This window comes from Drosophila eugracilis, unplaced genomic scaffold (genome assembly GCF_018153835.1).
Source record: "Drosophila eugracilis isolate 14026-0451.02 unplaced genomic scaffold, ASM1815383v1 contig_1197, whole genome shotgun sequence".
NCBI classification, from domain to species: Eukaryota; Metazoa; Arthropoda; class Insecta; order Diptera; family Drosophilidae; genus Drosophila; species Drosophila eugracilis.
In genome coordinates, this window is record NW_024571981.1 from 21,646 (window position 1) to 90,510 (window position 68,865).

Genomic DNA, 68,865 nt, shown 5'->3' on the forward strand with positions numbered 1-68,865 from the left:
GTTGATTTTATTGATTTTTTGTGTATACGAATATAACTGCGTTTTCGGTTAGGATCTCTATGCTGCCCTGCTGCAACTCTGAGATAGAGCCTAAAAACGCATTTGTTGGCAAATGGCAAAAATTGGACTAGGATAGGACCGAATGTTAAGCCACTTTGTGCAGACCATGCAAGCCCAATACCAATGGCAATACAAGAGGGGAAATGCAATAAAAACGAAAGCAGTGCGCACAAACAAACCGTGAAAACCGTGAAAACCGCAACCAACAAGCTTTCTCGCCTCTTCGCCCCCACTGGCTGTTCGCCTGGCAAATATTTACCTGTACAATCAAATTTAAAATAGCCAGAGCACACACATACATATAGCACACGTCAAGCGGCACGTTAAGGGCATTACAAGTTTAAATATTTTAGGCAATTAGTGGACAACACAGGGGTGTCGGTTCCGGCGACAAAGTGCAGTTTTCTGGGAAATGCTTGGCGGAAAAGAGACGAGCTGAGTGGTCACAATGGAGTAGTATTGCTCACAAAGTTGCTTCATTTGCCTGGGCTGGGCCGAGCACTCGAGACAAGGCGTAAACTTTGCCAATATATCAGATGCTTAAAAAACATAAACAAAACAATAACGCAAAGAGACCCAGTGCCAAGCCCTCCAAACAGTGGAGTGTAAATAGTAAAACAGTCTCAAATATAAGTTAGTTTGTAAATGTTAATACAAATATAATACAGCCAACTATGTAGTTTTGGATTTTAAACAATTTTATAATTAATTATTTAATTAATTATTTTAACATAAATATGTATCTATAAGAATTAAGTTTACCAAGGAATAAGCAAAAAAAAAGATTATTTCACCCAATTCAGTTTGTTTTCCCATAAATAACACCCACTGTTCCATGCTGGGGCAATGTATGACTTTTGTAACTTCTCCAAACACGCCTCTGCATATTTTCTCGCTCCGTTGTTGTACGCAAATGAATGGGTAACTCTTTCAACTTTGTCTGGGGCACACAATGTGCGAATGGAAAGTGTCTAATAATGCACGAGTTCTAGGTAGGTGTGCACTGCGTTTTTGCGTAATTAAATGAGAATGCAGGGGCCAAATGGAAACAGGAAATGGAAATGGAAATGAAAATGAAGTGAGTGTTAAGGCGACGCGTAAGCCATTAAGCGAACGCGAAGCCATCATGTAAATGTCTGTCCTTGCACTAATGGCTGGCACTTTAATTGAACTCCGGATAGCTGATAGTTAATGGGGCCGAAGGAACCGCACCCAGTTACCCAGTAGTGGTAATAGTAGTGCCCGTCACGAGATAGTTTGACCCACGTTATGGCAGTATGTGCACTATCATAACCTCTGTCAGCTCATTTGCAGCATTTGTTGCAGGCGATGGCTCGGAAGTGAACTGACATCGAGAAACAGATGAAGGGCAAGCGACGGGATCGAGGGGAGAAAGGAGAATTTTAGACGAGAGAATAGAGAAAAAGGGACAGGCCATTAGCCACAGAACGATGGCGACAACTCAACAACAAGTCGACAAAGCGTTGCGCATACGCCGCGTGTGCGGTGGGCAACTATTTCCAAGCTGTTGCACACTTTCGAGCTCACTAAGCAGCTACTCCTTATTGGCCCTGCCACTCCGCTCCATTGCCTCTCATACCACCAACCATGTGGCAGATATATCTGTATTGGAAAGTTAGCTTATTGTATCTGTTTAGCAGTTCTGCCAAGATAAATTATGTGATTTTCCTACTGAAAGTTACTATGAAACTGATACTGAAAACTTGTAAAATCATTACAAACTTTTATATGTAAAAAACTTTTTTATTCTCCTAACTAACCTTTGGAATAAACCCAAAGTCACAAGGTTAATTTACTTACCAACTCCCTCCAATTAATTAATTTTAAGTCCCTTAGATACCCAATCCTGCTAAATTCTTTCCTCGAAAATCCAACTGTCCTTTCAGCCACTGCTCTTTTACAATATGGAAAACAGTAAGCAGCTTTTGACAATTTGCTGAGTGGGTTGACTGCTCTTCTATGCTCTTAGATACAGCCAGTCAACGCCCCGCTGTTGTGGCTGCTGTTTGCATAAATACATTTAAATGGCCGTAGAGCAATATGTTACGTATACGCAATGTTGGCCCAAAGCTGCACCCATTGTGCAATGTTTTTGTGCTGTGGTTGCCGCCCTGCCATGCATATTTTTAAGCTGCTCGACTTTAATAATGGTTTTCGGTCAGTTGCCCTAGCCACAGGCTTGATGGTTTTGCGAAACCTTTTTCGGTTCTCCTCGTTGAGTTAAAATATATATACATATACCACTATGTATGTATGTATGTAGGTGTAGTAACCCAGCATGATTTTAATGAAGTGGCATGCGAAAGGGTAGTAGTGGTGGTGGCCAGTCCGGAAGTTTGGCATTACCTGCAGACTGTGGTGATGCAATGCAATGCAGCAGTTATTTACTGCACATAAACTTGAATAAATTCCGGAGAGCCTTGGAGTTTCTTTGAGTTCATTAGTGTTACTTGAACAATATGCAAATGAAGTGCAAGGATTCTAATGTAGAGGCAGAAAAATGCAACTCATTTTTAATATCCTGCGGCGGCAGATGTCGGCACACAGCAGCAGCAAAAAGGTGCCGGAAATTAAAACTCAATATTCGAGTGATTGTGTGCCGGGCAAAGGAGGAATTGTTTGAGGCATCGCCATTGCCATTGCCATTGCCACAGCGGCTGCCATTGCGGCCGCCACTTGCCACTGCCATTGACTATTTGACTTGGACCGCACAAAAGTGCGCAATTGAGGCGGCAAATCAAATGAAATCCAACGGAACGAATCGAAACGTGCACACAACTCTCAACTCTCGACTGGCAACTAAAACTCGAATTTAAACCGAGTTCCAAGCATCCCCGACTGCCGTTCAATGCGACCGGCTGCAGACGTGCAATTTTCGCAGACGCTCAACGAAATTGTTTGATTTTGGCCAAGTGCAGCTGCGTCTCTGGCATTTTGCTATCTTATGCCATTGCCGTTTGCTAAATGTTAATGCCATTTCAATTGCTCCCTCCCCTCCGATCCTTGGGGCTCTGTGGCCTTTCACCATTCTAGACCTGCTGCTGACATCCAACTTATTTTGCACCAATGATACCCTTTCTTTGAGAATACGCACTCAATACAAGGCAGCAAGGTTTAACCATTTCTGTTTTTGAGAAGGTTTCTTTAATATTTCAAAAGCAAAAACTTCTTCAACTTATAAATTTATCTGATAATTAAGTAGATTTAAGATAGTTCCCTTAGTCTTATAGTTCGAAAAATATGAAATATATATTACTGGAATCCGAATAAGTGTTGGGAAAGTGTCTCGCATATTTTTGATTGACAAACTTATATTTTGAAATATTATTGGTGAACATGGCCGCCCCCGTAGCTCAGGTGCAACAATTCTTCAGGGGCTACAAACAGAATTTTGCCGGTGCACTTCGTGATGCTTCCAAGCCCTGGACCAAAGTCTTCGATTCCCTGGAGGAGAAGACCGGCGTGGATAGGGTCAATATTTTCTTCATTGCCTCTGGCTTGTGCGCTCTCTACCTAGTCTTCGGCTATGGCGCCCAACTGCTGTGCAACATCATTGGAGTGCTATACCCCGCATATATCTCCATCCATGCCATCGAGTCTAGTACAAAGTATGACGACACCAAATGGCTGATCTACTGGGTCACATTTGGAATCTTTACTGTGATTGAATTCTTCTCCGGCCTGCTGACTTCCGTGATTCCCTTCTACTGGCTGTTGAAAAGTGTCTTCCTTGTCTGGTGCATGCTGCCCTTGGAACGGAACGGTTCCATCATCATCTACCACAAACTGGTGCAACCCTACTTTCTGAAGACCGCTGAAGTGCTTAAGCAAGACTAGAATTCCGATGTGGCGTACCTCAAACTCACCTCGCATTGGTTACGTTTTGCAATGACTTTTAAATCTGTTCTATATTTGTTGTTAATAAGAGCATAAGTGGTCGGTCGCTGAACGAGAAATCCCCGCTTGTTAAAAGTAAAACCAAAAACATATATTTTTGAGTCCAGGTTTAAAAAGCTATTAAGCCATTTCCCAACTTGATAAGAATAAACTATAAAACTTCATTAGGAATTTTCTATAACTCCATAAAGGAAACCACCATAGAAAAAATATCTTCCTTACGATCGAAGGAATTCAGAATTTTTATATCCCCCTTTTCAATCTCCTTAGAGTATTGCCAATGCAGCTTATAGAATATCTTATAATTCTCTTTCTATTACTTTTTTCTATTTCAAGGAGACAATTCAGAGGCTTGTGCAATGTGCATATCGCATATCTCGTTTGTGGGACACTTTTATATGTTTGCCGGGCACTTTGCGGCAGGGATATTCACCAGTTAGATACTCCAAGCCAGAGACCAGAGTCTCTTTTCGGGGCAAGGATTTGACTTTGGGGCCATGGCAAATTGCTTCATAATTTGCACATAAAGATTTCATAATCCTCCCAGCTACCATTTGCCAGGCAAATGTGTCCGATTCGAGTGATAATAAGAGCACTCTGTGATTGTTCAGCAAAATTTACCTGAAGCAACTATAATTCCGATTTCATATGAGCTATAGGCAAACAAGAGTTTAATTATGGGGAAATAGTTAAGTTTAAGTGTAGTCAAAGTCGAATAAATGTCTTAGAAACTTAAGTGCTAAGCTGCTATCTGGTTTATGTTTAGCAAAACAGATTTCTCTGAAAACTAAACTCATAGAGCTGTGTTGCAAGAACATAGTTTAATATTGATTATAGGAGTCTGGGCAAGACTGTGAAACATTTTAAGGGGCGCATTAAAAAATGGTTTTCGATTAGAATGACGCTCACGTCCAATGCCGGCGCTCTGATTGATTGACTGACTAAATGGCTTGAATGGCTGATTGATTGACTCACCCTTACACACGTACGCACTTGCACAGTATTCGCACAGGATTCGGTCGGTAAACTGAACTTGGCAATCATTGCGATACTCTTTTTCTCCCCTTTTTTTGCTATCTAAATGTTTGCTTAACGAATCAATGTGTTTAAATATTAAATTGCTTTATCTTTTAGTTTGTTGCAAGTCCAATAAAAAGTGCATCCTAGTAGGATTAGAGGGAATATAAACAGATTAAGCATCAGATTACATTACTATCAGCTTTGTAAATATTAAATCAACATGTTTTACATTTTCAGTGAAGGTATTGAAATTGTTTTGAATTCCTAAAAGCTTTAAATCCCTTTTGCAAAGTGTATTTACCTCCATCGTAATTTTCCCGGAACCTTCAATTGCTTTCCCATTGAGCTTTCATGTGCTGCGTATGTGATTTGTTTTACTCCGAATTGCATAAAACATTCGCAATTGCGTGGCCCGTGCTCCGGATGGGAAGCGAGTTAAGGCTTATTTATATTCACTTCAGACACGCCCCCGCGGCAGTAACAGCCCACACACACACACACATCCAATACCCCGCCCCTTAAGAGCGTAATCCAATAATGCACCACATAGACAGCAGCTACAAATTAGCCAGCTTTCGGTAGGTTTACATATCAAACGCCGTCGGCCATCATAACCGCAACGGATTAAGGACCAAGGAAGTGGGAGTCAAGTGGGCTCGTATGCATATCGCAAACTTGATTAAGAAACGTGGTCATAACTGGCGGTGGTGGTGGTGGGTGGTTGTGTCAGTGTCAGCCCTGTATAAATAAATCAGGCATATTGCCGCCATCGGCGTAGACAATGTCATCATGCTGATGCATCTGTCACTCCAAAGAGGCAGTGCCTCGTTTTATTGACATCAAGGGATTGGAGGTGTTCTCCGGCAGTGCTGACAGCTTGATGGTTCTTTTGTTTTATGAAAGAATAAGTTACTTAAAGTTATAATAACATTAAAAAATGTTTTTAGGTATATAAATGTGGAGATCAGTATTCTAAGTTTGAAGCTAATTTAAGGCAATTTATCATGTTTTTTGTCATTAAAAATATAATGAGTACCATCGCTAGCACTAATACTTAAAAATATATATAATTATCCTTAATAACCAATCTAGTTACAAAATGTGGCCATTTTAAGATGACATAACTATGTCAGACATGAAGGGATCCCATTGTTATTTGCCTTTGCACTTTCGGTTGCATGTTAACATCATGTTAACCGACAGTTTTGGCGAGGACAAGCCATTTAGCCACCCCTCAACCCCTGATCCCTGACCCAGTGACTGCAGGACGTGCTGGTGCCGATTGCTGACGCGTTGATTGCTTTGAAGGCAAATGCGATGGCAGGCAACTAATTAAAAAGTTATACGAGAACTTGCACACGCCTTTAACTTTGGCCAAAGTAATTAAAGTTCGCGCAGAACCAAATATGTGTGTGTGTGTGGCGTATATATGTGTGTGTGTGTGTATGGGTATGTCTGTGGCAGTCGACTCAGCCCAACTCAGCTAAACTCAACTCAGCTCAACTTTGGCGCATTTACATTTCACACCTGCGCTTGTAAATTCGCCACAAAAACCCGACCACGCAAAAAAGTTAACACACAAAGTTAAGAAAAGCGCTTAACGTACGAAAAAATGATGTACACAATTTTTTGTACTGCAGAAGCCTAAGGCACAAAATGAAGCTTTAATTTAGCTTACTGTGTGAATTATTAACCATTAAGAGCAGCAAGCAAAGAGGTGAAAAACTAATTAATTTGTTAATGGAATAAATTAATACCATAAAATGGGATATATAAAAAACTTATGGATAGTTACAAAAGCCTCGTTGAAAAGCATACGTTTTAAATTGGCATAAATATTAAGGTTATTAAAGTGAAACACCAAAATCAAAAGCAAATTAACTCAATTTTCAGATAATTACAGGTAGAGGCTCTAATTAGAAATCCCAAAATGTTATTAAATCCAACTACAGATTCGCATTGTTAACTCAAAGGAACTCAACATAAATGAGCAAATCCTTTCAATATTGCCCAAATATGGTTTGTGGCATTTATGCATAGTAGAGTGTGAAATTGATATGGCTTGGATTTCAATCTTCAATAAGAGAATTCGCAAATCATTAGTTCTGGTTGTATTCTATAATAATTGACTGATAATTACTCAACCAGAGTTGCGTATAATAGCATGATTATATCGTATTATTTGGCAAATTCAGTGTTATCCACCCGAGGCTATGAAGGCACCGAAAAGGTCATAACAGGACAAATGCTTTGGCATTATCAATGAAGGCGCACCCAAAGGAGACTTTCAAATGGAATTAATTAATTTTTAGTTTGGGCATAAGAGCATTAGACAGTATAGAGAAAACAATGAAAAGTTCTTAATAATAAGCTTCATTGGTAAATCCTGATAATGTATCTATAAGTTCAATGTCCAGCCAAAAAATATCAATACGTCAACGAGGATAATAATGCAACCTCCTTGTTTGTCCTTCCATGTACTTACGTCTTTGTTTGACAATTAATTTGACTTGCCATTGTCCACAGTCTAGACAACTATGAGCTTACATAGCGCTCAATTTGCGGTGCAATGAACTCTGACGGGCCACTTTGGCTAGTAATTACTGTAATCAGGCATGGTAATGGCGTTAAGCAGGACTTTGACATCGCGACGCGCCACAGGGAAGCCAATGGGCCAAGTTGCCCAAAGGCAGCTCATTAGCCGTAGGATGAAAGTTGCCTTCTCTAACTAGCTGAAACATCAAAGCGGCCTAATAATTTGGCAAGATTACAGCCATTACGTAACTTGAACTTGGCTGGAATTTTATGATTTAATATATTTCTACGTTTCAGCATTTTAATTGATAAATTTTAAAGGGAAACCCAGTAATCCATCTAAAGCCTTTTGAAAAGGCATTGCATTTATTCATTAATTTTATTTTAAAGACATTTTTGTTTCAGTTTAGGGATTTAAATTGGTTATTGTTTTTGGATTGCCATTTAGGAAGCAAATATTTATTACGCATTGCTATTATATGTACTTTTCACATTTTACGTAAAGATACCAAAAAGCATATGAAACCATTGTCTTAAAAATGTATCTATAAGCAGCTTAAATTCAGAAATTCATTGTTCGTTTTGCTGTTTGTCATATAAATAAAAGAAGAATTATGTCTGTTTTTTGTTGTCATAATTTCTTTGAGTGCTGGCCTCACACTCGGACTGCAGAGCAGCTCTCTACGGAATTGGTTGAGCGCGAGAGGAAGCTGCGACGGTCCACACTGCGTATGATTAACAATTTAAGCGTGTGCATATTTCACAGCGGGCGCACGCATTCGGGTAAAGTGAAAATTGCATGCATAGACAATGGGTTTGGCGGGTCGTCTAGGGGGAACTTCCCTTTAAAGCGGATGACATGACAATGCTTTAAGTGCACTCCATAACACCATCACCAGTATTCCCTTTCCGCAAGATTGCTTCTTTTTTGGCACCAACTGCGTCACTGTTGCAGCAGGCTTACAAAGCACCGGGCATTAAGCAGGCGACATCTGCATGCCCGGCGACACAAAAAAGCCGAGAGATGGTGTCCAGATTGGAAGGACTATAGCAACTAGGACCTGGGAGCAGGACATCTCCTCACGTTGTGCACCGAGCGATTTGAAGTGAGTTGTCACCCTCTGGCTGGGCAAACAATGCGCTTCGCCCAAGCAAGGGACCCGCACCAATTGTCCTTCAAAGAGCGAAGAATGTTCAGGACATGCAGGACATGGCAGAAGGCCGCCTAATAGCCGGTGACTGACTGCTCCGCCATTGTCCAACTGCTGCAACAAGCACTTCAATCACAAGCCCATGGAACACTTCACCAATCGATGGGTCATCATGTGGGCCTACCCCCCATCTTCTAAAAATTCAAAAAGGTATGCCTTGCCCACTGTTGGACACATTAAACGCATTTGCTGTCCTGTGGAGAGTCGGTTATTGATGGAACAAGGGTCCAAATGTCCATTCCTTCTGGTTGTGGCAACATGGTCTTGGCAAATGGCAAGAGTTTGGCCGACAATTTGCAAAGGCAAAACATTTTTGCTGTTATTAACTTGGCTGCAACTTCGTTGTTCTGGCAACAAGGTGCAAATGATTTCATTTCCGAAAGTGGTTGGTGGAATATTAGGGAGTACAGTTTTAAGTAGAAGAGAAAACTCAAAACAAGAGCATTACTACCTACTAAGGCATCATCAAGAATAATCACTCGTTTTAATTAATCATTAGAAATGTGGCACTGAAAAAAATATCTCATAAGTACTGAATGCCATTGTGTTTTATTAACAATACTGATGTCTTTGGGTGTGATATTTTTGATAAACACACGGATTACGGATTATTTATTATCCTGATAATTCATTTAAAATTACGTTCAGTATATGATTTATCATTTCAGATTCATTAATCCTGATTTATTATTCAATTTAAAATGCTCCTGCCACCGTGTAGTTAGGTGCTTTGAACCCCTCGAGTTCTCGACACAGACTCACTGGCTAACAGTTGACCTTCCGCAGGCGGGGAATCCATTAACAGATCAGAGCCGTCTCCTTGAGCACCTCGAGTGGATTTCAATACAGACTGGGGTCCCCATGTTAAGTAGCCAGTTCATTAGACCAATGGCAAACACATACACTTTGCATAATGGCCGAGATTAAGTGAGGCGTGGGACCTGGCAATGCATTAGAGATTCAAACATAATGCCACTAATTGCATATCTTGACGTTTCATATTTGATTCAGGGAGAAAGCGTACAGGCCTGAAGTTTGATTGATTTTACTGGTCGTGTTCTTTAGATGATAGCCATAGCCCAACCTACTAGTTCAAGTCACGCAGCGTAGACTCATTACAAAGTCACGATGGAAACTGGGCCAAGTTGGACTTATGGACTTACCCAGAGCACAACAACTATCACAGGAGAAGAGGCAGCAGTGGGGCAATAGCAGAGCAAAAGTAATTTTATTATCAAATCCAACTTTAACAACTGCAGCAAACCTTGGCTCCATCGCCTCTACCTCTGCATCTTTCCTCCGGGTAGGGCCCGGGCCAACTTGTTATTTGGCTTGTAAGTTACAAAGTCTTGTTCGTGTCCTCGGGGTAATAAAACAAAACTTTGTGTTGAAAATGAAAATGTACAACGCACAAACGAACAAACGAATGCAATGCCATAGGAAAAACCTTCAGTTTCCTTGCCTTTCGTTTCCTGGCCATTCGTCGGCCATTTGGCCATTCTGTGAGTGCAAATGACAAGCGGGCCAAAGGATTAGAGTGAAATGTAAATTTCATTTGCCGGCTCCTCTTTTTTCTTCTCTGCAGATCTTTCTCCCCTGTTTGCAGTTGTCTAATTACGAGCCAGGAGCTCTTAGCAAATGGCACAATCAACCTTGACCAACACGATTTGCAAACAGAAATCATTGGACAATTTTCAGGTAAAGCTGGCATGAAAGTTCTTTCATTTTAGGTGTGAAGAAGGTGGTATTTAGAAAGATTCTTTATCTGTTTATTAATAAACCAATAAACAATTAATAATAAAACTATAATACATACTCTGAGAATTCTTGGGTTAAAGCTTAATTGAAGCAATTCATTCCATTGATGGTTATTGCTTTTAATTAAGCATCACAAAGTTTAAATATTTTTTTAAAATAAGAATAAATTATTCCCGAATTCTGAACACATTCCTGTTAATTGACACTATTAGTTATAATGAATATGTTAGATTCGGGTTAAGGTTTTCCATATTCAAAAAAACGCAGATTGCTTATGGTGAATAGACATGATCACACCACTGCCAACTTAAGAGTCCTACTAGCATTCTAGCATATCGAAAATGCTTTCCAAAAAATGCTACAACGAATATACTGGTATCTCTGTCTCTCGCAGTGGTTCAAGCTTACACGCAAAACAATCATAGTGCGTATCTCTCTCTCAAACTTCTATCCTCAACAAGCAACATCTCTCTCTCATATTCGCATCGAACTAACCTGACCATCTGGCGAATAGATGGAACAAAGCGTACTAACGAACAACCGTTAGAGTGCAGAGACGAGAAATGTCACTTGGCACATTCTTTTACACTGACCATCATAATTTAAGATCCGACAAATACACATTTTCTATACTACAAGTTACACATTTACTTTGGGGTCCAAAATAATAATTTACTTAAGTCCTCTTCTAAAAATTAATCTCATAACCATTTTCCTTTTAGCACATCATGCTCGTAGATTAGCAGAAAAATGACAATCTACACACTAGTTATAATTCATAATACGTCCTCCTGCGTTGGGAATATAACTTATGACCAACCCAACCCTGTTCGCACCTTCTCTTTCTCCCTAAATAATATCCTTTTTCCGATTTTCCCTCAACGAATAAGTGTGTGTGAGTGTGTGTGTGTATATGTGGATGTGGAGTTGGCCAGATAAGCGCATTGCCATTTGCAGAGCTACCTGCTCTTATCTGCCAAGCCATTTACCAGGACTCTAGCTTCCTCCTCTTGGAACTTCCTAGACCAGGCTGAAGCGTTTCCCCATTTCACAGCTTATTGTTATTCAACAGCCAAAAGTTTTTTTCTGCTTCTCGCAAAAGTCATAAGAAGTTTGAAAGGTTTTTTCCCAGCACACCACCCAACTCGTTTTGGGCTGCTGCTCAGCAGCGTAACTCACTTGAGCTCTTCTGCTGGGACGCCTCAATAGTTTTATGAGCCCCAAATGGGTGGATGTGGATCCTTGGGCTTCGGTTTTGTGAAGCTTGGTCTGCGGGGCGGAGTTAAATGCATTTTTAAATTGCAGCGAAATTGATCTTTAGTGGTGCGAGCTAGCGAACTGGCGACGTGTAGCCATCAAAATCCGCTTTGCTTTCCCGAGCTGCTATTAAGGAAAGGACCTGCCAAGTGGCATATAAATCGAGTGCATCTATATGGCTAGGGGGATGGGTATAAGGCTATGCAATGGGTATGAGCACTTAACAAAAACTAATTTTAGTTGGGTAATAAAAACTAAAACTTATAATTTTTATGATGCTCAAACGATAAACTCTTAAGCTATTTCGTTTGGCAATTAAAATTCAGTCAATTAATGTTTAAAAATATTCTAAAAAATCAATGATAAAAACAGAAGCTCTAAAGTAAATTGGATACAACATAAGAACTTTCTTGGTCGAAAAACATTTCAAAATGTAATATTCTTAAGATCTTTTCAGGAAATTTTAAGACAACCATCTTCTATTTCCTTTCTAGAAACACATTTAGTATGTAATTTATGGAATGAGTTTGTTTGTTTTTCCCAATTAGCTTTGATAACTTTTTCACCATTTCTTCGACTGCCTCATCCGCTTTCCGTTTGGCTCATTTCCGTTGCTCATACGCCATGTAAACACACGCTGGCAACAATGAGTCATAATGATGACAGGACCACAAAAAATGTGATGGAAAGAGGGCTGTAATTGCAGCACGCACTATGGCAGACTTCTATGCATTTGTCATGGCATTTATTAACTGTTCACGTGCAACTAACAAATGATATTTCCACCCTAGCCGTTGTTGTTTGCAGCCGGGCGAAGGAATTAAGCAAGCATTCAGTATTTCCTCCGTGACAGCATCTTTCTGACAAATTGAATTTGGCCAGGACGTGCTGTTGTTTCATGGCATAGCCATGCTCCATTTGCGCTGCATTGACGATGCCCCCAAGTCAGCTGGCCAAACTGCAGAACAGCCAACACTCCACCGCCCCATCGACTGTTTGCTGGGTGCCCTGGAAACTTTTCATTTACATTAGGTTCTCAAGTCGATGAAGGAGCTTTTCGTGAGCAGAGCAGAGAGGAGCCAACTAAAGCAACATGTTCGCCCAGGCGCCCGCTGACAAGTCATTAAGAGTGACAAATTGCCAGAGTGGGGCGTGGCCAACTCTCGAGTCGTTTGCCAAAGTTGGGGACCACATTTAATTAGACTAAACTTCGGTCCACTCGCCGGCTAATGCAATTCATTAAACATTTAATGCCGGGCCCATAACTTTGTTGGCAGCAAACAACTGCACTGCCAGTTATGATGACTAACCCCATAAGGATTCTTATCGGGTTTATCCTTACAACCCGTGCCCCTTTTCTGCATAACTTAACCACTGTTTATGCTTTTGTTTCACCCAAGGTGCAAGACATAATATTTTGGGGACTACCTAACGAGATTGTACCTTAAAAGAGCCATTCAAGTCCAAGCTCCCCCTTTGGCCATATTTCAGTTTCGGTTTTCACTGGATTTCACACACGGCCCATTATCCCTTCAAGCACAGTGGGTGCTTTTCACCCAATAGTGGCCTAATTGGATGGACAAGTTATGTTCTTGGGCAGCTTAAGGTCTCTTATTTATTATTTAAGGGATTTACTCTGGTCACTTACGCTGGGGTTAAGTTATGCAGGCCGATCATTACGTAAGTTTTGTGAAATTTTGTATACATCATTAAATATTAATTAGCATGTTATAAAATGATATATTTTGGGTTTTATCTAACGATCTCCTCTTTGTGATAACAAACTTAAGGTCTAAATTTGTATATTTATTAGAGAAACTTTTGGGAATCTTTCTTTTTTCTTTCAAGATGTTTTTATATTCAGCAAACTTTGTCCCAAGTAAATAAATAAAAATCTGAATTCAGCTGTTCTAACTTCAAACTCTACTATAAATAAATCTGAAATATTCATTCAAGCATTGAGACATGTAAATAAATTCACTGTGCGAAACAATAGCAATTTAAAATAGCCGAGGGCGAACTTCTTACGGGTCTGTCATTACAAGACTCCGCCGGACAGCCACAAACGGGCGGATTCGTATTTACTGATTGATAGACTTCAGCTCAATAAATTCAATTGTCAGTGGCGGCGATATCGTTGTTGCTCCTCAGCTCCTGTGGCCAACACTCCCCGAGGGCAGTAGATTTATGGTACGTCTCCTGGCTATAGGCCCACTGACCGCTTTTCGATGGACACACACACACACGCAGAGTGCGTAACAAATTGGTAAGCTTCCCGACTTTCCCAGCTCGTTACGCAAAGCGCACATATGACAGGCAATTTGTGTTTATTGCGTGGCCATAAAGACCTGTCATATGGCCAAGAGCTATCACAACTACAGCTGGGTAAGGAACAGTGGCGAAATCTCTTTGGCCTTCGTTAAAGACACCATTAGAGAATCCACCCACCGAAAGACATACAGACCCAGAGACTCAGTCCCATACTCATAAGCCAGCCACAAATGCGCCACACGATTCGGTGTGTCATTAAAGGTACATAACGTTTTTCTCCATGAAGGATGTTACTTCTTATAGGATTGGGTATATTCGAACTATTTAGGTGTTCAATTTGTTAAATTGAATTGCTTTTAGAATTGGTTTTATAATCACTTTGTTGAGGGAAATCAATCACTATCTCCAATTTCCAATTTCACTGACAAAGATATGTTTAAAGAAGAATATTTTTGATTGTTTTTAATATTTAAATATTTATTAGTAAGTAAGTAGATTTAGAAATACAGCTCAAAATCCTTACACCTTTATGTATATATTAGATTTTTTGGTCATTTTTAGAATTAAACCAGCAAAGAACATTATTACTGGGTATCACTCCTTCTTAATCCCTTGAAACTCGTTCATTCTCTAGCCTCCTGCCTGCCCTCAGTTGATTAATATGCAATTTCTTGATGGTAGAATCGCCATTAACAAACACATGCAAAAGAAAACCGCTAACACACATAACCCCGTGCAACTGTTACTGTTTTTTATTCAAGTTTTTTTTTTCTTTTGCTGGTCGGTTGGTGAGGCTCGAAGTCGAGCATTTTGGCTTTGTTTGTGGAGCGGAAAAAAACACTGTGGCAAAAACAAAGGGATAATTTAAACTCTGTCATAAACTAGGTTAGCATCACACAGTGTGCCACCACCCACTATCCAGTACCACCCACCACAGCTGCCATCACCACCCACACACACACACACACACACTTGTCTGGCAGACTTGGCTATAATAACTGTCGGTCGGTTTGGAGTTTTTCTTCATCAGCTTCTGTTGCTGTTTCTCCTCGTTTGCGCTTTATTTCCTTGGTTGGGTATACTTTTTTTCCCTCCTTGTTGTCAGACAATACGCGCATTTATTTCATTCAGTTTTTCCTTTTTTTTTCCGTGGGCTATGTATGTATATATATGGATGGGGGCGTGCCTCGGCCGGGTCATGCGGCATTATGTGGTGCATTTTTTATGAGTCGCTCTGCCTTTTATCACATATGCATACACACATATATATGAGTACAGGCTCTGCGCTTTTTGTATTCATGGCGAATCGCAGCCGCCACATAAATTGGCCGCAGAGTTTAAAATGCCTTTTTTCCTGCCGCTGGCGGTGAAATGCAAAGTGGAAACTGCCGCTGAAACAGTTTGCTGAATTATACTTAAAAAGGTATTTGCTTTGGGCCACAAAAGGCTTGGCCATCTTTTAGTTTTAAAATATTTATTTTTGCAAATTTAATTGAATCGAAAATCGAGGCATTTTGCAAGCCCAAAACAAATGCAACACTTTTTTTTCCATTAGCATAAAATTGTATCGTTGTTGGCCACAACAAATAGTGTTGTTATACGGTGATGACCGCAAATGAATTCATATTTTTAGATGTATGGACAGAGCGATCATTTTGCAGCAATTTGTTTACTGATTTTTTATATTGATATTTTGCACCGTTAAATAAATAAATCCGTGCTAAAGCAGTTGGCATAAAAAATAGTTGGCTACAACAAAAAAAAAAAAAAAAAGGGAAAACCAATGTCGAACTGAGAGCCATAAAACAGCGATTAAATTCCGGATTCCCTGGCGAATGGATGCGTGGAATGCCCTTGCACACACGAGTTTCCTGTTTATTTATTTGCATTGATTGAAAACACACACAAATCGATTATTATTAACGATTTTTTTTTATGCCAATACTTTTTCGCGGAGGTCGTATATCGAAGCGATTGCGTTTGGGCAATTCATTTCAATGGGGCCATGCATAAACATCAATTAAATTCCCCTGTAAATCGGCATGTGTTTTATGGTAGCCATAAGCCCATATCTTTTAGCCATTTAATTAAATTATATCACAGTGGGCCACGCCCCCAGGTTGCACAATGTCTGCATTAAATGGTTTCCCAGTTCTCCTCCTTTTCACCCATCTCAATATTTTCTTTTTTGCTTTTGCAACTCACAAACCCAACAACAACCCCCTTGACTGACGGCCTTTCATATCATATCTATTGTTTAACTTTGCCGGCAGGGGTCAGAGGTTAATTGATGATAAATTGAAACATCATCATCGCCCTTCTTGCGGTTCTCTGAGTAGGAAAAACCAAACAAAAAAACACCATCACAAAGGCTGAAAGGCATTTAATTAATGAGCAATTGATTAAATCATAAACAAAGCAGCGAGACGCCATCCAAATGGAACGCTCAACAAATGTTGTACATTTATTTATCTGTCTTCTGGCTGACATTTTTGTTCATGTGGCAAGTGCAATGATTTCTGGACATTTGACTCGGTGCGTTGTAATTGCCACAGCAATTTGTTGGAATGTCAAAGTGCTCGTCGTCGCTCTCAGTCGGTGTGATGCACTCGAATTTGTCAGCCCCAGAATTCCAGTGCCAGTTAAATAATGAATGTCTGCACAAATTGCGGCGGTTACTCTGGCTATTTGAGTGGTATTTTTATAGCTGCAGTGAGAATTGATTTTCTAAAAGGTAGCAACATAAAAAAGCTCTTATCTTATGTCTTTTTCTTTCACTTGTGACTTCCCTTTGACATTTATTTGTTTTTTCACTTAAATGTAATTGCAGTAAAACTAAACTAACTAACTGAAATATTTTAATATCTAACTTATGTTGTGCAAAGAACTAGTTAGTTTATAGAATTATCATTCTCCAAGAAACAAATTTGAAATCGAGTTATTAAAAAAGTTTTTAATTGCCCAAAAAGTGAACTTTATTTAAAAGCTATTTAGCTCCAGCTCTGGTCCCATTTAAATACCAATTAACTTTAGTATACGGCCCGGAAAGCATTTAAAAAAATCACAGAATTTGGATCAGATCCAACACATTTCGGGTGTTAACAAATTGAGTTCGGCTGCGACCCCGGGGCAAACTGGCTATCGTAATTATTCACGCCGCGATTCCCGGGGAAAAACAAACACACACACACACATGCGGCATGGTGTCAGTGGCACACTAAAATGCAGGACTCGACACCACCTGACAGCCACTCTACGTGGAGTGCTTGTCGGATTTTAAAAATAATAACAAAACGAATACTTATGGTGTAAAAAAAATGACACAGAAAAAGAAGAAGTCGGCCAAAAACATGCATGCAAAATGAAGGCAACGAAAAAGAAGAAAAACAGGGAAAATGGGGACATGACAGTGGCAGTGGGTGGAGGGCTTGGAAAAGCCGGGAAGGATGACAGGACACTTTTGCAAGTGTCAGTTAAATGAAACACCCGATTCACATAACAATGGCCTGCTCCTGGCTATCGTGGTTCGTTTCTGACTTCCCGCTGGTTTCCCCGAAAAACTTAAATGGTGTCAAGGCTGATGAGTTTGTATCTCTCCACCACCTTCCCACATACACGAAAAACTTTAGCACAAGTCAAAGTTCGGATGCCCGGCAAAAGTTGAACAAATTCAATAGACAACAATAAAGTGAGAGCAAGTGAGTTGAGACCGTTTTGTGGCTGCCGATGATGGAGGGGTGCACCAAGAAAAACTGGGAATTTTATGTGGAAAAAAAAAACATTTTATATCATGAACTCGAACTTGAATCGTCAAAGTGAGGAAGAAGAAACTTTAGAACGTTTAAAGATTCTATTAAGATTTCGAATAAGAAGAATAAGAAAACATCTAATTTTGTTTTCTGTGTATCGTTTTTATCTCCCCGAACTCCATCTCTTGCATCACCCTTTTCACGACCCGTTGACAGCGCAAATATGCAAAGTCAAGTGGCAATTTATCATGCTCTGCAGTGAGTCCGCCCTCGGGAAACGCGAGAGTTAAAGGTGGCGGCCCAACCGCCGCGTGGGGCACTCTGGGGTTAAGTGGCAAACTAAATTGAATCGCCATTGCCGAACCATGCGTGGGCATGTATCTACGCCTACAACTAACACCCCTCGGCCCTTAACCCGTCTACCCTTCTGGCACTGCACATTGGATTAAGAGTGATTTCAATGCAGACTTTAAGTTCGTTTGGATTTGAAGGATTTGCTCAACAATTTCATTACTTTCTTTATTCAAAATCATAATTTCAAAGGTGAAAAGATAGTAGCCCTAAAAGTATGCTATACATATATACTAATAGCATCTGCGAGTAAATCTAGAAATAATATTTGTACTTTTATTTCTAAGCAAGTTTACATACTAACTGGAATATCAAGAAAAAAATCACTTTACTCTTTTTAACATATTCAGATTTATGTTTCTGCCCAAATAATTCAATATTAAAGACCTCAGAGAGCCAAAAATATAAATAAATTTCCAGCTTTACAGATGGCCCAACGAAATTAGATAATTGTTATAAATTCCCCCGGCATTATCTACAGTTGGTCTATAGTGTCCATTGTTTTGTTGTCGGCTCGTTTTTGCATTAAAATCGATGCGACGCTGACCTTTCCCTCAATTAAAAGTATACACCCACCCGCTGAGAACAGCGCACAGTGCCGGGGGAAAGTAATGGGACGCTTTTTCAGTTGGGGCGTTGCTGTCGACACTTTACCTCATTAGCAGCAGCGGCAACAGCATCGGCCGTTTGTATAATTAATGATTGCCTCCGCTGCAGGCTTCATATTGATTTTAATTTGTGGAATTTACTGGGTAAATATGATAAATTCGAGAGCTGGGCAGGACGAAATAGAATGGGATGTAGTAGTAGATGGAAGGAGCACTTAGCAAAGTAATTAACCAGCCCGATTTGGCATCGGTTGGCTGCTAGCTATGTCGTCACCCTCAAAGCCAGTTGGTCAAATCGAGGCAGTTGGTCACTTGACAATCCGAAAGCCCAACGAACCAACCCCCTCCCATCTGCACCCATGGGCGGAAGTGCCCGGCAACCGCAGAGCAACTCGACCCTATCCACCGTCTCCGGATATTCTCCCTGCCGTTGACAAGCCTCAAGAGATCCGACCAAAGACACTCGTCCCCGTCAGTAAGTGACCACAGCAACAGAAACAGCAACGGGCCACTGGGTATATGGAGATGTGGCGGCTTGGCAAGATGGGATGACACTGGCGGCGAAAGGCGGAGTAATATGCGTAATTAAACAAAACCGCAAGTGGGGCACAGAAACAGAAATAAACGGAGTCAGGCGCAAAAGGATCCAGTTACCAGGGATAAAAGCAACTGCAGATGCAGCGTATATACTCGAAAAGAAAAAAGGATTCCAAAATACGAATTTTGAATTCACTTTTCTTAATTACAAATGATACCTTTAAAGAATATTCTTTTATAATTGACATTGCCCATTTAACAGATAAAAATAATAAAAGTTATTAACTATTAAAAGATAAAAAAAGGTAAAACTTCAAAATCAAATTGCAGATTACAAGAGAATTTTTAAAATTTGTATACTTAAATAATTAAAATCATTGACATTCCCCTTTTCTTGCCCAACAAGAGGCGACGAAAAATATTAATACCCTTCGGCGAGAGATGTCAGCAGGCTTAAATTAAATATTTGCAAGGACCAAGGAGCATCGTGGGGAAAATGCAGAGAAAACGAAAAGGACGACTCGGAGCGAAAGAGTGGCTGGGATGAAATCAAAGAAAGTCGAGGAGCAGAAGAGCCAAAAACGCAGCGCCACATAAATGTGGAGCATGCAGATTGAAGTGTCGTCCGGAGACGAGGACCATGGAAAATGGCAAATGGTCCCATGGAAAATCAGAGGCATGTGGCAGGCCATGGAAATGCCATTCAAGAGCGACTTAACACCCCCTCAGACAGCTTTTAGGCAGTGGAAATTGATCGAAAGACTAAGAGCAAACATTGTTGACTGACATCGACTTCAAAAAAAAAAAATCGTTGATGTTTTGAAAAAAAAAAATGCATTTGGAAAAGAGCTACAAAGCTGGGAGACACTTTCGTATCTTTCAGATACTTATAAGCCCAGAGAAATGTGCAACAATGTGCCAACACCATCGATTTTCTATTAGCCACGAGACACTTGAGCTAGAAAACTAAATACCGAAAGCAAATATTGATAAATACGTAACGACATGACGAGGAAGAAGACGACAACAACCACATTATGAATAAAACTGAAACTCGTAACGGTCCAAGAACATAATAAACGCCGTCCATGAGACCGAAAATAAAACGCAGAACGTAACTCGGAAGAGGGCGCCCCATCCTGCCTCCCTGGCAAACCATAGTTACCTCAGCCAATGTCACACTGAAACCAAAAACTGGGTCATTAACATTAAAATACTACTACATAAAAAAAAAACAAATAATGTGTTTTTAATTTCTAATCATTGCGAATTGTACAGAAAACAAATTGTTATCACTTGACTTTTTGCCCACAGCAAAGGTTATCAGAAGAAATTGATTTTTCGTGAAAGTTTCTAAATCACATCTTTTTTTTATATTTTCCCCAAGTGTAGAAGTCACTCACCTGTTAGGGCTGCCAAATTCAGTACAAATCCAATTAGTTGCATTGCTAGGCCCGCAATTATTATGAAATTCTATTATTACTATCAAAATGTGTTTGCTGAAATTCCTGTGACCTGATTACAACACGTTCAAAGTGCCAGTGGCGTGAATTATTTCATTTATCTAATATCAAATTGTGCCGCGAGAATTCCACTTCAATTGTTTTGGCTTAGTTTTGCAGTTTCAAATATTTGTTGAGCACGCCGATCCGGCGACGGAGCCGGAGTCCAAATTCCGGATTCGGATCCGAGCGACACAAATGAGAGACAGAGAGTAGTGATTTCACGACACCCGCTTAGCCGGTGAGAACGAGATGGCGAACGAGAGAAAGCCAGGAGAAAGGCTTTTCTCTGGGAACACGAAGTGTAAGTGAACCAACGCGCACGAATTTTACTTTATCAATGAATTTGATTTTTTTTCGTATCTTCGGCATTGCAACATTCTCGGCCAGACACATTTTGTGCCCAGTTCGAAAATAAGGGGAAATGTTTAGGTTACAAAGCTAAGGGTGAAAAGCTCATTATCCACCAAGTGCCATAAAAAACTACTCCAGATTATTATTGCTTTTTTTTTGCCTTCTTTTTGCCTTAGCATTAAGTTGGACGATCGCTGAAATTTGATCTTGTTTTATTTTATCAGTGAAATTTATTTAATTTCGCATCTTCAGCACTCGCAACATACTTGATCAGATACAATGTTGCAGCTACAAAGCACAGCTCGAAAATAATAATAATGGAATTGTTTTTGTCTTATGAACTTAAACAGTTTGATAAAGGGAATAGGTTAAAATAAATATAAGAAATTTAAGCCGACTCAAAATTTTAAATAATTTTTTTTTCGTGATATTTTCTGATTTTTATTTCTGTCACATCTTTGAAGATCGCAACATTAGCAGCCTGATACAATGTTGCAGAAACAAAACCCAGCTCGAATATACCAAAAGGGGAAATATATATGGTGAAAAAGCTGGGGTGGAAAGCTCATAATCCACCGAATGCTATAAAATAATTCCATAATATTTTATGTAAAGCTGCTAGTAGCTCCAATAACAGTAGTAGAACACATTTTAAGCAAAGATTTCCAATATAATTCCTGTAGTTCATGAAACTTGGTGTTATAACATACTGTTATTGACCCAGATATGAGGATTTATAAAGGTTTGTCTATTGGATAATGTTAACAAAAACTTTTTTCATATAACGGTAGTATACAAAACCTTCCTTAGTATTTTTATATATAAAATTTTTTTATTAACGTAATGCAACAATAATTCAACAATCTTACTCGAAATATAAAAATAAAACAGAAAAGATATATTTATTTTCTTTCCTTTGTTTAAACGGTTTAACATGGTAAATCTATTCATAAGTCTTTTGGTATTTTCTGGTATTTTCCGTTACCTGGCACTATTAGGCACAAACTCATATTTGCGTTCCATATGCTCGACTTCAATGTTTTGATTTTGCAAGAATGCCGGACAAAAGGTAAATAAATTTTTATCTTTTAAAAATAGTTTTACAAAAATACAATTTTTGTGCAGAGCAAGAAGGAAATTGATAAAGAAACAGCAAAGGAAGAGACGGCGTCAAAAACAAGCCAAAGAACGCGACAAACTGGAAGAAGAGGCGGAAAACCAGAGACTGCTGCAGCCTGAGTACCAGAAATGGCTACAAGAACAGCGGGAAATGGAGGAATTCCAAAGATTGGCTGAGCAACGGGAGCATCAAGATGCAGAGGAGGCCTGGTTGCGAAGAGAAGCCATTGCCCAACGACAATTCCGGATAGACGAGGCCAAAAGACTCCAAGAGCAGGAGGAAGTCGAGCGTTTGCAAAGGGAACAAGCAAAAGAGCGGTTAGAAAGGGAGGAAATCAAAAGAAAACTGCGAAAGGAAGAGATGGCAAAATCTGCCAAGGCTGCGGCTGAATTCGATGCCATGATGGAGAGCATGAATGGATACCTCAATAACCCACGAATAGAGAATCCTCCTAGTCACCTTCTACGGGTGATGGAAACCCACCCGGAAGAACGGCTCTGCGAATTCTTCACTCGCACCAACTGCTGTCGCTACGGGCACGCCTGCACTTTCAACCACCGGCGACCATTGCTGGCCAGGATTCTCCTTCATCCGGCATTTCTTCAAACATTCTATGCTGCAGGAACACCGGCCGCATAAGGAGTACGACTCGGCGGAGGAGCACTTGGAATTTACCGAACAAGATCTTCGCCGCGATTATGATGAGTTCTTTAACGACACCGTTGAAGAACTGGAGAAGTTCGGCACCATCGTTAACTTCCGAACTGTGCGAAATACACTGGAACACCTCAGGGGACATGTCTTTGTGCAGTACACTAATGAACGGTTTGTCTGGGAGTTTTAATTATAATTATTATTATATTTAATTTATTTTACATTGTTTATTACAATTGCAATTGTTTATATGCAAATTATATATTTTATTTTTGCTTCAAGAAGCCTAATTCTCAAAATGTTCGTGCATATAATAGCCTATAAATCACATTTTAAAATAATGTCACACTTCCACGTTATGGTAATTCTATTGTCTGTGATTTTGATTTATTTATACATTTTCATGACTTAATTGGAAAATTATTGTTATTTAAAACATTAAGCAACATCTATATTATATATGAAAATCTGTTAATGTACCTCTTCTTTGTATTTCTGCTTATATAGATCGGCTCTTCGCGCTTTTACCAATCTTCAAGGTCGCTACTATGCCTCCAAGCGCCTCAACGTAGAGTTCTCCAATCTGAAGACCTGGCGTGGCGCAGTCTGCGGTACGTGAACTGCATGCCGAGAAGAAGCCGTATCCTTTGTCAAAACAAAACTCACTCAGTTGCTAACCCATATATATCTTTTAATATCATATTTTTTTTATCATAAACTCTGACTTTTTAAAGGTTTGTCCTTAACACGTAAATGTCCCAAAGGTAACGGCTGTGGGTATTTGCACTTATTTCGCAATCCGAACAACCTGTTCAACACGGAACTGGAAAGCACGACCACTCCTCGCAGGGAAAGCCGCTCTAGCCAAACTGCGACGGTGAAGACGCCCAGGTAGGGTCTTTATTTTAATATTTTTAATTACAAATATTTAATTTTTGTTCCCCCTTCTTAGTTGGGATGACCAGAATAAGCGTGGCAGGAACTGGCGCTGGTCAGAAAGCCCAGAGGTGGAGCTTGAAAACTTCAAAGACGTGGGCAACAGTCTTAAAAACTCAAACAGAAGGCAAGATCTCAAAATCTCCCATCATAGGGAGTATAAAGCCAGGTCAAGAAGTGATAAAGATTCAAAACGATCGAATCGTGATGAAAGTTCTAAAAGAAAACGCAGCTCCTCAAGAACGTCACATGACGATCACAGATCAAGCAGAAACCATAGTTCTAGTTCTAGGAGCCACTCCACAACCCCTCATCGCCAATAAAAAGCAAAGTAATATTTTAATTTTTTTTATGGGATCTTTACAAAATTTTATTCAATCTCTTTGTGGGCAAAACATGAGTGTCTCAAACAAAATACTAAAGAGATTCCGAATTTCTTGCTTGGATGAAAGTCAGAAGAGGGTCAGAGATACACTCGCAATTTAAGATTGCTTATAAATATTGAAAGTGCGATCTGAAAACGACTCAATTGATTACAACGGAATGGAATTCTACGCGTAAAATTGGCAGTTTCGAAACGAGAAAAGGTAAAGTGAGACTGACTGAGGGTGCTGAGGGTAGGGGTGGTGTGATGACAGTATTATAGGTGGTAAGGTAAGATCGGAAATTGTAAATTCTAAAGTCTATTTGTCTTGCTTTCTTCCTTTTTCGTCGTACACATACAAACAAAAATTATACAAAAACTCGTTTAAGGAATATTATAATAAGTAGCTTTAAAATTAGGCAAACAGCAAACGCAAACCGCTTATAGACGGATTCCGGGATTCGTGGCCGCCACATAGCGCAGCAGCTCCTCGTTATCCTCGCAGATGACGGGCTTCTCGTGGTAGCAGGCAACGTCGTGCCAGGCGATACCATCGTTGTACACGTTGTTCAGCACGGACAAGCACTGTTCCTTGGTCTGGTTGATGTCGTATTCAGCGTTATCTGGCTGTGGGCGCTTCTTGTGTCCAGTCTGCGACCATGGGTTGTATCCCCATCCCTGTGGAATGCGGTTGGTGGCCTGGATCTTCTCTCGAGTTGCAGACCAGAACCATCCATAGACGGTCTTGGGCTCCAGATCGGGACGGTTCTCACAGCCGGCAAAGTCACAGATACGTCCGGCCGTCCAGATGTACGGCACATCGTTCTGCTGGATCACACGGAAGATCAGGTTGTTCTTCTCTTGGGTCTCCAGGGCAACCAGGTCCATGCAGTACTCGCGGCACAGATTGCGGCCATCAAGCCAGTCGACCTTCTTGTTGGCCAGGGCGGGCACGTGGGTGGTTAGGAACATGTTTTTGCCGCGGTAGGAGAATTCCTTGGGACCTGTGGGTCAACAAAGAGAAAGTCAGTTAGCGGAAAGTGTTTAGGCAATGCACTGGGAAAAAGTATGGCGAAGTTATGGTTTTTTTTTATTTTCTATTTCGTTGTTAATCCATCTTAAATCCTAGTCCTAATCCTGTTAAAACAAATCCTAGATTTAAAAATATTATTCTTCCTCAACAAATATTCTAATCAATTGCTAATTTCTATTATTTATTTCGCTCTGTGTGGGTGTGGCCTGTGGCAACCGGTTTTTCCGCGCTGCTGCAGCCTCATCTTCATCTTCAGTGGGAGACCCAGTGCAATGTCTCGGAGCCTGCCCCATCATGGGCAAACGAAACCGAAAGCAAGTAGCGCCAAAAATAAAAAGATATATATTGTTGCCCCGGGCCTTACACAACTTCCTCGGTGGCGGCGTATTACGCAATCTCCGCAATTTATGCAGCATGCTTCTTTTTGCGCCTGCCGCTTTCCTTTTGTCTTGGGTGTCAAAAGGTTTTCTGCTTAGCTTTTTGTCTGTTTGTTTGTCCGTCGAGGAACAATGGGAACCCCCGCCTAACAGCTCCATCCTCGAACTTGTTTCGCCTGAGCGAGCTGCCAGCTTCCATTTGATTAGCTGCCTCTTTGGAAGTCTTCGCAATGTGCGATATGTCCGCCCCCAGACACGCCCTAAAACAAAATACAAATAAAAACCCGCCTGTTGCCACAGTTGGCACGCGTCATTAGCCGGGCTTTAAGCCACTTTTGCAACTGCTACACTCCTCCCTATCCCCCCCTTTGGCACGCCTACTCCGCGAATACTTCACGTCAAATCAGCTTAAGTCCAACATAATGGCCTTATTTGCCATTGTGTGCACATTATTATTTATTTTGCTGCCGCTTTGGCTGTCGCTTGCAATTTCCTCACATTTCTGGCCCTTTTTTTTTGTTCGCGGGTCAAGGCGATAATATATATATATGCATAAATAGCTTAAAACTCATCTCGACTGAATGTATATATATATGTTTTCCCGACTGAAACTTGCATAATAATACCGGTGCTGCATTCCCCATTTTGCGATTGGCATCTTTCAACAGTGACTTAGAAAAACCAAACCGTTTTCGAATGTTAATTATCGGGCGGCTGCACGCCTGAGAGAGTTGTCTACAAAAGGTAATTAAGTCTGAATAGTTAATCAGGTGATTTAACTATTGGGAGACAGACCTAAAAAAGTTGCGCTTGTATAACTGGAAATTTCTAAGAGATGAAAGATCTAAATAGCTGCCAACGGCACTAGCTCAAAAAAACAGAGAAATAAAAACTAAAACTGGATATGCAACTCTCGGTGACGCCCCAAAATTAAGTTGCATGTTTAACGGCTTTGGCTTGGTCTGAATGTGTGTGTGTGAGTTAGCCATAAGTTTAAGCGTTAGCCGGTGTGAGTTAGGGTTTGTCTAATTAGCAATAACTGCAAAGTGTTCATTAGTGTACCGGATATGCAGCGATGATGCTATTGTTCAGGCGTTTCATGCCCGTTTTGGCCCGAACTCTAAGCCCTGATGCAATGCTCGTAATCTCAGGCGATGACTTGCAGCGTCAATCATCGGTAGAATAAGTGAGGAAAACCCACTTCACCTGAACTATTTACGGATTATCTTTTACTGATTTTTACAATTAATAATTAAAATGTATTTAAAATGTAGTTAATGGCTTAGCTGGAAGCAAAAGATTATAAACAAAGTTTATTGTACAAGCTAAAGAATTAGTTATATCCGAATCTATGAATAATTTAATTTGATAATTTTAAATTTCAAAATTCCTCTCTTAATGAAAATTGTTTACGAAAGAGGCGGGCAAAGAAAGCTGGCCTAAACCATGAACTCCTATTAAACCTGCGATCACGTCAGCGACCTTCAGCAAAAAACCCCTCGGCTGTTGTGGTTACACCCACACGTCGCATTGCCAAACAATTTCAAGTGCAAACTTGGCAATCGAAGCGACGGACCAACCGCTTAATATTCTCGTCACATTCGTCACTTTTACTTTTCGCCATTGTGGGAATATTTGTGGGGGAGAAATACTTACGGCTGGCGCACTTGGCGGGCACGGGCAGTGAGAGGAAGCGACCCGGCTTGGTCGCTGTGGTTGTGGTGGTTCTGGCCGCATGGCTGCAGGCCATCACCACGCAGAAAGTCGCTATCGCTAGGGTGACTTTCATCTGTAAGTAAACAAAAAAAAAGAAGAAACAGAAGCGTGAGCAAAAAGTTTGGTAAGACAAAATGCCATTCAATGTGCGATTTGGCAAGTCACAGGTACAACCAAATGCAAATTGTTAACACGTTGTCATTAACATAAATTTGTACACGATTATCGGGGCGATAAAGACGCCGCGCCCTTTTGTTCGCCACCTCAGTCCATATTGCGTATACGCAATATTTCGTATAAATTTCCAGCGCTGGCCGAATCCAAAGATGTAAGCTGGTCGGTGCGAGATCGAGATCGGTTTTTATGTCAAGGATGCGCAACCGGTTGCCCCCGGCGGCCACTGACACAGTGCCACAGTGACTACCAAACGCCAACCGATGCCATCGACGCCGATCGACGACACTTGAGACTTTATTATTTTCATTTTCATTTTCATTTTTATTGTGGCGTGGCGTGGCATGGCGCATCGCAGCGGCAGCAACGTGATCAGCATCGGCATCAGCATCAACATCAGCGTCAGCACATCACATTATTCATAAATAAAAATGTATTTAGCATCTGCAGCGGCAAACATGTTGATTACACAAGCAGCGAGCCTGACCTTAACTGGTTTTATTGACTTTTTATCGCCTTTTTTTTGTTTTTTTTAATCAGGCGCTGCGTGTCTTCGGCTAGAACCTTCCACGTCGCTAAGCATTTTAATTAAAGCCCGTTTTAAGTCGTTTCTTCCTCCTTATGCTAATGCAATTCGCAACGGATTAATTCGATCGGAGCTCGATGTCCGCTCAGCTTAAAATTGTTGCATATTAATTGGATTCGATCCGCACGGCGATTGCGTGTCTGTGTTGTTTATCGCCAGTATTTATTTGATCGCCTGCTGTCCGCTGATTTGGCAACTATAAATCATTAATGACCCACCGCTTATCAGCGGTCAGCGCCTAATTTGGTAACAATACATAATGAAAAGTGGATTTCGTATTGATTTCATTTTCGACAGCGACATTTCCAAAGTGAAGAGCAGTTCAGTTGGGAAATCTGGTATTGTATGTTATTGCTGTTGCTACTCTTTTGTTGTATTTCTTATTTGTTTTGTTCATTTGTTGCGTTTTGTAACTTGTCCATCAGCGCTTTGTCCATTTCTTGTTTCAGGCATGTTAATCAATCAGCCGACGAGCCGATGAGGCATTTAATTATACTCCTACAGAGAGCTCAGTGCCCTTTGATGCCAGCGGGCAAATTACATGCCAAGTGGGGCTTTGTGCATTATCGACTGTTTCTCTTTTCGGGTTTTCCTTCGAGGGGTTATGGGTGATGGAAAATTTCATGTGCAATATTGCACAAGCTATATTTCGTGGAAATTATTTTTTGGGTAATAAATTTGGGTAATAATTTTGACAGTTAATTTTACGATCAAATTTTTGGTTTTTCTTGTGTAAATTTATAATACAAAAGACTAAGGCAACGAACTTTATCTAAGTTTCAAGTTGTAGGCTTAGACAAAGAACATTTGCCATGAAAGCAAACTTCTTCTAAGTAAGTTGTCAAGAGAAAGACTTGGGCAGCGAACATTTTCAAAGTAAGATTTAAAACGAAAGACTCAGGCAACGAACTTGTTTTCTGAAGACCCTCTTGTCAGCTTAAGTTCTCTTCGATTCAGGTCTTGCAAGTTCTGAGCGGGATTTTTATATATATTTTTTTTCAGTTGGATTTGGGATTTATCAGGTTTCCATATCCTTGAACAGCTCACAGCACTCAGTTTTATATTTTTTGGTACAATTTATAGTTGTTTATTGACATGACACATTATGGCTTTGCACTTTGGTTAGTCCTTCGATTGTCCGCACACACACACATATTGCTTAAAGCATATGGCATATGAATATATATATATACGTATATACATATATATATAGCACACTGTATATCCTTGGACGCGGAGCTGAGCTGCTTACCTTTGCTTTGCTATTTGGAATAACACTGCACAGCACGGTTTCTATACTGTAGTCGCCGAATTGTCCAAGCAGACAACCAGACGAGACCAGACGCAAACGAAAACAAAAGTCAATTGGCAGCAGCAAACTGTTTTATAGTCGAAGCAGCGCTGGCGGCCCACCAACAACATCTCGTGCAGCTTTGAAAAGCTACGACAGCGACGCCACCAGCGACGTTGACCGCAACTTCTGCTGCAGCGAAGCTTTGGCAGAGCCAGCCATATAGCCATATAGTCATATAGCCATACAACAAAACCAAAAGCAACGAGATGAGCTGCTCAGAACATCTTTAGACAACGACAACTTTTGTCTATAAATATTTATGTTTGCCCCTTGTTCTTCTTCTTGTTTTCAACCTTTTTTTCCAGTTCTCTTATTTATTTAGTTTTTATTTAAAGCAACTTCTCCATCTATTGTTCAGTCTAAAACTGTAGTTTGATAATTTTTATAGCCGCAGATCCATTAAGTAGTTGTTATTCGAGTGCCAGGCACTAGAAAACTCGAGCTCCAAAGATTTTGTCTATGTGTGAGTGTCTTATTTCGAAATTTATTTATGCAAACACTTTTGGAAGCAAAGCGCTGGCATCCATCTCCCTGGCCAGCTTCATATATCAATTTTTGATGAAGTGTTTGTCTTCTTTTTCAGGCCTTGATCTTGAAAAGCCTTTCGAAATGCCATTAAAGACCGCTGATGATTTGGCTTCCGCGCTCTGCCCCACGCACGCGTTGAGCAAAAAATAAATATAAAAGTCAAAAGCGGTTCGATGGGTTTCTTCGTTTCTTCTGGCATTTACAAACTCTGTTTCAGTTTTTTTTTTTTTTTAATTGCCATGTGAATGAACTGGTGGAGATTGGGGGAAAGGATCGTCTGCTGTTCTCTACGCCAGCCCCCCGCCCCCGTCAAAAACATCTCGCGAGTGCTTGGCGGTGCCAGCCGGATCTGAGATTGTTCTTAAAAAAAAAAAGTTTTATCTTTGCTTTTTATTTGTCGCTCATAAATATGCAAATTGATCGCTTGATTATGTAATTTATTTAGTGTGATTTTGCGAGTGAATCCCCCCGCACCTTGCCGACCCACCCCGTTGTACACTTTTTTTAGTTTAGTTGAAAAATAAAATCTGTCGCAATGCGTCATTAAAGATAGGGGGCAAGTTCAAGTCGCTAATCCTGTTTAATTGTCATCATCAACTTGACATTTTGACTGGATTTGAACCCGTGACTCTTGGATAGCGCAAATGTTCAACCCCAGCCCCGCTCTTTTGACTCGTTTTTTTCCTTTCTTTCTATTTTGTATCTTACGTTTATTTCTGTCATATTTCTGTTGGCTGCTAATTGACCATGAAGATGCCTTTGGTAGCGTTTGTTTGGGTGGCACTTTTGTTTGCCATTTAGTGCTGTGTTTAATAGCGAACTAATTTTGAAAGCGGATTCGAATGGTGACGGTGATCACAAAAGGCGTGGTCGAGCTCCAATTCCCACTTCTGTGTCTCGCCACATGGGTCTTCCCCCCCGTATCCCCTTCTTTTGCATATTTTAATTAGCCTTATTAATAGAGCCGCAGTCACTTGCCTTGGGGGCGCCATGTGCAAAAGGTTTGGACCCGAAGAGCCATGAATTGTGTTGGGCCAACCGATTAACACTAGCATCAAATTAATTACATATTTAGCTGGCGAGTGTTAAGTTCATATTGCAAAAAGGAAAAAAAAACAAAAAAAAAATACCCGTCCGATTGGGAAACTTTCAGCTGGTGAACTACCACGAAGGTTGGTGACGAAGATCAAGGATGCGGTTTCTGTAAGGAAGTGCAGAGGCCATTTTTTCCACGAAATTCTCAGAGATCAAAGTTGCCTCTTAAAACAGGTAACACGTTGAGTCACATTATCTCTGACTTGAAGTGTTATTTAATTAGTTTTATGACTGCCCAAAAACAGCGCTGTCTCCAAAGAGGTATTCAAATGGGCTTAAGTCAGGTGACTTTTGGCCAATTAATATAATGCACTTAAGTGGCAGTTATGTTGAAGAGATGCTATCAACTTAATTTTATTGTTTATTTCTTTAAGTGGCAAGCAGTCTTATAAGGAAAGATATTAAAATAATGTCTTAAAATGTATGATAATTGTATTTTTTTCTACATCATGGTATCAATTTATTGTCATAAAGGTTAGTTCTTTTTTTTCTAAAAAAGATAACAATTTAACACCTTATTGTCCAGTATTTTGAAGGCAACTCTTGCATGTTCTCGACGCTTCTTGGCACTTGCAACATCCGCAATTCCCAGGTCATGTTTTTTGCCCGTACATTTTTGCATCTGCTGCATCCGCTGTGTCGATGATCTTGTTTCCTTTCCACTTGTTGCACACTAACGCCCTTGAATCTTGTTTTGATTTCGGGTTTTCTTTTTGCCTGCACTTCCTGTGGCTGACCTTGTGGGGTTCAAAAACCGCTGTGCATCGGCAGCCTTAAAAAAAAAAAACTGTTCTGGGTAAAATTGGTCATAATTATCGGCAAACGATGATTCGCTATTCACGCAGATTACTAATACGCAGCGTGAGCCCGTCGATCAGATTGACAGTTTTATGCGATGTTCGACCTTCGATGAGTGAGCTGAGACATAAAACCTTTTGCAACTACAATAGGCATTCGGCGAGTGGCTATCGATCGATCGATGGTGCGCAGATGTTGCCTGCCGCATTTCCATAATCTATAGCAAAACATCAAAAGATGTTCGCCCAAATCCAAATAAGAAAAACATACACAAAGCCAGACTTTAAACAAGATCAAATTGCCCTGAGCACGGAAGCACCCGTCGACAGCTCGAGTAAATCTCAATCTCAATCTCAATCTGAATCGGAATCTGAAGCAGATTCAGCGCAGCTTCCGCTTCAATGCGATGCGTTCCAAGCGAATAGCAAAAAAAAAAAAAAGATACACAATCAAGATGCAAATTGTTGGAATAACAATGGCACAGACAGCTCAAATAGCAAACAAAAATAATCAATCTATTTAAACAAACAGATGCCAAAGAATGGCCAGCTAGTGACCTTAGTTCGAATTATGAGATTTGATTGGTTTGGGATTGTTTTTTTTTTTTTTGAATTGAACTTTGGCTCGCACTTTTTTAGTTTTCCTGCGGTTTCTTTTTCTGATTGGCCATATAGAATTTCTATCATTAACATTGGGGCACCAAGACGAACTCGTCTGGGGAATGCGTGAAGGTTGCCAGGCGTAATTGCAACTTGTTTTTAACGGCCAAGAAGCTTGGCCGAGGCAAATTGAACAAAAAAACAAAAATATAAAAAAAAATATGGAAAAATACTTTTTAAATGGTTTTGCCCGTTCGGCAGATGAGAAATGTTGCCAAATTTGACCCCAAGAGGCCGGAGCTTGTTCATTTACACATTAGTTGAAATTTAAATGCTGTGTTTGCGTTGGCCGTTTTGGCCGAGAGTGTTGGCTTTTGTCGCACCACACGAAAAGTGATTGGCAACAAATTAATCAAGACCTTGCCGAGACTCGAGCCAACTTCAAACTTCAGCAATAACAACAGCAACACTAACATCATCACCACCAGCATCAACGGCAGTCATGAAACCTTTTATTCAAACGCTAAGTGTGAAACTAAGAAGAAGAACCCCACCATATACCCCATAACCAAAATGTATAAAGTATGGATTACGCAATGAGCGAATCATAAAAAAAAAATATCAAAATGATTGATGTCTGCAATTTAGCGCATCTGTGTAAAATGTGAAGACGAAAAACGGTCTCCGTTCGTTGTGACACAAAAGAATTAAGTGCCCGGGCGCATTTTAAATTCGTCACGGAAAACGTGACAAAAATTTTCCATATGCGAAAAACACAAAACAAAAAAAAAAAAACAATCAGCTGAAAATATAAAGAAACACCGGCAAACAGACGAAACGAGAAGATGATTGCGAAAATGCACAGTACACACAGTATACAGTACAGTAAACTTTGACACACATTTCGCGCACACACTGTCAAGAATCTTGGGCCTCTGCCCCGCCCCCAACAGCCCTCCCGCCCACACATCTAGTTATATTAAATACTGTTGCTGCTGCTGCTACAGCCGCCAGAAGACAATGCAACATAAACAACAACCAGCGGGCTAATTGCATAAGAGGCAGACTCTTGCATTGGTTCGTTTAGAATCGCCATTTGTCTAATCAGCGCCATAAATCTGACAAATTATATAAACGCTGAAAAGAGGGTGTGTGCGGAATTGTTCATCGTAGTCAAGAGCCAGCCCAGACAGTCAGGGGCAGATGCGGATGTCTGATTCCATAGAATTTCCATTTTCCATTTCCAGCCACCCCATACCATCCCATCCATAGCCATCGAACATCTCCCATCGCCCATGGTGGTGAATATACTAGTATTTGCAATGGCAATAGCTCAGCTTTGCATAATTTGTGTGTGTGTTTTACATTCCGTTTTTCATATTTTTTCTTGCTGTAATTTTTACATCATCATCCACCTAACCGTCCGGTGGCAGGAACACTCGAAAAAATCTTAGCCCTATTCAAGATATTTTCAATGTTTTCAATGCCGCTTGTTGAACAGACTTGGAAAATCTAGAGTAATTAGTTTTTATATATAAATACATTTTTATTTTCTTGTCAAATATTTCCAGTCTAATTTTAATATTTCTTCAAGTGCATCAATCATCGTGGAGGAAGTTGCATATTTATAAGGCAAAAGTTAATTTTTGTTTGCCAGCCGGGGTGTCATGCTTATGAAATCAATTGAACATATGTTCCAAGCGGCCAGCGCATGCTGAAGTCATAAATCAGAAGCGCTTAGTCAGAGAGTTTTCCGCAGGTTGGTCGCTGCTACAGATGAGAACCGCCACAAACAAAAGATTTAAGCAACGAACGCGAAACGTTTCTTTAGTAAACTAAAATTGGATTAATTTGCTGCGCCATTGTGAATCTTTGTGTATTGCTCCAGTCTTATAACTCATTTGTATTCCAACTTGATTCTTATACCAAGTCATGGTACAAATGGTTAACAAGATTTTCTTTGAATTCGATTCATCAACTTAACTTTTCCATTGTTGAAGACTTTAAGCCATTTATTAAGGCCCTAAACCGATTATATCTTAATTTGGGTGGCACAAAAGCTTTTTGTAAAGAATTTAAGTCCAACTCTGATTTACGATTAAAATAGTTTTAAATCCTAAAAATACGTCAAACCAAATTATATTTTTCCGAGTATCAGGGCAGTTGTTCTTTTTCAACTTTTACAGAATGTTATCCCTTCTAGGTAACCATTTTGACTTTTATTTCTAGATAATTACTCCCTTGTTTTTCCATCTAAACTTAATTCTGGTTAAAGGTTGATTGTTTTGGACTTTGAGTGCATCCCATGGAATAACTTCAGGTACTCATGTTTTCAATTAAGGGCATCATGCAATCCTGCCACTTCCCTCCATCAAAACCAATTGGAAGCCCACCAAAAAACATGGCATGCCAAAACCAAACAATAATGAAACGTGATGAACCTTTTTTCTTATTGCAACTCGGATTGTTGCAACGCACTTGTTGGAGCCTCAAAAAATCAACCTCACCCCACCTAACCCCATCAGTGGGCCAAAAAGCAACTTGCGTTGTGTAAAGTTCATGGGTCGCCGGCTATTTGGTGGCTCTGATGTTGCTGATGTTTCTGATATTGCTGCTGCTGCTGTTGTGGTGCTTTTGGGGGGCTGCAGTTCGTTTAGCAGTTTCAGGGTTGGCTGGTTTTTTAATTTTCTGTGATCATTTGCTGGCTATGTCTTTAGTCATCAACACACACTCTGACACAAGCCACAAAACTGCGTTGGGGGCGACCTCATCTGTCAGCAGAATTAGAAGCAACATCGCAGCAGCGGGAATACAGCCGTTTGTCAGATCTTGTCACATGTCTGCCAACGCACTGCCCTCCACTTCGTTCCCCATGATGGTGATGGAGATGCGTGCCAAGTCGAGTCAAATTGTTATTACATTTTGAAAAATCCAAATCAGAAAAACAAAACAAAAAAACAAGACAAAAAAAAACAACGACCTGTCCAACGTGTTGTTAGTCTGCGGTCAAACAAGTGCACTTTAGAAATTGTTCATAAATCATAAACACCAATGGGGAGACCGAGAAACGAGCCAGTTTGAAATGTAAAACGTTGAAGAAGTGCTAAGTGCATTCCGCACAGTCATTAACAATATTTTTATACCCGTTACTCGTAGAGTAAAAGGGTATACTAGATTCGTTGAAAAGTATGTAACAGATAGAAGGAAGCTTTTGCGACCCTATAAAGTATATATATTCTTGATCAGGATCAATAGCGAAGTCGATTGAGCCATGTCCGTCTGTCCGTCCGTCCGTCCGTCCGTCCGTCCGTCCGTCCGTCCGTCCGTCCGTCCGTCCGTATGAACGCTGAGATCTCAGGAACTATAGCAGATACAAAGTTGAGATTAAGCATGAAGATTCTTGAGGTCCCGGGACAGCGCAAGTTTATTACAGCATCCTGCCACGCCCACTCTAACGCCCACAAATCGCAAAAAACTAAAATTACTGAAATCATAGGAACTATTGCAGTTAGAAAGTTGAAATTCAGAAAGTATAATCTTTAGATGACAGCGCATCTTATAGTAGTACTACTATCCGGCCTCACCCACCCATACGCCCACAAGGCTCAAAAGACGGTTTTCGGATTTTCTAGAAAAGCTGATATCTCGGTAACTATTCGTAATAGAAAGTTCGGATTAAGCATGTAGGTTTCTATGATGCTCCCAATGCGAATTGTTTTTTCCGATCAAGCCACGCCCACTCTAACGCCCACAAAATCCGAAAAACCAAAAATGCAAAAATCTCAAAAACTATAAGAGCTACACAATTTTGCTTAGAAACACATATTTAGTAGATGCCTCTGCAACTTGCCACGAAGTTGCATTAGGCCACGCCCACTCTAACGCCTACAAACCGCGGTAACTGTGGCGTCTATAATATTATTATGAATGCCTTTGTTTGACCTTGTATAACTTATTTCTGTTAATATCTATCGATTTACCAAGGTTTTTCAAATCGGAACATTATTGCGCTATTTATGAAAAAATTAAGGTTATAAGGCCTCACATGGGAAGTGACGTCACTATAAGCATACTCAACATACTTCCTCTGACAATAGGTGGCGCCTTGTGAATTTCCACTAGCAAAATTAATATTTTAAAATTGTGTAAAACAGTAACGGGTATCTTATAGTCGCGGCACTCGACTATTGCGTTTCCTCTTGTTATTGTTTACAATAATGTACGCAGATAATGTTAAGCGTACACAGAATTAACCACGTTTGTATGGCTTTTGATCTGCCCGATTTTGGCATCAGTTCAAGGGCAAAATAACACTTTTCAAAAATTAGTGCTAAAATGAAACATATTAAACTTAATAATTAGCTTTTCTTCCTAGGAATAGTGTTAATATAGCTCTAATAATAGGTAGCTTTTTCATTATTTTAAAAATATAATCAAGAATCTTGTTTTTTGAATATTTGTTTAAATTTTATGACTTTCATTAGGTAGTTAAGAAAAGAATTCGAGTCTTAACAGATTAAATGTTTGTCAAATTTGAATTCCATATAAAAAGTCTAAATAAATCCCTAACATTTCCTATCTAAACTTATAGGAATTTAGATCAAAACATTTTTTCTTCAGTTCTGTATTTTTTAATAGTGCACAAAACTTGTCGTCCAGATTTATGTGACAAGGGAAAGGCTTCTAGTTTTCTAGATTTGTTTTGGTAGACCTCCAATAACATCTTCGTCGGCTAAATGGACATGGATATTAATTAATCTACGGCGACTCGTGCCAAGCAGCGACCACATTGAGCCACAATCTCGGATCAGGCAAAATGCTCTTAACAGTTTAGCGGCTCCAGCGACAAAAAAAACTAAGAAAAAAAAAAGAAACAACAGCCCGGCCACAATCATGTGGATTTGGTTGTGGATGTGGATGAGATGATACCAGTTTGCCTCAACCTTGAGCAGATCGACAACAACATTTGCGTACCCAGTGCGAGGTACGAGATTCGAGTTACCAGTACCATGAAGAGCACTTCTTGAATCGCGGCAACTTTGTTGTTGGGCGGCCGGCGATAACGCGGATGCGAAAAAGTGAATGTATAAGCCACTTGATGACGTTGCGGCAGCCTCATCTTGGTACGTGACAGAACCATTAAGCGGCATGTGACTGGTTCCGCTGGGGACCCAAAGATTCCGAACCCAAGAAATCATCAGTAGTCAAGTCGTTCAAGAGGTGGATGGTATAATACGGAAAAGGTATCAATGGCATAAATAATACTCAAGAAATGATCTGCATGATTCATCTCTTAAAGGTTCATTGATGGGTAAGCTCTATCTGATCAAAAAATAAACAGAAAAACAAGCAAATATAAAAAGAACATTCGACAAATGTTGATTTATATCACTTCATTAGTCTCGAAAAACATAATCCCACATTTCAGTCTTGAAGTTTTAATGACCTAATCAATCAATCTGATTTGCCAAATGTTCCATCAATAAAAAAACAACACGAAATACATTTATGTATAATATTTTTTTTTTTAGCTATCACTCTAGTTCATTGCACCTTTTGCTCATATTATGACTGACATTATTCATTATCTAAGCTCATCGCATTTATCTTTATTTTTGGATTTTGATCATGTGTAAATCTTCAGAACTGGTTGGGAACACGAAACCAACTTCATGGGTTTATATTTCAAACACTTGACACAAGTGAATCAAACCTATCTCAGGCAATATTTCATTAATATTTATAATACCGATGGCGAAAAAAATCTCTGTAATCGCATGCAAAGGCAAAACAAAGGCAAACTTTTAATCTGATTTAAATTAAATTAATTCCACACTTTGAGTTTTCGATGCATCGATATTTCAGCTGGTTGTTTGAAAAATCAATATATTTATGTACCTATTAAAATAATAAATTAATATTTATTATAAACAAAAACCATAATCTACGCTTCAGTGTTATTGGTGTATTAGTTAAAGTTAAGTGAGATTGATTGTGGTAACTTAGTAGTAGTTTGTTGAAAGATCAGATTTGGTTAACAATTTGCCCATTTAATCGACTTCCCATATAAGCACAAGTGTCCCTGATTATCTGAAAACAAAAACCCAACAACAACAAAATAGCTAATGGAATCATTTATCATCTGTGCCGCCTGACCTTAGCACATACAAAAGGTTCGGTCTACGCTTCAGTTTGTAAGCTTTGGTTTATCAATCTCAAGATGCCTTAAATATTTGCAGTTGTTAATACGCGTGACCTCTTAAGCTGCTTGTTTAAATATTTAGTTTACTTTCCGCCTAAATCTTCAATCATATATGGGTCGATTTAGACGTGTGTCGACCCCTTAAGTTTTCAATGATTAACTTACTCATAAACTTTAGTTTCTGTACATAAACTATTTTTGGGGGTTTTTCGTTTTCTGGGGATAACCTGTCTCGAAACCTGCGTCATAACCCATCATATAAAATTCTGTGAATTATTTAGAAGAATCGATTTTATATATCATAAAGATTCTGAGAATTTTCTTGGCAAACCGGCAGCTTTTCAACGTCATTCTCGTCTTATACGCTTTTATTTTTATTTAAGAATCGCGTCAGAGCCTTTTTATTTTAAAGGTCGTATATATTCCTGACGTACATTCTAATTTAATCCGTTAGACTTCCATAAACCCAATTAACCCCTAACTCTTTTTTAGAACCGAAAGCGGGTATCTTATAGTCACGGAAACATCTTATCATAAATTAATCTTGATCACTAATAGAAATATATATAATCTGAAAAACATGTTTCATTCGTTTAAGATACATTTTTTAATCTTATATGAACAAGTGGTTTGGTATTATTTTATGTAGTATTTATTTATATATACACTAGGAATGTTTTCTTTCTACTTTTAATAATAATAATTTAAATAATAAAAAATGAAATTTTAAGTTTCTATATCAAAATACTAGTTTCTTTCTTACTTGAAAAAAATGTGCCTATATCTATTAAGATTAAAAATTTAGATTTTAGCAAAAACTACAAAATATAATTTAAAGTTCCCTTAAAATAAAAATTCCCAATTCCCAGTGTATAAAAGCTTTGCAAGCATTGCCAATCTGAATAAATTAGCGGAGACCCAAACCAGCCAACAACTTTACCCGAACTATAGCTATCTAGCTCTAGCGCAAGGCCAGAAACGCCGGCAACTGTACAGCCATCCCGCTCTACCATGACGAGAGCCAAAGAAAACTGTTGGTGCTAAAATGTCAGCAATCAGCTGGCTAATTTTTCTGGGCTCCTGTTAATGGACGCGCGATACAACAAATCGCACTACACAAAATTTTATTTGAAAAAAGTCACTTTAATGCCAGCCAACGAGGAGCGAGCGCGTTGTGTCAACGAGAACGGTTTGCTGCTGGCCGCATTTTTCTAACACCAGTCAGGGCCCCATTGATGGACCTTTATAGTCCACCTGTTGAGCGCCGTCGACATATAACTAGCTGGGAAATTACTGGACAGTAATGGGGAGGCTGGAAAGGGACTAGAAGCGGATGAAAAAAAGGGTTGGAAGGTAGGGCATTTGAGTCAATCAGATGAGAGGCCAATTACAATTGTGATTGCCAATAGGCCCGGGACCTATCATCGAATGCAATGGCCAAACAATGGCCAATGCCACATGAAACACGAACTCCACCCACATAATTGAGGTGCAGGACTTTAAAGGTTCAATCAGGAGAACCTGTTTTTCGTTTCCGTTCTTCTTCTGCTGATTCTTCGGTTTATCGAATGGCATCATCAGATCGTTTCCGAGTTGCTGCCCTGCTCTTTCGCCTGGCCAAGGGCCATTTGACCAGTTTGGCCATTTGGCCACTTTGGCCTGTAATGGCTTTATCCCCGCTTTAAAGCATTTCTGGTTGGTCTGCGCCTGTCGCACCAGTCACAGTAAACAGCTGACGCCGGCCGGGCGCTATCACTAAAGTATAGGGAAGGGACTTTAACAAGCCGCATTTTATATACTCTTTGTGATAATACTTAAGGTTGAACGGTAAATATCAGGAATTGGTTAGGTTATTACCACAAAACCAGTTTAAAGAGGCTTTCTAAGGACGTATTATACCACTACTTGTCCAGTTATTTAACTTTTTATAACTGTTTTAATAAAAGTAAAAGTAAATCATTCAAGCATAAAAAGTATAATTTGTTCTAAAATGACAACATAAAATATTGTAGTTATTATTAAATTTATATATACATTAGTTTGATTAAATTACATGTAATAAGCAAAGAAAAAATCATTTTTAACTTAATATCTGAAGAGCCCGATATAGAAACTATAGAGTATATTTATCTAATTCCAAAAATGTTCAAAACCAATTTGCATAATAACAAAATAAGATGATTGGTGCAATGTTGTGTCAATAGATTGTAAAGTAAAGAATATTCATAGACTACTTTCATGGGGTGGAAAGTATTAGACCAATCAATAATGTTAATACCTTCGGCAAGGGTATGAAAACAATACAAGGCGTCCATGAGGCAATCGTTTTGGCTGTGTGTGTGCGCACGAAATGCGGAGCGTTAGCAGCTGTGACGGCAGCCAATAAGAGCCACCATCCAACTATATGAGGGCAAACACCATCTAAACGATCCTGAGTGCCTGGTGTGCGGTTTGTGTCATTCGACCAACACAAATTTTGAAGTTTTTTTCGAGATTTTCATGCCGTTCGAATGCAGGCACTGGGCGAACGCTTGCCGACCAATAAACTGTAGCAACGGTTCCGGGGGCCAGCGGTACGGCAATCCCAATCCCAGTGCAGGCAGACACACCAAACCACCAACCAAAGTTGCGACGAATAAAAGAAGCAGAAACCGAAAGCAGCTCCCTGTATCTGTGTGGTGTGTATATGTGTATCTCTGACTGCCGCCGCCGCTCTTTATGCGCCCGTCCGTGTGTTTGTGTGTGTGTGTGTCTGTATCCGTTGTATTATTTCGAATCGATAGGGCACAGTTCGTTGTTCATAAGATTTCTGGGCGCCTGGCTAAAATATCGGTAGTTTTGTTGGCCGCGTGACGATTGCCGCGTGACTGAAATTGATTGGAATCGGTATCGATAGAGCAGATGATGTATCTAGTCTCTTCTGAGGATCAGCTGGAGTTACTAGATACACAAAGCACTAATTAAAGTTGTAAATAAATAATAGGAGTTGTTATATATAATAATGAAGTCAAGGCAGCTATCTGGTAAAATTTCTGTTAAATTGTTTTAAGTTAAAGTGACTGATGAAAATAAATATATTATATTTGCCAGAAACTTACATATTTTTAATATAAATTACTAAAGTGATATCCTTATCAAAGTTTTGATAATTAAAAAAAAAGTTTATTCAAAAATTAAATCGACTTAGCAGGCGAATTTACTTACGAAATAAGTAAAATGGAAAAAACTTATAGTACCGAAGTACCCATATGTGATTGAACAGAAAATATTCCCAAGTGTCGACGATAATATGCGTATCCTCATATTCTTTGAAGTAAAAATATAAATTTATAAGGTTGAAGATGGAACCAAGAACACAAAGGCAAACGAAAAATGCAAAATATATAGTAATGATTTATAATTGTTTTTTTAATTCGGAAATTATATGACACATATGTGTCTTACTCACACTGGACGGTTGAGGAACATTTCATTTTTGGGAAATCTAATCAAAGAACCAGATTCTTGTTTGAGGACTGTATTTGGGAATCCATATGATTGATACCAGTGGAACAAAATATCTTTATAATTCAAACCTTACCTTATACCTTACCCATCTATGTACATATATATTTGTTTACAAGCAGATGAGCTGAATGGAGTAGTTTATTCTAGCTTTAAATGGCTAAGTAGGTCATATGATTAGATAGTGTTGCATACTTTTCAGTGAATAATTATTGATCGGCTTGTGTTTGTATTTGTCTGTTATACATAGTTTTGGGGGTATTTATGTTTATAACGCATGAATAGTTCGTAGGAAAGGTTCAACTGTTGGTGGTTCTGGAATTTCATTATGAATAAATTAAAAAAAGGCAACACAAAATACTGCATATATATCCAATATATTTTTCACAAAATGTGTTTAAACTTTATACAAGAATTTTACTGATCGAAATATTCTTAAAGTTCTAAACTATAAATAATTATGTTAAAAATATATTAATATAAAATATATCATTGCTGAAGCGAAAGTATCTTAAAGATATGGTCTAGATTGTCCGTTTCCGACGTAGGTATTGGTAGAAAACGTCCAATGTAGCATGCGAATTGAAGCGGAATCAACATAAAACGTAATCAAATACTCACCGACTAAGACAATAAAATGAATGAAGAAACAGGTCGTGTGGGCCACCAGCCAACAGCTGCTTGGCTAGAAAGAGCAAAAGCCAAATTAAGAAAGTGCTCAGATTCGGTTTATGCTGCCGACCATTCCATTTCTTCTGCCATTGTATGAATGTGAATCTCGAATAATGGAAAAAGGCAACAAAATAGAAACAGCGTGTTGGCTTGGGCTTGAGGTTTTCGGTTTTTCGCCAGACGGTTGGCTAGTCAGTGGGGATTGTGACTCCAGCCTAGGCGGACGTGAGTGCTTAAGGCCAGCATAAAGATCGTGCGAATTGAAATCCAACTCCAAGCCTCAGATAGGAAGACAGTGAAATTCCAGTGAATTTCAATTTGCATTTGTGCGGGATCATTAACATGCACGGCTAAGAGCCATTAAAAGTGATCAAATTGTGCATGCCGAGTGCCATTTATGTGGTGTGCCACAGCCCTAATCAGCCATTCGAGCCGCGCATGCGCAAGGAATATATAAAAAACCGAACCCATATCGAAACTCCCGCGCACGTTTACCCTACCAATTCAATTGCCAAGGGCGTTAAAAAATCAACCTCAACATGACTTCTTCCCCGGGACTTTTGCATATGGATCATCCGCTCAAAGCTTTCTATCAGTTTTTCCTCGACTTGATAGTCTTCACCATAAAATCTATATTTTACATACTCGAATCGATTTACTACAGCCTATTGCCGCAGCGTTTTAGAAAGTTAAAGGTACAACCAAATTGAGCATATATTTTAATTTAAACTTAATACACTTTCTTTGCTCGATTGACCCTGGGGTGCCTTGATTGCACAACAACATATCAAGAGACACCCACAAAAAATAAACACATATTTCCAAAGCCGCTTCCAGTTTACCACTCGAAATCAATCATAGGTAGAGCTACCTCAAAGCCATTTCTCTTATGTTTTGTTTTTTTGCAGACTGTCAGTTTTGGCAGTTTCACAAACATTAATGAGCCAGGCGCAGTTTTTCGGTAATCAAAAGAAATTGTGTTCGCTTTTTTAAAAACAATGCAGATGATCAGCTCGAATTTATGATACCCTCCGTCTTAGCATAAACGAAGACGAATAACATTTTAATTTAATTAAGGTGTATAAAACTCGGTTGTTTGTTTTAACACAGGGTCTAAAAACTTTCCAATTTATATGTACTGCTATCGACAAACTTCATTTGCAAGCTTAATAAAATTGTCGTAAAAGCGTTTGAACAAACCACTTGCTTTGTTTAGATACGCTTCGGCGGTAAACAATTTTGTTCACACGCTTTGCTGGTTATTCATGAATGGTCTCTCCTCTATTTTTGGCTTCTGCATGGTCTTACTATGATATGAATTTGAGTGCTTAAACTACGAGCTCTTTAAATATTTGCCAGCTAACTTGGTTTTATGGAGCTTTGTTTTCAATTAACCAAAGACCAAGGGTGACATTGAATTTAAGCTATTTACTTTTTGGGCATAAATATTTATCGTCATCAAACGCATCTTCAGTTTTTGGTTAAAAATATCCGTGACTTGACAGTCCAACGAGCAGTAACCAGCTTAGTATGACAACAAGTTTTTCCTCATCCAAAAACTTTGCCTTTTTCCTTAGTCATTATTGTGTTGTTGCAAAGTGCACGCTCCACGCACACCAAAATACAAAAAAAATTGCATAGAAAAGTATATATAAATTACCAGCAAGCCAAAAGAAAAAGCTGTGATCTGCCTGGCAGACAGCTGGAAGGAGCTTCCTTGGTTGCAATTTGACGACAAAAATTGATATGCTCTGCTGCTGGGGATTGAACTCTGCTCATATTGACTGAATTTTGTTGTGGGTCCAACAAAACTATATATTGCGACATTTAACGTATATTATGATTCAAGCATATGTTGCAAGACAGTCGTTGGCCAAAATAACAGTTTGAAATTATGCAAAATGGCCAAGTCATTTGAAATGCTCCAACAACATAAGGCAGTCGCACCTTTTTCGCATGCTAAAATGATTTCCTTACATATATTTCAGTTTATGACTTCGAAATGAAAATTAAGTAAAATGGGGTCATCTAAAAAAATAAAAGATTATTTGAACAAAATTTACAATATTATTATAAATTTAATTTGTTTAAAATTTTATATTTACAATTATTTCATAATACTTAATCTTATGTAACTCTTTCCATCCGAAACAGGATATCTCAGGTCAGGTGGTGCTCATCACAGGAGGCGGCGGAGGGGTTGGTCGCTTGATTGCGTTAAACTTTGCTCGACTTCAGGCCCGTATCGTCATTTGGGATATTAATCAAGAAGGTAGGGGCTTGGACTAGCACCCAGGTGTTAATTACTCGGTCACAGCTTCTGCACGGCGGGTCAAAAACCCGGTAACTAGTGAAAGCTGTTACATTTACCATATGATTAGTTGAACAATATTTGACAATAAATTTCCATGCAGCTATTAAGACAGCAGTGGACCTCTTGGCCAAACATGGTTACGACAACTGCAAAGGGTATGTGGTTGACATCTCAGATCGTGAACAAATCTACCAGCGGGCAAGTCAGGTCACCGAGGAAGTAGGTCCGGTTGATATACTAATTAACAATGCTGGAATTGTTTGCTGCAAACCATTCTGGGAACTTCATGATCGGGTCATCCAGAATACATACAACATCAACATCATCTCGCACTACTGGACCGTAAAAGCGTTTCTTCCGCACATGATGAGGAATAATCGTGGTCATATTGTGACCGTGGGTTCAGTAACTGGAATGTTGGGCACCTACGGTTGCAGTGACTACGCTGCCACCAAATACGCCTGCATCGGTTTCCACGAGAGCTTGCTCACGGATCTGAAAGCCCATGGCTATGATCAAATCCAGATGAGCTTGATATGCCCGTATTATATAAATACCGGCATGTTTTCGGGGGTTCGCCCCCGGATGATGCCCATGCTGGAGCCACAGTATGTGGCGGATCGCATCGAAAACGCTGTCCGCTGTAACGAGGTGTGGTGCGTCCTACCAAACTCCATTCGCCTGCTAACTCCTCTTAAATGGTGAGTAATTTAATTCAAATATTAGTTATTTAAGGAAACTATACTTGATTTTTCAGTCTTTTGCCCGCCAAAATGTGCTGGGAGCTGATGTCACGAGTCATTCGTGGTCCAGAGTCTATGATGATGTTCCAAGGTCGTGGACGTGTGGCAGCTGGTTAGACTCCGGAAGGAAACCAGGAGAATCACATCCTTTTAGCTTAAGTTAATTTCAAGAGGCGTTTATCTATAATATTAAAATAAAATAATATACTTAATTAATAAGAACCAGCTATTGATCACCCCTCATTTTTATACCTGAAGAGGAGGCGTACTAATCGCGCACCGTGGTCTGCTTGTAGTAATGCGGAGCCAGCTCCGTCAGCCACTCCCTCTTGATCACCGTCACGTGGTTCATGAACAACTTGGTAGTCTGGAGGAGTTCCCCGTAAACTACATACTGAGCTTGTGGAAGTGTATACAGTGTGGAGTTTGGATGTATTGCCAGTTCGGTGCCACTGCTAATTTGTCGATATACTCCAGAGTGGTGTAGATAAGCCACCTGGGTGAAGAAACCGGCGGTGATGCACTTACACAACGTTTCCACATCTCCCTTGCACGAGAAGATTGGAATGCCATACTTCTTTCTGGCCATGGTAATGAGCTGTTCCCTTAACTCGTGGGCTCTTTTAAGATTCCTATAGATAAGGTAATATTGACCACAGAACTCCTTAGTCATTCCCTCCTCCACAAAGCCAGTATAAACGTTCAGGAGCGTAATGAAATCCCCTTCGGCCACCTCGAAGTGCCTATGAGCAATGCGTCCACTTTGCTGGGCCACTGCCGAAACTGGACGAGAAAATATGGATTGAACTTGCAACATAGCAATGATAGTTATGATCTCTTCGGAGCATCCCATCTGTCCAGAAATGTAAAGCATCTTTGATAGCATAGCGCTAAAGGGCAGCTCGGCAAGCAAATAACCAACGGGCTTAGTCAGATTACCCTGCTCATCGATGGCATCAAGGGCAAAGAGACCCTCCAATGCAGAAAGAAGATTTTGTGCCGGCGGTGGAGATGGAAAATCGAAGCGCAGTATGTTTCCGATTCCCAGTGCTTTTAATTGCAGAACAGCTCCGCTCATTTCACTTCGTCGCATCTCTGGTGGCTGTCGAGGAGCTAGTGCATCAAAGTCTGATTTAGTGTATAGACGGTAGACCTTTCCTGGTCGCATTCGACCAGCTCGTCCTGCTCTTTGAATCGCCGAGGCCTTGCTAACTGGTACCACTACTAAACTGTCGCTACAAGTTTTGGGGTTGTACCACTTTACCTTGACGTAGCCGCAGTCTATTACATAAACGATGCCGGGGATGGTAATGGAAGTCTCTGCAATATTTGTGGCCAGTACCACTTTTCGCACTCCTTTGGGTGGAGTAAAAAATACCGCCAGCTGGTCAGTACTGGACATGCTGCCATACATAGGCAAAACCTTCAGATTCTCCTGCTCTGAACTAGCAATGTATTCCTTTAGAAGATCCAAGGCTTCGAGGACTTCTTCCTGACCTGTTAAAAAGGCCAAAATATCACCGGGAGGTTCTTTTTGATGAAGTTTCCACACCGTCTCCACCGTTTCCTTGACATAATCGGCGCAAGGTTCGTTAAGGTAGAAATTACTAACAGCATGCATGCGCCCTTCGATGGTAAGTTTTACACTAACCTCTCCTGATCCTGGCCAACTGAAGAACTCACTAAAGAAACCAGCATCTATGGTGGCCGAAGAAATAATAAGTTTAAGGTTGCTGCGCTTGCGTAAAATCTTCTTGAGAAGGCCCAAAACCATGTCGGTGAGCATATTTCGCTCGTGGGCTTCATCTACTACGATAACACCGTATTGAGTGAGCAGAGGATCGGCTAGGAGTTCGCGTAACAATATGCCCTCAGTCATGAACTTTATCTTGGTTTCTGCGGTGATCCTTTCTAGGAAACGCACTACATATCCAACCGTATCGCCTACTAGTTCGCCCCGTTCTTGAGCAACACGATTTGCAAGAGTAACCTGCGAGTTTTTTTAACGTTGAAAGTTTATGTAGGAATATGTATAAGGATTACTTACAGTGGAAACACGCCGTGGTTCGGTGATGCCTATGAGTCCCTTTGAATGCCATCCCCATTCATACAAATATTGTGGGACCTGGGTGCTCTTACCACTGAAAATCACAGGGGATACCAATATATTAATAAGTCTCATTTAATGACTTTTACTAACCTGCCGGTTTCACCCACTAAAATTACAACCTGGTGTTTTTCCAAGCAATAAAGTATTTGATCCCTGTACTGACGAATTGGCAATCGATCTCTCTGTATTTAATTCAAAGATCATTTTAAAATTTTTCAAATAATGAAAGTACAATGATACCCTCACCTGCTCTATAAGTCCCAGATTGTGATTGGCATTGAATACGAAGGCGGAGGACTGATGCTCGCCGCCAACACTATCGGATATTGCATCGTCTGTCTCTGGTTTTAAGAACTTTGGCTTAAAAGTAGACATTTTTACGAATTTATTCTTTTTAAGTTATGTTTAAAGTTTATGTTTTGAAACTAAGCAAACAGCTGGAGTCAGCAATAAAGCGGTTAAAAATACCAAAGCGCCTTTTAACACGGTCATATCTTTTTTTTATAAAGATCGTATGGTCACACCTTTTTTGCGGGAAATGATATCGTTTTCAAATATAGGATGCCTACAAGAGAGGAAGCCTATACAAGCTTAACGTGTATGATCCTTTTAATCAACTAAAATATACATGTAAGTGGAAAAAATAATAATGAATAGGCTTGCACAACAAAACACCATAGTTTCCATAATGTACTATATAGGATTATAAATAAAAATGAAATATGTTTTAGGTTTTTGAAATTACGAAAATTTCTTAGGAGGAAAGTTATCGATAACCAATTTTTGATTACCACTACAAGCTGGCTGCTATATCATTCAAAATTCGTTATTTACGTTTAAAACGTAACCACTTAATTTAGCTTCTTGTTACCCAACCCCAAATAAAATAACTAATGTCCATAACATTCCCCTGTATTATTCATGCACATGTTTTTTGCCATTTGCGGGCACGTTGCAGCACCGACATTTCCCCTATTGCGAGTGAAAATAACTCTAATTGTCAGTAGCAAGGCCACTTTTATTCTCTGCATACCCTATAGTACTCATTATGTACTATATACTCGTTTGGCCACGTGTGTGTGTCAAAAGTGTCCCCCGAGTGTGCAGCTGTCGCCGACAGAAGCGCCCGGACAGCCAATTGCTTTTGAATAAATATTGTATCTCTCGAGCAACAAAACATACATTGTCTCGGCCTTTTTTGTATTTTTTGATTTATGCAACGTCAGTGGGTATAATATGCCTCACATATTGGGGAAAAGGGGGTTGCAAACCCAACCAATCGGCCCCACATGCAAGTTCCCTGTATTCTGCATTGACCCTGACATTAAGACCGCTCGCTTTAACTTTAACCCGAAACAAACACGTGCCCGACATGCACGTTTGACCAACCACATCCGCATGCCAGTGCTGAAACAATGGATCCCGGACCAACCCGACCCGACACCAGACCCCATGGCGTATGAGTAATCCGAGTAAAGCTAATTAAAGGCCAGCGCCGAACTTCATGCCAAGGACGTGGCGCCAAGTCGCCAAAACAAAGCGAAAGCAATGCCGTCGAAGCCAAAACTCTGCGAACAGTTTGTCAACACCGCCGTTCGCGGAAAGCCCTTAAACCAAAGCTGCAGTGAGAAAAATGTCTTTAGTTTTTATGTAACATAAGTTTATCTTCCATTTTACTCTATTTTCTAGACTTTTAAAAGCAACAAGAATAAACTTTTTTTTTAATAGATATAAATGTTTCCATTTAAATATCTTTATAAATTTTCAGAATTAAAAACCAGACTTGGAAAAAAATTGGTTAGAGTTTTTAAAATCGGGATTAATTTGTTCATGTGGACATGGATTAGTCACTTTGTACATCATTTTATTTCAGTTCCAATCATATCCATTTAAACAATAATAGCAAAATGGATATTTGTTTATATTGTATGAGAATCCCGTTTTTCGGCACTGTGTGTATCTTGTCTGGTGACGTCCAGTTCCAGTTTTTGGTTGCATATAAATTTTAATAGATGCCCCCAAGGCCAGAGTTTTACTGTCAAACGGCTGTCGGCACTTTACTGCTGGGATATGAATTCCATTTCCCCCATCTTAAAGCACCTGACTAAATGCCATAGACCTTAAAGGGCGGTATGAATGCTAACTGTTATTCTGGCTTTTACGAGCGAAGTTTCCTTGGAAATGCTAGCGAGGGTAAATTTTGTATCTATTATAACTATAGTTTCGCGATGACGACCCTGATTACAAACGCCAGAGTTATGCGTCCTCGACACCATGCTAGTGGTGCGAAAAAGGACTGGCGTCATTGTCTTTGCGTGCCTCGAATTTGCGTGATTCATGATGCATGTGGCATGGCGGCAAAGTCGCAACTCGAATGCAACACACACAAGTTACACCGAAAAAAAGTTTAATGCATTTAAAGATTTTAAAAGAAGGATTTACATTCACTAAATATTATTTGTATATATATTATAGTCTAGTGATACTAAAACCCATTGATATGTTTCTATGACGTCAATCTTAAACTTTTTTTTACCATAATTTTCTGACTTCCTCATATAAAATAATTTTTTCATACAACTAGATAAATAAGTTATTAACATGTCTTGACATTTTTGTGGTACCCTTATGTTGACTCGACTCACTTCTTAGTGTATTTAGGAGTCCTAGCACTCCGGGCGTTGTTTTTTTTGGCGCGTCTTCATGTCTGCCTTAATTACTGGAACTACTGAAACCGAAACTAGTCCCTGCACCACTTAATGCCAATAAAAATGTCAATTGCACACGCGACCTTGGGCCGCCGTGAGGCTTTCCGGTCAAGTCGACCGGATTTCGGTTGGCATATCACTCCAAAAGGTGGCGATTAAAATGGATTTTTTCGGCAGCTACGAATTTCCAACCTCACAGCTGAGCGACGTAAACAAAAACAACAGGCCGCCGAATTTGCAAGAGAGAGAGAGAAAGGAAGAGAGAGACCGGCATTGCTGACACGTGGCGGCGCTACGTGGCGTATACGTATTGCGCTGACGCCGTGGTCATATTCCTGTACTTTTTTCTTTTTTACTTTTGTTGTCGCTAATGTGTTTTGAAAACGCATATCCCAATCCGGCACGGTGTACAGTTACCGCTGGGCAAAGGCAACGTGCAAAACAAAAGCCAACTCCTCATCCGACTCTTCAAGGAGTTGGAGTGAGTCAAATGGTCGGCTTTTGTGCTCTCGCTCGCTCTCGCTGAAAGAGAGAACCTTTCTGACAGGGATGGCAATACCGATACGGGAGAGCACCAATACAATCTCAAAAGCGTCAGTGGGAGGTAAACAGAAAAAGAGGACGAGCGGACACAATAGAGCACGCACACTTCGAGAAATTGCAGATATTTCAGAATCTAAGAGTTGGGAGGTAAGAGTAAACATAATAAATAGGTAAGCGACAAGAAGTTCGATCGAGCAAAATTCATTTTTTAAAAGTATTGCATACTTACGTGCTCTTTGCTTTCTATCTATTTTACTAAAGAAGAAAAATATAAATAAATAAATATTCTTAATTCTTAAAATTTTCTATAAAGAAATTACCCGAGCTATTAAAGATGACTTTCCTTTCTACTGTGTGCAACCTTTTTTGTGAGTGCGCTTGAGAGAGAAAACGAGAGAACTAGAAAGGGTGAGAAATGGAGCCTTGAGAGCACGAGAGAGAAAAATAATAACACGACGTCGCTGCCACGTTGCAGTTTCCTTCGTTCTCGAATTTGCAAGCGCTGCACAGTGGCTTAGGTAGGTAAAAATATATAAAGTATTTTTCAATTGTCTATAAAATTGTATGATCCTTTTATTAAAAAATTGTTGAAATGTGTGAAATTTACAAAAAAAAAAATTGAAATAATAATAAAAGCATAGTTACTCTGAAGAAAATTTTGAAATTTCGTAAACATAAATATATTTTTAAAACATCAGACCGGGAATAGAACCAATCTTTCCAATCTTTTATTGAGTAATACTCTATACAAAATATGTCCTAGGTAGGAGTACAATTGAAAATAATCCCGAGACCTGTCTAGAACCTTGAAAACGGCCTTTGACCAGCCCACTGTGAGGAAGTGGCAACAACATCAGGCTGCGGCGAAAACAGCAACATCTGCTGCTGTTGCTGTTGTAGTAGCTGCTGCTCCTTGGGTCGCGAAATCAGTTCGTTGTCGTCAGTCAGTCAGTTCAGTTCGGTTTTCGCAGTAGACATCAAGGCAGAGAACCAACAGCCCTAGGAAAATCCATCCAAGGCGAAGGCAACACCAGCGAATTGGAGCAGTAGCAACAGCAACATCAACGCAGCATAAAGCAGTCCAGGCACAGTTGATGCAAAAAGTTCCCAAACCATTAGCCGCAATCGAATTATTCGAACTTAAATTTGATTACACAGTGCGTGTACCACTGCGGGTGCGTTTGTGCCAGTGTGTGTGTGTGTGTGCGTGAGTGTCCTTGGCTGTGTGTGGCTAACAAAAAACAACAATAAAAGAAAATAGAAAGCTGAACTGAAGTAAATCAAAACTCAGGGCGCCGCCAGGATTTAGCAACCCACACAGGACGAAAGGAAGCTGAAATCAGGCCAGCCCACAGAGGAAAATCAATTTTCTGTTAAAATACACAAATTGCAACGATAGACGCGTCTCGAAAAGCGAATATTCACCGAGAATAATAATCGGGCTGCAAAACTTCAAATCCGCCGACGCCGCAGTCGCCCGCTACCTTTTTCCCCGCCGCCCACAATTAAACGCCATGCACACACACTCACGCGCGTAACACACACACACACATACATATACAGAAAATCGCCTGGACGTTAACGGTAAAAAGAAGAAGAAGACGCCGCCTGGTTAGGCCATCAGTGGTGGAGGTGCAACGGGGGCTAAAAAGCCAACGAGAAGAGGAGCAAAGAAGGGGAAGGGGAACACAGACAAGAACTAACTGCAAATCGAGGCGGAGACAGCCCACAACAGTCGCGTCCATCGAGTTAGGCCTGCAAAAGAATTAATCGACAGCAAAATCAATCACAGCCTGCCGACATCTCCATTCAAACAAGGCCTAACCAAAAAGAAGCAGAATGAAATAAGAACTTCCAGAATTTCCAATAAAAAAAACACTATCAACTAAAAGAGCCTAAAATAATAACTAAATTTTTCTAATAAAGACATCTGTGATTTGCAAATAAAAAACAAAAAAGATAAATTTATAAACAACAATTATTTTCATATTGCACTTTTTCAAAACCAACAAATAACTGACAAAACAAAATAATTAATTTTATAAATTTCCAAACATAAATCACAAATAATTGGGTGAGCGTATAAAATAAATATAAATATATATCGCACACGCAAAGCTGACACGCCTTGAGGATAAAGTCGAAAACCGCAAAAGCTAAGCAAAAGCAGCAGCACCACCACCACCACAACCACCAAAAGCTGAAGCAGAAGCCGAACCACCAGCCAAGGCAGCCCCAAATTCACACAAGGTCAACGGAATTAATATTTTTTGTAAGTGCACTTCATAAGCAAAACATTGTGGGGATTAATTTTTTTTTTAAGAACAGGGGGAGGTCCGCCCTATGTACATTTTTGGGATTGTATCTGATTTTTTCATTTTAATTGAGAACATTTCGCTTACTTTTCTGCCCGCCATTCCTGAAAATGCACATGTGCATGTCAATTAGCGTGGATGCGCCTCAAGAAACTGCATCTGTAATCAGCCGCCAAGGGTTCTTAGAAATTTGTTTTTCGATGGGATTACACCACGTCTGATCATTAATATTTATGAAAATATTTTACAACATATAATATATGACTCATCTGATAACACCATTCCCTACCCATTTAAGACGATCTACAAATATCACTTCTTCCGGTTTAATGGGCATTAAAATTCGCCTTCCTTCTACCCATTTATCCTTTTACCTCCTGTGATCCTTACATTTTGACAAAACTGTATCAAATTTTATTTCACTTCCCCTGCAGTTTCTTTTACTTTAATTAATTTTTCGAGTTTCCTTCTCTTTTATTTCTTTAAATTTATTCTTTTCTGTGTAATCATATTATTTATAATTAATACTTATCCATTCTCTTTTCACTTTCGCCGCTTCTCACCCTGATACTTCCGGTCCCATTCTGATTCAAGGGAACTCAACTCATGACCAATTCATGATGCCCTTCCGGCCAGGGTATTAAAATTTAACGCATCGCAGCCATATGGCAGCTCAATAATTAGGCCGAAAAAAGAGCAAATGTAGCCAAAATAAATTGGCTGACATGTGCGATATAGCATGCCACAGGTAAAGGAGCAGGCAGTTGTGGGAGGGGTAGTCTACGGGCCATTTAGAAAGGGCTTGGGATTGGAATGCGAATACGAATACGAACATGGCTGGGCCCTTTCTCGGGGCGATGTCGGCACCTGCGGTGTCGCGTCTCTTTTCGAACCCCGCCGGGGGTGTCGCTGTGAAATGTCAACGGTATTTTTATCCATAAAATCAACAAAAACTTTCATATCAGACCCATCGTTCTAATACTCCCACCAGCTTTACTATTTTTTTGTGGTGCAACACGGAAAGTTACACAAAGAGAAATATAAAAAGTTTTACTTATAAACGGATAAGAAAACTTTAAGATCTCAAATATATTTTATTGTGTTAAAAATATAATTATTTTGAATAATAAGAAAGTCTGTCTAATTAAAGTTAATTTGATTTCCACTTAAGGCTTAACGAATGTTTTCGAATATTTTTTTTTTTTTGTTGGAAGATCGAGCATTAAGGAATAAGACCTATAATTTTCCAAACATTTCTACTTTAAGAGCTTAAAGAGTGACTTTAAATCCCTTCCGATATCTATGGCACCCAATATATGGATATGTTTTCCCCTGAGGACAAGGAATAGTCTTTTCAACAGGAATAGCAAATGCTCAGGTCTGATATTGATTTTGCTTTGAGACACAAGTGCTAAGCACCGTCTGAGCCGAATCAGACGTGATGCGGATACGTGGCATATCTTGGCCAGTAGTCTAGTCCTCGTACTCCTCCATTGTCACGCCTTGCTGCCTTCCACCTTGGCTTATGTACAACATGACTAATACTAATTCCAGCCAGCATGTGCCCCATTATTACATTCGTTTTGGGCACACAAAAAACTGCAATAAATAGTCATAGTAACACAGTAGGTAAGGGTGCTGGCTGCAAAAAGGGGGAGTGGCACATGCCATGGACGAGTGAAGGATAATGATATTTGGCGCATTCGCCAATCAATCACAACGGCCATCAATCTTGCGATGAAAACAAGAAAACAAAAATTAAGCGGAGAATATATATTCCGAAATAATCACAGATTCACGTACTAAGAAATGCTAACTAAGTTTAATAATTATTATTTTAAATACTGCCTTCGGTTAAGGCTATAGACTTTAGAAAAACTAGGTCGAGAATTCTATATAAGTGTTACCCAAAAGCTATTACGTCTTGTGCAACTATGTCATAAATTAATCACAATAATTGACGGAAATTTTAGTTAATCGAATGAAATGGATTATTGGGCGAAATTTGATGGTGATTACCTGTTTTGGCATTGCACTTTCCTGCTAATTTGGCTCAATTGCGGATGTCCTTCCAATGCACAACCAATTTGAATGGCTAAGTAGCTGGGGGCCATAGGTTTGGATGGATATGGGGAGCCAATCCACATTCAGTCAAACCATTTGCGGCAAAGCATCTTCAACATCCGGACGTGTGTGCTCCGGTTCCGTTAGACTCCCTCTTTTCTCAACGGTGTGAAGGGACTTTGCTTCTCCAACTTTTCTATTGTTGAGCTTTTGGCCTTGAAAGAGGCCAAAACGTGAGACCTTGATGGAAGTATAGGGATTCTAAATATACAAGCATTACCGAAAGAAAAATTCGCTTATACATATTTGTACATGAGGTAATATACATTACACAAAAGGTTAACCTGGCTTTATTTTCGTTACAGAAATGGAAATCATTCCTGAAGGTAAACACTTTCGTTTGGTGCATGAATCAGAGCTTCCAGAAATTTTGGTAACTTTAGAACGCTATCTGCCGGAATCATTAAAGGTGCGTATAAAAATGCTAAACACTTCACTGCTTTTATATTTTGGCATCTTTATTTCCTCTGAAAATTGTACTCCCGACTTGGCACAAAGATATTCCCCAGTTGCCACGCCCAATTCTCAGATAATTTACCAACAATTACCTGCAGTTCGGGAGGAGAGAAGGTGTTTTTTTGTAGTCTGGAGGCGTTACAAATGCCGAGACCGAGACCACAAGTCATGCAATCCCAAACCCTCAAAGCCGGGCTCGCATTTTTTTGTTGACCTGTTTTCACTGTTTACACTTGTATTTTTGTTCAATTTTTAATGCCATTCCGCCCCGAACATCACGTGCTTTTGTACTTGTTCTGGCTATATCTATGGCTTGGCACCGGCCTCAAGGATTTGGCCACCACTGGAGTTGCTTAAAGTTTCGATTTTTAGCGAGCAACTTTTTCCAGGGCGGTTACCAACAGCTCTGGGAATTCGATGCCAACAGCTGGGAAAATGCTTTACGGCATCTGTTTTGTTTAAATATGGAGAGTGCTTAAAGAAACAAACTAGGGTTATTTAATTTTATTAATGATTTTTTAATTTATTTGTTATAAACACGAACAATTTTAATAAAACCCTTTCTCTTTGCAGTTTCATCAAACCATAAAAACGTACCTGAATGATCGTATTTGGGATTTTAAGTTTTATGTTGCTAAAGATTGGCCCGACAAACCGATAATTCTCCATTTTCCAGGATGCACGCTTGCGGTAAGTACAGAATTAGTTCATTTACTTGAACAAAAAATTAATAAACAAATAATATTCATTTAGCCGCACAACAATATTTACCAAACACTTGGCATATTTTGCCCATCCGCACACATCGAGCATGTCGATATGATGCGCACCGAAGATGTACTTATAGATTGGCAGAAGCCTATGTACCTGAACTTTACGCACATCGCCATTATGAATCGCCTGGATGACTTCTACTCGAAGTTCGGTGTGATGGAACGACTAAGTGGTGATATCTACGTGTGCAACAAGCTAAACACCGATCTGGAGCTAGATCCGCTGCCGGAAGATGCGGAGATGCGTCTGCTGAACATGGACAACGTGCAGGGAATCCATGATCTATATCCTGCCAACGAAATCGAGTGCGTCCAATTGTTTGACATCCTTGTCCGCAAGCTCCCTGGCTTGGGCATCTTTCGCAAGGAAACTGGAGAGCTAGCCGCCTGGATGGTTCACTCATATTACGGTGCCATGTTCTCAATGCAAACACGTCCAGACTTTAGGCGCATGGGGTAAGTAGAACTGTGACTATCACATAAATATTTACATGATTCTAATATATAATCCTTCCCACAGCTATGGAATCCGTCTGGCTAAGTCGCTGACCCAACTGGTGATCGAGCGCGGCTACACGCCCTTCGTTGTGATACGTCCTGGAAACGATGCGTCCCGCAGCCTGTATACGAAACTGGGTTACGAGAAGGCCTTCGAGACGTGCCGGGTGCGGATGACTCCAGATTGCTACGAGGACAGCACCGTGGGAACCATAGGCAACACGTCCTATGGAAAGTTTCCGCCCTTGCCGCAGGGCGAGTGCGTGGTGGTGACCAAGCTGCGGCGCAAGCATGTGCCCGGCGAGAGCCAAACGGTGGACGAAGGCATCGAGGATATGTTGGCTGAAAAATGTGATATCAGCGGTGACGAGGCGAGGGAGCGCAAGACCACGACCGACGAGGGCATCGGGGAGGACAAGTAGGCCATGTTGGGTTAACAATACGGGGCACGAGATCGATCGGTGCGCTACGCCTACGCTAAACTTATGCTTAAAGCTGTAAGCACCTCTTAGGACTCTTTAGGACAGACAGGACATGGCACACATCAAGTGGCGTTGATTTTTTAAACAATTATATTAATGAGAAACTGTACGAGTATATTTATAGATGGTATATGAAGCTTCCTCACACAGAAACACAGCGGCGTCGATCGGAGAATGCGAATTTTCGGCCAGAATCAAGGGATTTATTTTATATGGGTATTGATTAGGATTCGATGACAAGAACTAAACATTAACCGGGGGGTTTAATCGATCAAGAACTCGCGCTGAAGTCAGACATTTTAAACGGGAACCGAATACAGAGAGAATTTTTAATTTTTTGCTAAAAATGCTTTTACAAAAATGAACTCCAAGAACGAACAAGAGACACAAACCGAATGGCTCAAAGCAAATGCAAGGAGCGCATCAATTTATTAAAACTATTATATATATTAACTCTATATATCAAATTGTTAAACGAACTAAACAAACAAAACACACACAAACTACTTCTCTCTTCTGGCTCTCCACGCAAAATCTCTGAACAGGATAATAATATCGAATCAACGGTCTTTGCTACCAAAAAAAAACCAAACAAATCTCTCGCTTGGGCCATGGAACAGAGCTTTGCACACTTTCCTCTTTTTAAAGAAACCGTTTCAGAATACTACATATATATTTTTCAAATAATATTGATTACTTTCGATGACCCAAACGAAGTGCTTTGATTTTAAATGGTCTTGTACCAACTAAATTTGGACTTATAGGCTTTTTTCAAATTTATATATATATATACCCCAATCCAAGAATGAAAAAGAAAAAAATACGAAGCGAAGCGAAAACCAAACAAAAATACAGAATAAAAATATATATTTTATTATTACGAAATTTTATTAAACTATGCAAACGAGTACTCAATGATTTTGCTCCTATTTAGCTGAACTAAAAAGAAAGAAACAAAATAAAAAACACGCCAAAGATGTCTTCTGCTTCATTTTAAGTACATACTCCCGAACCCGATTCCCACTCTCCCCAGGGATGATTTTGGTCTAACCCTACCTGGTGAAGATCTGAGTCATCTATGGAGGTTTTCTATTATAAAAATGCAAAAAACAGAATCTCAATATATATGCAAGAAAATCAAATTTAATGAAAAAGTTATATATTACAACTGCTATATTGTATGTACTCGAACTAAAAACAAATGAGAAAACAAACAAAAAAAAAAAAAAAAAAAAACTAAAAGAAGCAAATTTAAATAAATAACAATATTGAGACAGCACACTGAAGGTTCTTCCTGTCTCTGACGAAAAAGATAACAAAGTGCTAGTAATTTTCAGTATCATCTTAAACAAGATAACTGAAGGGAAAGATAATTTCTACTTGGAAGCTTTAGTTTTCTGAAGTAATTTCTACGCTTCTAACTTTGTTGCTCAAATATTCCCACATTTATTTGCACACAAAACACAGAAGCTCTTCCTAAAGCCTAGCATTAACAGCATTAAATTATTTCCATTATTTACGAGCTCACTTTAACCGCTGATTGGCCTCATCTGGAGTACACACTGCGCTAAAATTATCTGCTCATTGTTAATGAAATTTACGTGTACAAACACAGCGTCTCACTTAGATAAACAAAGTGGGACAGATGCGGCACACACAACGACATGTCATGTGGCAATGTTTGGGTTTTGCAATGTTTTAGATATTCACTTGACTGGTAAATTTAATTTTTATTTATTTATAAAGAAGGCCTAAGTACGTCGATTAAGGCTTAAAACTAAACAAAAATGAATTTTGGACCTGCACTATTCCTGCTGCTGTTCCTGGATCTTGTTCAACTGATTCTTCAGATGTGTGGCAACATAGTGCCAGTACTTTCGGCGGATCACATCATGTTTAGAGGCCATATCCTCGCAAAGGCTGTAAACTTTACGGGCTAGCTGATCGCTATCGCCAACCTTAAGGTGGAGTGCCTGCTCTTGGTACAAATCGATTAGGAAGGCCAGAAGATATGGCGATCGATTGCCGGCCTGGTAGATCTCCTCCACAAATCCCACGACCTCCGGGTAACTGTTTAGCTGTGCTTTTCCATTGTCACCCTGCCGCATCACACCCACCAAATAGTTCCAGGCACTTTCGTTGTTTTTAATGATGCGAATGCGGTTCATCGTGTATGACAGCTCCCGCTGGATTAAATCTGGCGTGAACCCAAAATGCTTAACAACAAAGAAACGCTGGTTCCAGGCCGAATTATTGCGCTGATCCTCGCAAATCAGACGATCGACAAAGTTAAGCTCGTCGTCGTAGAGTCTGAAAATAAAATAGGAATATTTTGAATAAAAAGGAACCTTTATGAATAAATGGATTCAAATAGGAATTGACCTAATCTATATTTAATCATCGATTTGAATAATATATACATATATACATATACTTACTTGAAGCTGCGAATTGCCCATTGACGGTGCTGCCAGGCGTGATAGTTCTTGGCATCTCCATCGTTTACCAGGGCCAACTCCGTGAGCTCTAGTTCGTTGCTAGGATCATTAAGCATTTCCACGATGACGCGTCTGTGGTGCCACACCTGGTAGTTCTTCGAATTCTGGGCAATAACTTTGCCTAAATACTCCAGCTCTGCGTTGAGATCTGCCTTCAGTTCGCGAAGAATATCACGCCTGTACTGCCAAACCGTGTAGTTTGCCGGGTTCAGACGCAGTGCATCAGTAGTTAGGTCCAGAGCACGCTGGCTCTTCTCCCCGCGCGCAATTATCGCTCTCATGTAGTCGAAAACCTCGCGAACTGCGGGTCGCGGATATATGTACATTCTCAGTTATAGTAGCTTCCAAAGATAAAGCCGACAGCATTACTCACACTTTTGACTGTAGGCAATAGCCACCACCGGATTGGGGCCGTCATCCTGGGCGAGTGGCTCTACATCATCCCAATCAGAGCGTTCGCTATACGAAATCCATTCCGTGCCCAGGTATTCCTCATCTGAACTGTCTGCCATCGCGGGTAATTAAAAACTCAACTGTTGGGCGCGGGAGAAGGCGAAGTCTTATGTTGACTTTTTGGGCAGTGTTTTGATGCAGTGTGGCCAAACTGAAAAAAAATAGTATTACCATAAATTTGGTTTTAGTTTTAATACTAATAAAATACTAATTTACAGAACAAATACATCTTAACGGTTTATCAAAAACTAAATACAATTTAGGTAATAATTCTCATAGTTTTTATTAACAAAAAAAAAACGCTAAATATTCTTTTAAACATTTATTACGATTTGAATAAAAGTGCACAAAGTGTCTAAAAGTTCTTAAATACTAGACGTAGACTTCCAAGTGCACGTTTTACTGTAATATTCGATTCATTTTTATAATTCTTAAACTAGAAACGTGGCTTAAATGTAGCCGGATATTGATTAAAGCGCGGACGAAGTGCGGCATTTGACTTTTCGAACTTCTCGCCAGAATTCCCCAGAATCACGCCATCAGCTAACTTGCCATGATGATCTTTAAGATTCGATCGATCTACTTCAGCCTCGATCACATCGATGATACGGGGGTTTTTACGGTACCTATACCACCAGTACTCAAAGACCAACGTAACGCAGGCCATTCCAATGCCCACAAAGATCACAATAAAGACACCACCAATATTTTGAATGGATATGCCATCTGATTGATCTTCCGGCTTCTCGCACTTGGCCTGAGCTTCATCGTTCTTCCACCACTTCTCCTTGAGCTTTTCCAGTTGTCGCTTGTTGAGAAGGGTCAGGATTCTAAAAGGATTTTTTGTTAAATATATGGATAAGATATGTTTGGGAATACCTACGCATTGTTAAACTGATCCTTAAGATGTGAGCCTTGCTGAACAGCGATAGCATAAGGTTTTCTGGAAAACTCCTCGCCGACTACCTGAAGATCACAATTGGTCAACTGTAGGTAACGAATATCGGTGGCATCGCCCAAAAAGGCAAATCCGGTGGCAGTTGTTGAGTTTCGAACCCGAGCCACTGCCTCGTCGAGAGTTAATGGCAGAACTGCCTCCTGCATGGCCTGCCACATTTTAGTGTATTTATCACTAACAGGGTAATCCCAAACAGCAAGCTTAGAACGCTCCAACGGAGTCAGTGAGTCATTAAGGGATAAATCTTTCCAGATCTCGTAGAACATCTGCTCGATATTAGCCATACGCTCAAAATATGTCATGGCCGATGAACCGTTCAATGGTGCATACAGGATCTTGTACTGCTTTGCCAGGTCATCCAAGCTTTCAACAGGTGTGTCCAAGCGAGAGACGGTTAAAAAGGCAGCCAAATTGGCAGTGTACGACGCAATAATGATGAAGCTTATGGACAAAACAATGTATCATTAAAATATATATTTTTATAGAACATAAAGGAGAGAAACCAACCCAAACAACCACCAAGTGGCGGCCACCAGGCGTCCAGAAAGATTTTTAGGGGCCTCGCCACCACCTTGAGGTGTCAATGAAGTCATGCAGAACCAAAGACATTCCTTTAGATTAAACTCCCGCTTCTCCTCGTCATCCTTGTACTTCTCCCTATTATTTTGATAACTATATGGACTCCAGCGATCAAAGACCCACATCAGAAAACTGGTAAAGAAATAGGCCGCCAGGATACAAAGCCACACATTGGTCTCCAGCACAGTAAGGAACTTGAACAGCGAACTTGGTGAACTTGGTCGCTGCATCATGATGGTAATCCCAACCAGATCATAATACGGAACAGTAAAATCAATGACAATCTCGCGTTCTGCCATCACAGACATGCTACCAAGACCAATATCCGCCTGCTTATCAATTAGTTTTTTCACAATGCCATTCCAATTGCCATTTTCGTCCATGTTGCCAAACTTGCCGTCTTCCACCTCCTGGATGGTGTAATCAAAATGGACAATTGCAGCAATCTCATTGATCAAATCAATGCAATATCCTTTGTATCCTTTCGGAGCCGTCTCATCTCGCATAATGAAGGGAGCTTGCTGTAAAACACGTATAATAATTAAATATTTAAGATTAATTGTAAATTGTTTTTACATTTAGATAGTCACAAACTACAAATAACAATAAATTTAAAATTAATAAATGTGCATTTACCTTTATTATTATGGTTATTTTATAAAGAATTGAATTACAAATCGTTTATATTCAAAGTTTTCAGGAAAAAGTGAAGCAAAACATAAAAAGCGGAACTACAAAAAATAAATTTAAAATATGATAAAATAATATTTAACTATAAAATTTAAATCCATATTATTAATGCATCCGACGTAAGCCCCTATCTTGACCCACCAAAACAGTAAAGATTCGATAAACAGTATCCGCAGTGAGATTCTTCATCTGCTCCTCATCCCTTACGGTCAGGGGCGAGTCTAGGCCGGCTGTCCAGGAGCCAATCGATTTGCTGTTCACGGAACTACCACCACGAATCTGTAGCACACTTATATCCATTTCGAATTTCATATAGCTGTGGCCATTGAAGTCCATATTGGGTTGCGTGACCAGATCGAAGGTTCCATAGGATGTCGGCTCGTTAATCTATGAAACGGAAACAGCGTTTAGAGAAATAAGGTGGCAGCCATACAGGAGGAAACATCCACCTTGGTAAAAAATTGCCGAAGATCCACTTTCCTGTCCGGTGTGTTGCCGCCTTGGAAATCGTCGCAGTTAAGATACTCCATGTTCTTTGGCCAGTCGCCGTTTTGTAACATTTCTCTAATCAAGAAAAATAAATGTAGATTTATATACTATATGTTTATAACTTACTTTATGGTGAGAAAACTCCGGAGTGCCAAATCAAAATAAAATGCCGATGATAACTGAGGCTCTTCATTCAAATTATATGTAGTTCGTAGCATTCCCAAGCGATCTCGAAATTGCGTATACGCCAAGGGCTTCATGAACATTATGGTCGCATTATCCCGCTGACTGCTTATATCTCCATCGAATTGAGTTATGGCATGCCAGGCAAAATTGCGTTCGAAATAGGCTGGCTTTACGGATTCTAGAACCTGGCTGATTGATTTAATATTTCCGAGAATAAAAAAGTTGTTTATGTCCAGATTACGCAGCTTTTCGATCTGCTCTGCGCGCTCCCGTTGTCCTTCTTGAGCTATGGCAATGATCACATGACGGGTTTGGATGTTTTGCAGCAAGGACTTGTACTTGTGGTCCATTACGAAGGTATCATCGTAAAGGATTGCAGCTGGTCAAGAAAACGAATTAGTAATCTTGTAAGGAAATTAGCTTTCTAAACCATAAAAAGGTCTTAATATTTTTACTTAATTACATTCCAAAATATATAAAGATGTAAAAGCATAATAATCTTCTTACCATTAGTGATATTCAGATACCTCACTATACTGCGGATGACTTCGGGAATAATATCCGCCGGTGGCATCACCTGCAGCAAATACTTCTTCTTTGAGTCGTCCAAATCACGCCACTGCCTCAAATCTCCCGCCTGGCCATAGGATGCACTAATGGTGGGCAATCCCAAAGCCTGAGTGAAGCTCTTCACCGTCTCAGAGACAATGTCCGATTTAGTGGTGTCCAGAATCAAATGAGGGGGTTGTTTTTTCTCAATGCTTGTGGCGTACTTATTGCAAACTAAGAGGGGCAAAATATTAAGAACCGAATCGGAGGACAGCCCCAACTAAAACTCACTGGCTTCCAATAGCACCTTGGCATCAGTTTTGTTCGCCTCAATGGAATCCAGCTGCACCGAAACACCATATTGCATATTCTTCTTCAAATAGGTGAGCACCACTTCCACCGCCTTGGCAGCCGGTTCATTATTCACCTCGTTGATGAACACTATCCCAAAGGATTATATGATATTGGTAAAAATTGCATTGGTCGAAAGTATTACGTGGCATTGCGTTTGTTTACTTGCCCCAGAACTCATTATGACTGGCACCACCCCATTAATCCACCCAACGAATGTCGTTCTCTGTAGTTTTTATCTAATTAGTTTACTTAAAGTCCATGAAATGCTTTTATTCGATTAAATAAATTAAGTCGCACCATTAAAGTATGGTTGCTTTCTAAAAATAATTTTAAGATATATTTCGATGTTTTTCTATTTTTATCTCCTGGTTAAAACTAATATCAAAAATGTTCCTTCAAATATTCTATAGATTAATACTTAGATTTATCCCCATTTATTGAAACCCTGAAAAATTGTTCTATAGCTAACTTTTAAAAATACAAGCCTACCATCACAGAAACTATCACAGAAACCCAAACTCATATGGACATCGATCGACTTACGGACATTGATGTTTTGAGATGTTTGCGCAGAAACCTCAAAACTCAAGCTGCTCAACTGCCACAGAAGTAAAACCAGCCATACGATTTTGAAAGTTTGTAGGTTCACCAAAATCATAGTGATTTGTACATATATAGGTTTCGATTCAGAATTCCAGGAGCTGACAATAGACCGCACGACACGAACAATAAATTGCTACTGTGCAGGAAATTACGCTTTTAAAAAATAGGATACGATATAGTGCCACGGACAATTTCACTTTCAACACGGACAATGTGTGGACACATGGGTGTAACCTTGGTGATAATCAATTTGGTGGGTAATCGCCCACGAGCCCACATTACACTTACTCCAATCCAAACATGAACACATATCCCGATTCGATTATTCGTGTTGGAACTCAAGCGTTAATTGGTGGCGGTTACGGAAAGAGGATTCTAACAATGGGGGAGTTATTATGAGGTATTGAGGGGCTTGTTATATTGTCAAATCAACATGAAATTATTATTGGAATGGGGGTGGAGTGTTAATACGGGAAATGAGGTTACACTGGGGTTTATTTTGGGGTCTATAATTTTTAATTATAAAATATTAAATAAGCAAATATAATCAATTTTAAGGAAGTTTGATAGTCTGTAATCAAAATTATTAATCTATTACTCTTCCGCATCTGACTCACACTATTTCTAATCAAACCCAGACAAATCATACTGATAACGCTTAATCAGCCGTTGCCTATTAAAAAACTAACAACAACAATTGACGAAAGTACAAAATTATTTTTATTTTTGATTAATTATACATTAAATGAACTTTACGCCCGACGTAATTTCTAGTGTAGAGCATACCCTACGAGCAAAAATTAAAGAGAAAAACGCCGCCTAAAATAAAACATGTAAACGATTATTGCAGCAGTTGCGCGAGCCGCATTTCAGATATAGCCACTCTATATATATAGTCATGCCCGATGCGTATGGGGCGTTGTGTTGGTGGCGGTGTCGACTAGCGAACATTGTCATTATGCGTAGACCTAGAGTTATCTTTAACTTACACAGTTCACGATGGTTAGATAGGTAGATGATACGTACATTACACAGATCGAATTATATATAGCTAAAGCCTACGTTGCGTGTATAAGCATAAATCTCACAAGTTCCAGTCATCGGGCCCCGACTCCTGGCGTATCACGGGCGGGGTGAGTGGAGCTCTCGGTGCCCCAGGCACCGGAGTGGGCACAAGAGGCGCTGCTCCGCGCAGCGAGCTCCCATAATAAGGCGGCGGCCGGTGGCTATTAATGCTCGGCGAAGTGGAGCTGTGCGTGGAGGAGGCTGAGGAGTCCCGCACCCTTCCCGCATCAAAAACGGGCGCCTGGGCATAGCGATACGGCTGTCCCAGCTGCGGCGTCTGTGACCGCGAATGGGAGCGATCCCGTCGCATCAGCTGCTCTTGTTGTAAACGTTGCTGCTGCACATATTGCTGCTTGCGTTGCTTAAGAAGCTGCTCATCCCGCTGGAGCAGACGCTGACGCTGTTGCAACTCATATTGCTGCCTCTGCATTGCACTCAGTCGGTTGGCCTTACTCCACGGATTGCCGCCGAAACACAGGTTCGATATGAAGACCACCGGCGAGAAGAGACGTAGCGAGATCTCACTAGGCGGAAGTAAAATTTTTAGTTATTTTATATTTATAGCTAGAGTACAGAAGAGCTTCTTTATACCAAATTTTGCTGATCGCAAAATGTAAAAATATATATAACAGATTTCTTCAAATTACAAACATAGTCATACCATGTAGTGTAATAGAGAAACAGTTTTTAGTTGAAATTGGTTACTTTTTAGTTCAGTGTTACTAAGTAAAAATTAATTTAGTGAAGCTGGACTGTATTACCAAATCAAAAACACTTACGTAGTGTCCACAATGGGCTTCGCCTCGTTGCCGCTGAGTATAAACAGGGGGAAAAAGATGGAGAAGATGCAGCTGCTGACGATCACCGAGCTGGATAGATTCGTCAGCACGGTAAGCGGGATGCCAAAGCCAAAGAAGTAGGGCCAGTTCTTCTCGATGTAGGTCAGGCGTCTATGCAGCTCCCAGCCCATATTGAACCACTTATACTCGAAGGAGTACAGTGAATATAGTAGGCACAAATGCACAAAGCACAGCGAGGAGCCCACATATTTCACGGGCACTAGGTTAACCAGCATACTCTGGACCAGGAACAGCATTTGCACTACCATACTAAACAGGAAGTCCGCCACTAGTTTACTTATCCCGGGGATTAGCTGCGGACGACCCTTCCTCACGCGATATGCGGCATTGGCTATATCCGCGAACCACAATGAACTCACAATCTTTGATAGCATAAAAATGGGCAATACCCACATCATGCCGAACAGCAGCGACAGTATAGGATGCAGCCAGCCCCAGACCACGGGCAGGGTCTCTGATTGTGCTCCATAGAAGATGGTAAGGCAGAATTTAAGTGTGGGCAGCAGGGCGGACTCGAACAGGACAATGCTCAGCCAGGTGAAACCGCCATTGAGCATGCAGCACTTAAAGAGTTTCTTGGCGATCTTCTTCTCCCTGTATGGTGGGATTATAAATCAAATGCGCAATTTATGTATATATTGTAAGTATGAGGTCTTTGTTGTCACATACCCTTGAGGTTGCTGCTCATGGGCGGCAGCCTTTTTGCCCAAGATCTTCTCGAGAGTGCGCTCATCAGCATTCTGCTCCGCCTGCTTAGCGTACTCCTCTCGGATCATGGCAGCTGCTGAACTAGGAACAGGCGACGGTGATCTCCTGGCACGTTCATAACGATCCTTGTCAGTGCGGCGTATCTGGTGGCGGTGCTCCTGTTCAGCATTCTGCCGATTTACCTCGTCATCAATGTGCAGGACCAATGTCATGCCACGTATGCTGTCCCACAGGCCGTACAGAATGCCCAGGGTGATGTTCTGTAGGTTTACAACGCATTTAAATGGGCCATTGTTTGTGTGCTCGACGGGGAAATCTTGAACTCACCTTTATCGCCGCCATCTCGCGTTGACAGACCTTAGTTCCTATTTGGTGGCATTACGAAATGGACATGCAAGCATACGAAACGTGTTTAGGTACTCGGGAGCGTATCAAAATGTGGCAGTGGGTCTTTGAATAAATTTACGTTGTGCGAGACGAAGACAACATCGTTGGCGCCTTTACACTGCACAAAATGCCGAATGCCAGTTGATTCGGCTGAAGCTATCCATTTAGGATATTCACTTACATACTTATCGCTATATCCGAGGTAGCTGATTGAATTGTGATCGTGCAGTCCTAAAAACCATTGAACTTTGTGCTGAATTTAATAATAATAATAGTTGTTTTGCTTGGTGTAAAATCACACGGTTGCCACCTGATGAGCAATGGACGCTAGTCAACACTGGATAGTGATGCGTGGGCGGGCAAAGTTGCAACTACCGATAAGCAAAAATGTACACTATTTACCGTTATGAAGAGAAGAGAAATAATAGTTATATTTTTTTAATATATATATTTGGGACTTGTTTTCATCTTTTAAAGTTTATCCTAAAAAAGTATATGTATACATTGTTTTTAAGAACTTTGAATTAAATTACTTCTTACTATAACGGTGTTTTTTTATAGCAAATATATCTGAATA

General features: G+C 40.1%; 9 protein-coding genes across 12 annotated transcripts; 4 read left to right on the forward strand and 5 right to left on the reverse strand.

Annotated features, from left to right (window-relative positions):
- The first annotated feature begins 3,399 nt into the window (after positions 1-3,399).
- On the forward strand, positions 3,400-4,142 carry LOC108102594 (receptor expression-enhancing protein 5-like). The gene has a single exon (XM_041818378.1). The coding sequence runs from the start codon at positions 3,418-3,420 to the stop codon at positions 3,916-3,918; it is 501 nt and encodes a 166-aa protein (XP_041674312.1). The 5' UTR covers positions 3,400-3,417; the 3' UTR covers positions 3,919-4,142.
- Positions 4,143-22,135: 17,993 nt separating this feature from the next.
- LOC108102626 (U2 small nuclear ribonucleoprotein auxiliary factor 35 kDa subunit-related protein 1) lies at positions 22,136-24,574 on the forward strand. Its single transcript, XM_017207738.2, is given in 6 exon segments — positions 22,136-22,200; positions 22,257-22,839; positions 22,841-23,076; positions 23,413-23,516; positions 23,640-23,796; positions 23,858-24,574. Coding segments are annotated over 6 exon segments (1,401 nt in total). The 5' UTR covers positions 22,136-22,186; the 3' UTR covers positions 24,165-24,574.
- On the reverse strand, positions 24,179-29,469 carry LOC108102627. The gene is made up of 3 exons (XM_017207740.2): positions 29,344-29,469; positions 27,272-27,404; positions 24,179-25,209 (listed from the first exon to the last, which is right to left on the reverse strand). Exons 2-3 carry the CDS (start codon positions 27,402-27,404, stop codon positions 24,647-24,649), a joined length of 696 nt encoding a protein of 231 aa, XP_017063229.1. The 5' UTR covers positions 29,344-29,469; the 3' UTR covers positions 24,179-24,646.
- Positions 29,470-43,011: 13,542 nt separating this feature from the next.
- On the forward strand, positions 43,012-46,119 carry LOC108102674 (short-chain dehydrogenase/reductase family 16C member 6). The gene is made up of 4 exons (XM_017207814.2): positions 43,012-43,538; positions 44,998-45,115; positions 45,258-45,858; positions 45,915-46,119. The coding sequence occupies exons 1-4, from the start codon at positions 43,383-43,385 to the stop codon at positions 46,015-46,017; spliced, it is 978 nt and encodes a 325-aa protein (XP_017063303.1). The 5' UTR covers positions 43,012-43,382; the 3' UTR covers positions 46,018-46,119.
- LOC108102672 (probable ATP-dependent RNA helicase DHX35) lies at positions 45,973-48,508 on the reverse strand. The gene is made up of 5 exons (XM_017207813.2): positions 48,257-48,508; positions 48,101-48,192; positions 47,948-48,041; positions 46,153-47,890; positions 45,973-46,081 (listed from the first exon to the last, which is right to left on the reverse strand). The coding sequence occupies exons 1-4, from the start codon at positions 48,383-48,385 to the stop codon at positions 46,169-46,171; spliced, it is 2,037 nt and encodes a 678-aa protein (XP_017063302.2). The 5' UTR covers positions 48,386-48,508; the 3' UTR covers positions 45,973-46,081; positions 46,153-46,168.
- A 3,693-nt stretch (positions 48,509-52,201) lies between these two features.
- On the forward strand, positions 52,202-59,188 carry LOC108102628. The gene is made up of 5 exons (XM_017207741.2): positions 52,202-53,533; positions 56,006-56,109; positions 56,730-56,846; positions 56,910-57,385; positions 57,450-59,188. The coding sequence occupies exons 2-5, from the start codon at positions 56,008-56,010 to the stop codon at positions 57,847-57,849; spliced, it is 1,095 nt and encodes a 364-aa protein (XP_017063230.1). The 5' UTR covers positions 52,202-53,533; positions 56,006-56,007; the 3' UTR covers positions 57,850-59,188.
- Positions 59,189-59,619: 431 nt separating this feature from the next.
- On the reverse strand, positions 59,620-61,013 carry LOC108102629 (protein farnesyltransferase/geranylgeranyltransferase type-1 subunit alpha). Its single transcript, XM_017207742.2, has 3 exons — positions 60,781-61,013; positions 60,348-60,708; positions 59,620-60,219 (listed from the first exon to the last, which is right to left on the reverse strand). Exons 1-3 carry the CDS (start codon positions 60,917-60,919, stop codon positions 59,715-59,717), a joined length of 1,005 nt encoding a protein of 334 aa, XP_017063231.1. The 5' UTR covers positions 60,920-61,013; the 3' UTR covers positions 59,620-59,714.
- A 156-nt stretch (positions 61,014-61,169) lies between these two features.
- LOC108102582 (ionotropic receptor 25a) lies at positions 61,170-65,903 on the reverse strand. Its single transcript, XM_017207673.2, has 9 exons — positions 65,209-65,903; positions 64,603-64,752; positions 64,270-64,545; positions 63,703-64,141; positions 63,537-63,651; positions 63,229-63,474; positions 62,326-62,918; positions 61,744-62,259; positions 61,170-61,690 (listed from the first exon to the last, which is right to left on the reverse strand). The coding sequence occupies exons 1-9, from the start codon at positions 65,321-65,323 to the stop codon at positions 61,297-61,299; spliced, it is 2,844 nt and encodes a 947-aa protein (XP_017063162.2). The 5' UTR covers positions 65,324-65,903; the 3' UTR covers positions 61,170-61,296.
- A 62-nt stretch (positions 65,904-65,965) lies between these two features.
- On the reverse strand, positions 65,966-68,628 carry LOC108102585 (etoposide-induced protein 2.4 homolog). Of its 4 annotated transcripts, none has more exons than XM_017207686.2 (5): positions 68,474-68,628; positions 68,229-68,266; positions 67,863-68,161; positions 67,113-67,787; positions 65,966-66,857 (listed from the first exon to the last, which is right to left on the reverse strand). In XM_017207686.2, exons 2-5 carry the CDS (start codon positions 68,241-68,243, stop codon positions 66,353-66,355), a joined length of 1,494 nt encoding a protein of 497 aa, XP_017063175.2. In that variant the 5' UTR covers positions 68,244-68,266; positions 68,474-68,628; the 3' UTR covers positions 65,966-66,352. The 4 variants fall into 4 exon arrangements, with proteins under 4 accessions (XP_017063175.2, XP_017063171.2, XP_017063174.2 ...); XM_017207682.2 differs by having other exon boundaries at positions 68,229-68,406; XM_017207685.2 differs by having other exon boundaries at positions 68,470-68,628.
- Between the last annotated feature and the right edge of the window lie 237 nt (positions 68,629-68,865).

What these genes read in the sequence shown, in the direction of transcription:
- LOC108102594 (XM_041818378.1), top strand. Translation starts at nt 3,418, where the DNA reads ATGGCCGCCCCCGTAGCTCAGGTGCAACAATTCTTCAGGGGCTACAAA.
- LOC108102627 (XM_017207740.2), bottom strand. Translation starts at nt 27,404, where the DNA reads ATGAAAGTCACCCTAGCGATAGCGACTTTCTGCGTGGTGATGGCCTGC. An exon ending in GCCCGCCAAGTGCGCCAGCC is followed by an intron (nt 25,210 to 27,271) that starts GTAAGTATTTCT and finishes GTTGACCCACAG; the next exon opens with GTCCCAAGGAATTCTCCTAC.
- LOC108102674 (XM_017207814.2), top strand. Translation starts at nt 43,383, where the DNA reads ATGACTTCTTCCCCGGGACTTTTGCATATGGATCATCCGCTCAAAGCT. An exon ending in AGCGTTTTAGAAAGTTAAAG is followed by an intron (nt 43,539 to 44,997) that starts GTACAACCAAAT and finishes CATCCGAAACAG; the next exon opens with GATATCTCAGGTCAGGTGGT. An exon ending in TTGGGATATTAATCAAGAAG is followed by an intron (nt 45,116 to 45,257) that starts GTAGGGGCTTGG and finishes ATTTCCATGCAG; the next exon opens with CTATTAAGACAGCAGTGGAC.
- LOC108102672 (XM_017207813.2), bottom strand. Translation starts at nt 48,385, where the DNA reads ATGTCTACTTTTAAGCCAAAGTTCTTAAAACCAGAGACAGACGATGCA. An exon ending in ATCTGGGACTTATAGAGCAG is followed by an intron (nt 48,193 to 48,256) that starts GTGAGGGTATCA and finishes AATTAAATACAG; the next exon opens with AGAGATCGATTGCCAATTCG. An exon ending in AACCACGGCGTGTTTCCACT is followed by an intron (nt 47,891 to 47,947) that starts GTAAGTAATCCT and finishes AAAAACTCGCAG; the next exon opens with GTTACTCTTGCAAATCGTGT.
- LOC108102628 (XM_017207741.2), top strand. Translation starts at nt 56,008, where the DNA reads ATGGAAATCATTCCTGAAGGTAAACACTTTCGTTTGGTGCATGAATCA. An exon ending in ATCTGCCGGAATCATTAAAG is followed by an intron (nt 56,110 to 56,729) that starts GTGCGTATAAAA and finishes TTCTCTTTGCAG; the next exon opens with TTTCATCAAACCATAAAAAC. An exon ending in CCAGACTTTAGGCGCATGGG is followed by an intron (nt 57,386 to 57,449) that starts GTAAGTAGAACT and finishes TCCTTCCCACAG; the next exon opens with CTATGGAATCCGTCTGGCTA.
- LOC108102629 (XM_017207742.2), bottom strand. Translation starts at nt 60,919, where the DNA reads ATGGCAGACAGTTCAGATGAGGAATACCTGGGCACGGAATGGATTTCG. An exon ending in TATTGCCTACAGTCAAAAGT is followed by an intron (nt 60,709 to 60,780) that starts GTGAGTAATGCT and finishes CGCGACCCGCAG; the next exon opens with TTCGCGAGGTTTTCGACTAC. An exon ending in TGGGCAATTCGCAGCTTCAA is followed by an intron (nt 60,220 to 60,347) that starts GTAAGTATATGT and finishes TTTTATTTTCAG; the next exon opens with ACTCTACGACGACGAGCTTA.
- LOC108102582 (XM_017207673.2), bottom strand. Translation starts at nt 65,323, where the DNA reads ATGATTTTGGTGAACCTACAAACTTTCAAAATCGTATGGCTGGTTTTA. An exon ending in ATCTCAAAACATCAATGTCC is followed by an intron (nt 64,753 to 65,208) that starts GTAAGTCGATCG and finishes CCTTTGGGATAG; the next exon opens with TGTTCATCAACGAGGTGAAT. An exon ending in GTATCTGAATATCACTAATG is followed by an intron (nt 64,142 to 64,269) that starts GTAAGAAGATTA and finishes TTTCTTGACCAG; the next exon opens with CTGCAATCCTTTACGATGAT.
- LOC108102585 (XM_017207686.2), bottom strand. An exon ending in CATGAGCAGCAACCTCAAGG is followed by an intron (nt 67,788 to 67,862) that starts GTATGTGACAAC and finishes CCCACCATACAG; the next exon opens with GGAGAAGAAGATCGCCAAGA. An exon ending in AAGCCCATTGTGGACACTAC is followed by an intron (nt 66,858 to 67,112) that starts GTAAGTGTTTTT and finishes ACTTCCGCCTAG; the next exon opens with TGAGATCTCGCTACGTCTCT.